At 57.3% G+C, this 65,733-nt stretch overlaps 8 protein-coding genes across 8 annotated transcripts; 5 read left to right on the forward strand and 3 right to left on the reverse strand.

Annotated features, from left to right (window-relative positions):
• The first annotated feature begins 20,717 nt into the window (after window positions 1–20,717).
• On the forward strand, window positions 20,718–21,603 carry BJ171DRAFT_523300 (uncharacterized protein). Its single transcript, XM_053112547.1, has one exon. The coding sequence runs from the start codon at window positions 20,781–20,783 to the stop codon at window positions 21,546–21,548; it is 768 nt and encodes a 255-aa protein (XP_052962748.1). The 5' UTR covers window positions 20,718–20,780; the 3' UTR covers window positions 21,549–21,603.
• Window positions 21,604–23,874, forward strand: BJ171DRAFT_523301 (uncharacterized protein). Its single transcript, XM_053112548.1, has one exon. The coding sequence runs from the start codon at window positions 21,744–21,746 to the stop codon at window positions 23,379–23,381; it is 1,638 nt and encodes a 545-aa protein (XP_052962749.1). The 5' UTR covers window positions 21,604–21,743; the 3' UTR covers window positions 23,382–23,874.
• On the reverse strand, window positions 23,860–25,226 carry BJ171DRAFT_523305 (uncharacterized protein; the record flags this gene model as incomplete). The annotated part of the gene is made up of 1 exon (XM_053112549.1): window positions 23,860–25,226. A coding segment is annotated over one exon (1,266 nt), but the record flags the coding sequence as incomplete, so codon positions are not given.
• Window positions 25,227–25,686: 460 nt separating this feature from the next.
• On the forward strand, window positions 25,687–26,801 carry BJ171DRAFT_523310 (uncharacterized protein). The gene has a single exon (XM_053112550.1). It carries the CDS (start codon window positions 25,763–25,765, stop codon window positions 26,783–26,785), a length of 1,023 nt encoding a protein of 340 aa, XP_052962751.1. The 5' UTR covers window positions 25,687–25,762; the 3' UTR covers window positions 26,786–26,801.
• Window positions 26,802–26,973: 172 nt separating this feature from the next.
• On the forward strand, window positions 26,974–28,269 carry BJ171DRAFT_523313 (uncharacterized protein). The gene has a single exon (XM_053112551.1). It carries the CDS (start codon window positions 27,113–27,115, stop codon window positions 28,094–28,096), a length of 984 nt encoding a protein of 327 aa, XP_052962752.1. The 5' UTR covers window positions 26,974–27,112; the 3' UTR covers window positions 28,097–28,269.
• Window positions 28,136–28,711, forward strand: BJ171DRAFT_397887 (uncharacterized protein; the record flags this gene model as incomplete). Its single annotated transcript, XM_053107192.1, has 1 exon — window positions 28,136–28,711. A coding segment is annotated over one exon (576 nt), but the record flags the coding sequence as incomplete, so codon positions are not given.
• A 12,280-nt stretch (window positions 28,712–40,991) lies between these two features.
• Window positions 40,992–44,002, reverse strand: BJ171DRAFT_242578 (uncharacterized protein). Its single transcript, XM_053106654.1, has 2 exons — window positions 41,959–44,002; window positions 40,992–41,862 (listed from the first exon to the last, which is right to left on the reverse strand). The coding sequence occupies exons 1-2, from the start codon at window positions 43,505–43,507 to the stop codon at window positions 41,108–41,110; spliced, it is 2,304 nt and encodes a 767-aa protein (XP_052962754.1). The 5' UTR covers window positions 43,508–44,002; the 3' UTR covers window positions 40,992–41,107.
• Window positions 44,003–44,141: 139 nt separating this feature from the next.
• BJ171DRAFT_523335 (uncharacterized protein) lies at window positions 44,142–45,508 on the reverse strand (the record flags this gene model as incomplete). The annotated part of the gene is made up of 1 exon (XM_053112552.1): window positions 44,142–45,508. One exon carries the CDS (start codon window positions 45,506–45,508, stop codon window positions 44,204–44,206), a length of 1,305 nt encoding a protein of 434 aa, XP_052962755.1. The 3' UTR covers window positions 44,142–44,203.
• Between the last annotated feature and the right edge of the window lie 20,225 nt (window positions 45,509–65,733).

A 65,733-nucleotide genomic window follows, 5' to 3' on the forward strand; every position in this document is an offset into this window, starting at 1 on the left:
ATTAGGACTCTTGCGCACTTCCCTGCTTGCCCCGTTGTCCAGTCTTGACACTTGGCAAGACCTTCAACAACCCCCCACTTGCCCTGCCTTTGCCCCCGTTCCCTTCGCTATATCTTTTACCAATGGCTTCCCCTTCGGGCCTTTCCGAGCCCGAGCTCCAGGCCATCCGTGCGGTCATTATCCAGTCCGCCGAGAACGCCCGTTCTCTCCAGGACTTTTCCAAGTTCCTCCACGATCAGGATGATGCGCTCAACCGCATCACCGATCGTATGGACCAGGTCCTGGCTCGCCGTGAAGAGGATGTCCGCCAAGTTGTCGCCGCCAGTGTCCAGGAGGCCCTCCGCAGCTACCAGGCCCAGCTACCTCCTCCTGCTCCCGCTCCCGCTCCGATCCGTCGTGCAGGTCGCCCCTACTTCGGCGTTCCTGACGACGTCGATGATCCTGCCCAAGACCCCGAGGACAACCCTGCTGGTCGCAACTCTGCCACCAGGCAGATAGGTCCTCCCGACCGCTTCTCTGGTAAGGACCCGAGCCGCTGCAATGCCTTCCTCTCGCATTGCAGACTGGCCTTCGTGTCCAACCCTCCCCTCTTCCAGACTGAAAGGGATAAGGTGTTTTACGCCTTATCCTATCTCGATGGTACTGCTGCAGACTACATGCAGCCGTACATCGATCAGTTGGAGAGAGACCCCGAGTGCTCCCCCCCTGCCATCCGTGACTTTGCCGGTTTTTCCGAGTGGCTCCGTGCTGCCTTTGGCCAGGTTCAGCCCACCATCGCCGCTGCTCGCGAGATGGTCAGGCTTTACCAAGTCACCTCCGCCGCCGCCTATGCCGCCGAGTACCGCCGCCAAGCCGTCCACCTCGTCACTTGGTCCCAAGACCCTCTCATGTTCCACTTCGAGAGTGGACTCAAGCCCTCGGTCCAAGATGAACTCTCCCGCCGCTCCTTCGACAACCTCGAAGATCTTATGCAAGCGGCGATCGCCATCGACAACCGCCAGGAGGACCAACGTTCCCGCCGTCCCAACCACCGCTCCGCTCCTGCTCCTGCTCCTGCTCGTCCGGCTCCTCTCCCTTTCCGTCCGGCTCCTCGTCCCTTCGCTTCTGCTCCTCCTCCTCGCCCCGCTCAAGCCTTCAACGTTCCGCAGCCCATGGACCTCAGCCAGGCTTCCGCTCGCAGGCTGACCGCCGAGGACAAGGCCGCCCTCCGTGCTGCCAACCGCTGCTTTTATTGCAAGCAGGAAGGGCACATTGCCCTTCGCTGCCCCAATAAGACCTCCTCCCGCTTGGCTGCCATCGATGCTTCTTTGGCTGTCGTTGATGTGAATAAACTTGACGACCAGGAAAACTTCTCTGCCTAGAAAAGGTCGGAGGAGCTTTCCTAGGCGTCAATCATGTCATAAATCTTCCTCCTGTAAATGTCTCCACGGTAAATCACTCTTCTGCCTTTTGCCATCTTGCCCCCGTCACCATTGCCACCGTTTCCACCGCTCTTGCTTCTTCGTCTTCGCCTCCCGAGCCTGACATCCAACGTCAGCCCTCCCTCGCTGTGACTCTGCTGTGCGGTCCAGAGTCCATACGGGCAACCGCCATGATCGATACCGGCGCGGTTACTTCGTTTATGGACACTGGATTCGCCGCAACCCACGCTCTCCCCACCTTTGAAACTTCTTTCGTCATCACTCTTGCCGATGGCTCTTCGATGGAGTCTAGTCTTGGAGTTTGTGTTTCTATGATCACAGGCATCAGCCACTATGAACAAATCTCGTTCGCGCTGATTCCCTTGGCTTCATACCCGATCATCTTGGGTATGGATTGGATCAAGAAACACAAACCCTACTTTGACTGGCACCATGACTCTATTTTCTTGCCTTGCACCTCTATCCACAGTTTGGCCTCCCCGTTCTCTCCCGAGCCACAGTCCTCTAGGTCCAGCCCTGCCGAGTCCCCTGCTGAGGTCCCCGCCGAGCCTGCCGTGTCCCTGCCCGAGTCCAAGATTGTTCCTGCCGAGTCCCCAGCCAAGTCCCCAGCCGTGCCCGAGATCCTCCCTGCCTTGCCTCCTGCCGTGCCCAAGCCCAGTCCTGCCTTGCCTCCTGCCGTCCCCAAGACCAAGACCCAGTCCCTACCCAGCGTCAGCCTGATCGGCAGCATCCCCTTCCAGCACGCCGTCCAGAAGGAAGGCCTGGAAGTGTTCCTCTTGGATGCTGCCCGAGTCCTGTCCCTCTGCTCCGTCGACGCTGGAGCCAAGCCCAAGGCCGAGCCCTCTGTCCCCTCCAAGTACTCGTCCTTTGCCAAGGTGTTTTCCAAGTCCGAGGCCGACAAGCTCCCCCAGCACCGCCCTTACGACCACACGATCCCGTTGGTCGAAGGTGCGTCTCCGTCGTTTGGGCCCGTCTACAACCTCTCCAAGCCGGAGATGGACGCCCTCCACACCTACATCCAAGAGAACTTGTCCAAGGGTTTCATCCGCCGTTCCGAGTCCCCTGCCGGTGCCCCAGTCCTGTTCGTCAAGAAGAAGGATGGCTCCCTCCGTCTCTGCGTCGACTACCGGGCCCTGAACAAGATCACCGTGCCGAACCGCTGTCCCCTTCCTCTGATTGCCGAGACGTTCGACAACCTCGGTAAGGCCAAGATCTTCACCAAGCTCGACATGCGAGGCGCATACAACCTCTTGCGCATCGCTGAAGGTGAAGAGTGGAAGACGGCCTTCCGCTGCCGCTACGGCCATTTCGAGTACAACGTCATGCCGTTCGGCTTGACCAACGCTCCTGCCTCGTTCCAAGCCTTCGTCAACGATGTCCTCCGAGAATACCTTGACCAGTTCGTGGTCGTCTACCTGGACGACATCCTCATCTACTCCTCCGATCCTGCCGAGCACGAGGCTCATGTCAAGAAAGTCCTGACCAAGCTCCAAGACGCCGGACTCTCACTCAAGCTTGAAAAGTGTGAGTTCGACCAGTCCTCCGTCGCCTTCCTCGGGTTCATCATCTCGCCCGATGGAATCTCCATGGATCCCGACAAGGTCAAGGCCATCCAGGAGTGGGAGATCCCCCGATCTGCCCACGACATCCAAGTCTTCCTCGGCCTGGCGAACTTCTACCGCCGGTTCGTCAAGGACTACTCCAAGATCGCCACCCCGCTGACGGACCTCCTGAAGAAGGACATCAAGTTCTCCTGGTCTCCCTCGGCTCAAACGTCATTCCTGAAGCTTAAGGAATGCCTGAGCACCGGTCCTGTCCTCCGCCACTTCGACCCCGAGCGTCAGTGCGTCATCGAAGCCGACGCATCTGACTATGCTCTTGGGGCTGTTCTCAGTCAGCGCGACGACGAAGGCCTCCTCCACCCCGTCGCCTTCTACTCCCGGAAGCTGCTCGATGCAGAAATGAATTATCAAATCTATGATAAGGAACTTCTCGCCATCGTCGCAGCCTTCAAGCAATGGAGACACTACCTCGAGTTCTCCTCCCAAGCCACCGAGGTCGTCACCGACCACAAGAACCTCGAATACTTCCAGACCTCCCGCAACCTCAGCCGTCGCCAAGTCCGTTGGTCCGAGATCCTTGGCGACTACAACTTCGTCATCAGGTATCGACCCGGAACCCTCAACAATGCCGCCGACGCCCTCTCCCGCAAGGACAAGTTCCCTAAGGAGGGGGGTGACTCCCGTAGCTCCCCGAACACCCAGACCCTGCTGCCACCAAAACTCTTCGTTTCCGCCCTCCGAGCCGTTCCCGTTGCCCCCGAGTCCGAGGATATCGCCGCCCTCATCAAGTCAAGCCTCAAGAAGGACTCTACCTTTGGTCCGATCCTGTCCCAAGTCCTCAAGAACCCTGCCTCCTGTCCCGGCTACTCCGTCGACAACGACCTTCTGCTCTTTGAAGGTCTCGTCTGCGTCCCCGATGTCCCCGAGCTCAAGCGCAAGATTCTCGTCGAGTGCCACGACTCGCCGACTGCCGGCCACTTCGGCGTCGCCAAGACCTTTGAGCTCGTCTCCCGGACCTTCCACTGGCCGACCATGCGTCGCTACATCAAGGAGTATGTCTCCGGATGCGACACCTGCCAGCGGAACAAGCACTCCCGTCACAAGCCCTACGGACTCCTTGCCTCGCTCCCTGTTCCCGATCGCCCTTGGTCTTCTGTCTCCGTCGACTTCATCACCCAGCTTCCCGAGTCCTCTGGACACACAGCCATCTGTGTGTTTGTCGACCGATTCACCAAGATGGCCCACTTCGTCCCGTCAAGCAACGAGGCCAACGCCGAAGACACTGCTCGGATGTTTGTCGAGCACGTCTTCACCAAGCACGGTCTTCCAGACGATATCGTCTCAGACCGAGGATCTACCTTTGCCTCCAAGTTCTTCCAAGCCGTCCTGACCCGCCTCAAGATCAAGCACAAGATGTCGACTGCCTTCCATCCGCAGACCGACGGCCAGACCGAGCGGGTCAACGCCATCCTCGAGCAGTACCTCCGCTGCTTCATCAACTTCCAGCAAGACGACTGGGCCCAGCTTCTCCCTCACGCCGAGTTCACCTACAACAACACCTCTCAAGCAACCCTCGGCTGCTCCCCCTTCTTTGCCTACACCGGCTACCACCCTCGTTTTTCCGTCGCCCTTCCCCGCACCACCAAGAATGCCTCCGTCGCCGACGATCAAGCCCGAGCCATTCACTCCCTCCACGATGAACTCAAGTTCAACATCGCCCTTGCCCAGGACTCCCAAGCCAAGTTCTACGACCCCGGCCACTCCCCTTCCCCTCCGTTCAAGGTTGGAGACCGAGTCTGGCTCTCCGCCAAGAACATCAAGACCCAGCGACCCACGGCCAAGCTCGACCACACCAAGCTTGGGCCGTTCAAGATCGTCGCTCAAGTCGGTTCCCGCGCTTTCAAGTTGGACTTGCCCTCGTCCATGCGCATCCATCCGGTGTTCCACGTCTCCCTGCTCGAACCCGCCGCCGATGACAAGATCCCAGGTCGAATCATCCCGCCCCCTCCACCCATCCAAGTCGACGGCCACGACGAATGGGAAGTCGAACAGATCCTGGACTCCAGGCTGTTCCGAGGTAAGCTCCAGTATCTTGTGCACTGGCGTGGCTACACGGTGATGGACTGCACCTGGGAGCCCGCCAGCAATCTTGCACATTGTCCGGAGCCTGTCACTGCCTACCACTCCTCTCATCCCTCGAAGCCTGGCCCTCTCGGAGCTCGGGCCTTGAGAGGGGGGTAGTGTCATGAACACCCTCTGCCTTTGCCCTCTTCCTTCCTTTACCCTTGCCCTTTCCTTTCTGTTTGCCTGCCTTAGCGCTTTCCCTTCCTTCTGTTTGTTTGTTTCCCGCGCTGTGCTGCCTTGTTGTCTTCCCGCCAGCACGCGCGCTGTCTGTGTTCCGTTCCCGTTTCCTTGCTGTTGGTCATGGGTTACGCCCACAACGCCGCCTCGACGCCGCCTGACGCCTTGGCGCCGCCATGCCGCCGCCACTGACGCCCGCTGACTCACGGATCCCGAGTCACGGCCGCCACCTGCTTCGCTCGCTGCTTCGCCCTCCCCGCCGCTGCTTCGCTCCTGCCCCCTCGCTCTGCAGCGTCGATCCTTGGCGCTCGCATAAATAGCCCTCCGACCAGCCTCTGTCCTTTGCCTTCGTCTTGCCACTTTGTATTTTTAGTATCCTAAGCCTTGGATCTAGAATAAAACTTTGGCTTTACACTTGACACTCTGTGTCCCAGTCCAGTCCCCGCTCCTCTCCCTACGTTCGAGTCTTGTATTAGGACTCTTGCGCACTTCCCTGCTTGCCCCGTTGTCCAGTCTTGACAGGTGCTAGGCTACTCTAGCGGACGGGTGAGCTCGGGAAGCACTTACGTTTATTCACGATAAAACCGAACTCCAGACAAACGGGGGGAACGGGGGCAACCCGCAGGTATACCCTGCGGTGGCCTGCCTGCGGTGCGTGAAAACGCAAAGCGCAGCACAGGTCACGACCCACTGCGCCGCGCAGTACGCGCAGTACGCGCAGCACAGCGTCGGAGATACCATCTCCTACACTCCCACACTTAAGAAGGCTTCCTGCGAGGAGCCCTGCGTGTGCTCTTTATTTGGGGCTCCTCGAGGTGTTTACCGTATTTACTCAGCTCCTCGGGTGCATGGGACAAGTCCTCCAGTGTTTGCCATGTGTTGCCCGAGTGTGGGTAACCAACCCACTTGACATAAAACCGAAGTGACCCATCAGCCACTTTCTTGTGCCTCACGATCCTTTCGACTTCATATTCTTGAGTATAGTATGGTCCGAGGTCGTCTTCCAGTGGTGCGTCGTCCGGGACACCTTCGTCGGCGTCGGGGAACTGTGCTGGACTGCGGGTCGTGTGGCGACGCAGCTTGGACACATGGAAGACAGGATGGAGCTTGCTTCCAGGTGGCAAGTCCAACAGGTAGTTGAGGGGACTGGGTCGGGCCGCTATCTTAAACGGTCCTCGGTACTTGGGCAACAACTTCTTTGACTGGGCTTCGGGGACCTTGATGTTGTCGGCGTCCAGGTAGACAAGGTCTCCAACTTCAAAGGAGACATCCTGGTGTCGGCGGTCGTAGTACTTCGCCATCACTTGTTGCGCATCCGTGAGCGCATCGGCGATCATCTTGTGTCGGACTTGATGATCTTTGACAAAGGCACTTGGTTTGGGAGGCAATCCAGCCGTGGACTCGGTCAGTGTCAAGGAGGTGGGAACATCAGGCTGGAATCCGTAGAGCGCCTCAAAGGGGCTCAAACCAGTTGTGCTCGACTTGGCGGTATTGTATGCAAACTCTGCATGACTCAGCTGTATGTCCCAGTCGTCTTGACTGGTCGAGGCGTATGTCCTCAGGTATTGCTCGAGGGTGCGGATCGTCCGCTCGGACTGTCCATCCGTTTGTTGGTGGTGTGAGGTTGACATGTTCAGCTTGGTGCCGAGATGGTCGAACAGACTTGTCCAAAACAAGGAGGTGAATCGGGGGTCTCGGTCACTGACGATCGACCTTGGGAGGCCGTGGTGCTTGAACACATGCTTGAAGAACAGCAGTGCAAGGTCAGGCGCGGAGCATGTCGTCTGGCACGGCACAAAGTGTGCCATCTTGCTGAACCTGTCGACAACGACAGCGATTGCATCGTGGTCCAACTTGGTCGTCGGTAGATGCGTGACGAGATCCATGGACATGCTGGTCCAGGGGCGGTCGGGAACAGGCAGGGGTTGCAGCAATCCTTGCTCTCGGGTCGTGCGTGACTTGACCATCTTGCAGGTATGGCAGGACTCGATGTACTTCTCGACGGTGCGCTTCATTCCAGGCCAGTATGCGACTTTGGCCAGTCGGTCGTATGTCTTCTCGACTCCAAAGTGTCCAGCGAGGGGCGAGTCGTGGACCTCTTGGAGCAACTTGGTCTTCAACGACGGAATGTCCGGCACACAGACACGGCTGTCCTTCTTCAGGAGGAGCAGGCCATCACGCACTGTGTACTCGGACGATTCGTCGTCCTTGGGGAGCTTAGACACCTTTCGGAACAGTTCTCCGAACTGTTTGTCGTTGGCGATGTTGTCTCGGACAACATCCAGCATCGTGTTGTCGACACTGACAGTCGACTCGTACAGTGACGCCAATTGGTAGTCGGGGCGTCGGGACAGTGCGTCAGGCACCACATTGAGTTTGCCTTTCTGGTATACAACCTCGTAGTTGTACTCGGCGAGGAACTCCATCCATCGCGCTTGGCGTCGGCTCAGGTTCTTCTTGGTGTCGAGGTAACGCAGTGACTGGTGGTCCGTCACAATCTTGAAGGGCTTGGCGGTACCGTGGAGGTACACTCGGAACTTCTGCAGCGCGTAGATGATCGCAAGCTGCTCCTTCTCGTGCACGGGATAGTTGATCTCGTGTTGGGACAGTTTGCGCGACTCGAAGGCAACGGGCCTTCCCTCCTGCATCAAAACAGCTCCCACCGCAAAGTCGGAGGCGTCGGTGTGCACGGAGACATCCGTGTTCGGGTCGAACACAGCGAGGACAGGAGCGTTCGTCAAGGCGTGCTTGAGGGTCTCGAACGCTTGACGTTGTGGGTGGTCCCACACGAAGGGGCACTCTTTGCGGAGTAGGTCTGTGAGTGGACCGGCAGTGCGCGCCAGATCGGGGATGAATCGGCGGTAGTAGTTGACGAGACCGAGAAACGACTGCACGTCAGAGACGCATGCGAGCGGCGGCCACTCGACCACAGACTTGACCTTGGCGGGGTCGACTTCGATTCCTCTTCCTGAGACAACGTGTCCCAGGAACGGGACTTGATTCTGGAAGAACTCGCACTTGGACAGTTTGGCATACAACTTGTGCTCGCGTAGCTTGGCCAGCACGCGGGCGACATGACCTTCATGGGTCGCTTCATCCTTGCTGTACACAAGGATATCATCCAGGTACACGATGACAGAGTTGTCGAGCTCTTGGCGGAACACATCGTTCATCAGCTGCATGAACGTGGCAGGTGCGTTCGTCAATCCGAACGGCAGCACTAGGAACTCGTACAGTCCGTAGCGAGTCCTGAAGGCGGTCTTGTGGACATCATCCTCGTGGATGCGGATCTGATGGTAGCCTGAGCGGAGGTCTATCTTGCTAAAGACCTTTGCTCCACTCAGACGATCCATCAACTCGTCGATCCTTGGCAACGGGTAGGTGTTCTTGATGGTCTGTTTGTTTAGTGCGCGATAGTCGACGCACATCCTGAGATCACCTTCTTTCTTCTTGACAAAGAGCACTGGTGCACCATACGGTGACTGGCTCGGGCGGATGAACCCATGGGCGAGGAGGTCATCCAACTGGCGCTTGAGTTCGTCCATCTCCGTCAGCGACAGTTGGTACGTCGGTCTTGACGGAGGCGACGAGCCTGGTTCGATGTCGATGCGATGATCGACGGTGCGTTGGGGTGGCAGGCATTGTGGCAACTGGTCGGGGAATACGTCCTTGTACTCGTCGAGCAGCTTGGTCACCACAGGCGGGGTGTAGGAGATGGTATCTCCGACGCTGTGCTGCGCGTACTGCGCGTACTGCGCGGCGCAGTGGGTCGTGACCTGTGCTGCGCTTTGCGTTTTCACGCACCGCAGGCAGGCCACCGCAGGGTATACCTGCGGGTTGCCCCCGTTCCCCCCGTTTGTCTGGAGTTCGGTTTTATCGTGAATAAACGTAAGTGCTCCCCGAGCTCACCCGTCCGCTAGAGTAGCCTAGCACCGCCCTGTTCTGCCCCGTCCTGTCTTGTCTTGTACCCCCTCCCTCCCCGTCTTGCCCCAACGTCCCAGTAGTGGACGTTACATGGTAGCATCGGAAATCCTCGTCTTGTTTTCGTCCTGTTTGTCCTCTTTCTAGATCCTCAAGCTGGATCCCGCCTCTCTTGCCGACCGACTCTCCTCTCTGTCCCTGGAGCCTGCCCCTGCCATGAGCAACCCCCGCCCACTTCCGGAAGCCTTCCTCAAGACCTTCCGTGCCCCAGTGTTTACTGGGAAGAGCCGCTCCTCCTCGGTGGAGGACTGGCTGCAGCAACTCGAGGACTACCTCGATGCTGCCCAAGTCGCCCCCACCCACCACATCGTCGCCGCCAAGCTCTGCTTAAAGGACCAGGCGTACCGTTGGTACCGCCGCCAAGGGTTCGACGAGCAGAGCGAAGGTGTGTTTGACGACTTCAAGGACCGCCTCCGTCGCCGCTTCGGCAGCCCCAATGCTGAACTCATTGCCCGTGACAAGCTATACTCTCTCGTGCAGCGTGGTTCTGTGACCCGCTACATCGAGGAGTTTGAAGACCTCTCCTCCCAGATTGAGGAGCTGGGCTCTGCTGATGCGATGTACCTCTTCCAGAAGGGCCTCAAGCCCAAGATCAGAGAGTACATCGCCAGCAACCCTGATGCCCGCAAGTCCCTGGACGTGATGATGGACGTTGCCGAGAACCTCGACAACGTCCAGTACCATGGCCGCCAGTTCTACCCGCAGCTGGCAGGCGGCCATCGGTCTCATCACGTCCCAGCCCGTCCGCCTCGCCCGGCCCCGCCCGCAAGACCCATGCCTGAGCCCATGGACGTTGACGTCAACGCCATGGAGGCTCGTGGCCCTCCCCGCTCCCGGTTCCAGCAAGCTGCCACTGTCTCCCCCAAGGACAGACAGAAGCAGGAGGACCTCCGCCATGGTTCCTGCTTCTTCTGTCACCGACCGGGACACCAGGCCAAGGAGTGCCCCATGAAGTCGGGAAACGGCCGACCCTACTAGGTGGCTCTGGAGCCCTAGTAGGAGACCAACGCCGTGGATTGCTCAATGCAGTCCACGCGTCTCCAGAGGAAGTTCACCTCGCCCCCTCCCCCGAAGGAGAAACAAACCAAGTGTTGTGCGTCGTGCGAGAGGTGCATGGTGGCGCAAGCCGCCTGCCTCTCCACGAACGTGAAGAGAAAACCAAAATTGAAAACCAAAACAAAAAAGAAAATCAAGAACCCTTGAGGGACAGGACCGCCTGTGCCCTCACCCCTGTCAAGTCGTGTGTGTCGGATGCTTCCGACATGTGTCCGCAAGCCGTGGACGTCGTGTGCAATGGCGTGCTGACGCCGCAGGCCCCCGCAATGGCCGAACCCTATCCAAAATGTCCGAGTGGCCGTGATGAAGCCAACCAAGACCAAGTGTCGCCCGTTCCCCCAAGTCAAGTCATGGTGCAGGAGGCTGTGCAGGAGGACCATGAAGAGTCCCTGCTGTACCTCCCTGCCACCGTCCAAGGTCACACCGTCCGAATGATGGTGGACTCTGGAGCAAGCTGCAACTTTGTCAGCAGACGCTTGCTCCAGGAGCTCAACATACATGCAACCAAGAAGAAGTCGCCGATGAGTGTGGCGCTTGCAGACGATCGTGTGCAGCAGTGCACACACCAAGTGGTCCTGCGAGTGGCCCTCCATCCCAAGTACCATCCTGTCCTGTTGTTCCAAGTGATCGACACCAAGTTCGATGCCATCCTCGGCATGAGCTGGCTTGCTCGTGCCGAGCCGACTCCAGTCGTCGACTGGAAAGGCCGCACTGTCCGTGTTGGCCCTGACATTGTCCTGCAGGGCATGGCCTCACCCAACATGTCACCTCTCCTCTCAGCCATGCAATTCAAGAGGCTGATCAAGAAGGACACGTCGTTCCTCTGTGTCGTGCGTGAGGTCGACGACACCGACCAAGCCGGTCCCGGTCCCCCGCCTGTGGTGACCAAGCTGCTCGACGAGTACAAGGACGTATTCCCCGACCAGTTGCCACAATGCCTGCCACCCCAACGCACCGTCGATCATCGCATCGACATCGAACCAGGCTCGTCGCCTCCGTCAAGACCGACGTACCAACTGTCGCTGACGGAGATGGACGAACTCAAGCGCCAGTTGGATGACCTCCTCGCCCATGGGTTCATCCGCCCGAGCCAGTCACCGTATGGTGCACCAGTGCTCTTTGTCAAGAAGAAAGAAGGTGATCTCAGGATGTGCGTCGACTATCGCGCACTAAACAAACAGACCATCAAGAACACCTACCCGTTGCCCAGGATCGACGAGTTGATGGATCGTCTGAGTGGAGCAAAGGTCTTTAGCAAGATAGACCTCCGCTCAGGCTACCATCAGATCCGCATCCACGAGGATGATGTCCACAAGACCGCCTTCAGGACTCGCTACGGACTGTACGAGTTCCTAGTGCTGCCGTTCGGATTGACGAACGCACCTGCCACGTTCATGCAGCTGATGAACGATGTGTTCCGCCAAGAGCTCGACAACTCTGTCATCGTGTACCTGGATGATATCCTTGTGTACAGCAAGGATGAAGCGACCCATGAAGGTCATGTCGCCCGCGTGCTGGCCAAGCTACGCGAGCACAAGTTGTATGCCAAACTGTCCAAGTGTGAGTTCTTCAAGAATCAAGTCCCGTTCCTGGGACACGTTGTCTCAGGAAGAGGAATCGAAGTCGACCCCGCCAAGGTCAAGTCTGTGGTCGAGTGGCCGCCGCTCGCATGCGTCTCTGACGTGCAGTCGTTTCTCGGTCTCGTCAACTACTACCGCCGATTCATCCCCGATCTGGCGCGCACTGCCGGTCCACTCACAGACCTACTCCGCAAAGAGTGCCCCTTCGTGTGGGACCACCCACAACGCCAAGCGTTCGAGACCCTCAAGCACGCCTTGACGAACGCTCCTGTCCTCGCTGTGTTCGACCCGAACACGGATGTCTCCGTGCACACCGACGCCTCCGACTTTGCGGTGGGAGCTGTTTTGATGCAGGAGGGAAGGCCCGTTGCCTTCGAGTCGCGCAAACTGTCCCAACACGAGATCAACTATCCCGTGCACGAGAAGGAGCAGCTTGCGATCATCTACGCGCTGCAGAAGTTCCGAGTGTACCTCCACGGTACCGCCAAGCCCTTCAAGATTGTGACGGACCACCAGTCACTGCGTTACCTCGACACCAAGAAGAACCTGAGCCGACGCCAAGCGCGATGGATGGAGTTCCTCGCCGAGTACAACTACGAGGTTGTATACCAGAAAGGCAAACTCAATGTGGTGCCTGACGCACTGTCCCGACGCCCCGACTACCAATTGGCGTCACTGTACGAGTCGACTGTCAGTGTCGACAACACGATGCTGGATGTTGTCCGAGACAACATCGCCAACGACAAACAGTTCGGAGAACTGTTCCGAAAGGTGTCTAAGCTCCCCAAGGACGACGAATCATCCGAGTACACAGTGCGTGATGGCCTGCTCCTCCTGAAGAAGGACAGCCGTGTCTGTGTGCCGGACATTCCGTCGTTGAAGACCAAGTTGCTCCAAGAGGTCCACGACTCGCCCCTCGCTGGACACTTTGGAGTCGAGAAGACATACGACCGACTGGCCAAAGTCGCATACTGGCCTGGAATGAAGCGCACCGTCGAGAAGTACATCGAGTCCTGCCATACCTGCAAGATGGTCAAGTCACGCACGACCCGAGAGCAAGGATTGCTGCAACCCCTGCCTGTTCCCGACCGCCCCTGGACCAGCATGTCCATGGATCTCATCACGCATCTACCGACGACCAAGTTGGACCACGATGCAATCGCTGTCTTTGTCGACAGGTTCAGCAAGATGGCACACTTTGTGCCGTGCCAGACGACATGCTCCGCGCCTGACCTTGCACTGCTGTTCTTCAAGCATGTGTTCAAGCACCACGGCCTCCCAAAGTCCATCGTCAGTGATCGAGACCCCCGATTCACCTCCTTGTTTTGGACAAGTCTGTTCGACCATCTCGGCACCAAGCTGAACATGTCAACCTCGCACCACCAACAAACGGATGGACAGTCCGAGCGGACGATCCGCACCCTCGAGCAATACCTGAGGACATACGCCTCGACCAGCCAAGACGACTGGGACATACAGCTGAGTCATGCAGAGTTTGCATACAACACCGCCAAGTCGAGCACAACTGGCTTGAGCCCCTTTGAGGCGCTCTACGGATTCCAGCCTGATGTTCCCACCTCCTTGACACTGACCGAGTCCACGGCTGGATTGCCTCCCAAACCAAGTGCCTTTGTCAAAGATCATCAAGTCCGACACAAGATGATCGCCGACGCGCTCACGGATGCGCAACAAGTGATGGCGAAGTACTACGACCGCCGACACCAGGATGTCTCCTTTGAAGTTGGAGACCTTGTCTACCTGGACGCCGACAACATCAAGGTCCCCGAAGCCCAGTCAAAGAAGTTGTTGCCCAAGTACCGAGGACCGTTCAAGATAGCGGCCCGACCCAGTCCCCTCAACTACCTGTTGGACTTGCCACCTGGAAGCAAGCTCCATCCTGTCTTCCATGTGTCCAAGCTGCGTCGCCACACGACCCGCAGTCCAGCACAGTTCCCCGACGCCGACGAAGGTGTCCCGGACGACGCACCACTGGAAGACGACCTCGGACAATACTATACTCAAGAATATGAAGTCGAAAGGATCGTGAGGCACAAGAAAGTGGCTGATGGGTCACTTCGGTTTTATGTCAAGTGGGTTGGTTACCCACACTCGGGCAACACATGGCAAACACTGGAGGACTTGTCCCATGCACCCGAGGAGCTGAGTAAATACGGTAAACACCTCGAGGAGCCCCAAATAAAGAGCACACGCAGGGCTCCTCGCAGGAAGCCTTCTTAAGTGTGGGAGTGTAGGAGATGGTATCTCCGACGCTGTGCTGCGCGTACTGCGCGTACTGCGCGGCGCAGTGGGTCGTGACCTGTGCTGCGCTTTGCGTTTTCACGCACCGCAGGCAGGCCACCGCAGGGTATACCTGCGGGTTGCCCCCGTTCCCCCCGTTTGTCTGGAGTTCGGTTTTATCGTGAATAAACGTAAGTGCTCCCCGAGCTCACCCGTCCGCTAGAGTAGCCTAGCACCGCCCTGTTCTGCCCCGTCCTGTCTTGTCTTGTACCCCCTCCCTCCCCGTCTTGCCCCAACGTCCCAGTAGTGGACGTTACATGGTAGCATCGGAAATCCTCGTCTTGTTTTCGTCCTGTTTGTCCTCTTTCTAGATCCTCAAGCTGGATCCCGCCTCTCTTGCCGACCGACTCTCCTCTCTGTCCCTGGAGCCTGCCCCTGCCATGAGCAACCCCCGCCCACTTCCGGAAGCCTTCCTCAAGACCTTCCGTGCCCCAGTGTTTACTGGGAAGAGCCGCTCCTCCTCGGTGGAGGACTGGCTGCAGCAACTCGAGGACTACCTCGATGCTGCCCAAGTCGCCCCCACCCACCACATCGTCGCCGCCAAGCTCTGCTTAAAGGACCAGGCGTACCGTTGGTACCGCCGCCAAGGGTTCGACGAGCAGAGCGAAGGTGTGTTTGACGACTTCAAGGACCGCCTCCGTCGCCGCTTCGGCAGCCCCAATGCTGAACTCATTGCCCGTGACAAGCTATACTCTCTCGTGCAGCGTGGTTCTGTGACCCGCTACATCGAGGAGTTTGAAGACCTCTCCTCCCAGATTGAGGAGCTGGGCTCTGCTGATGCGATGTACCTCTTCCAGAAGGGCCTCAAGCCCAAGATCAGAGAGTACATCGCCAGCAACCCTGATGCCCGCAAGTCCCTGGACGTGATGATGGACGTTGCCGAGAACCTCGACAACGTCCAGTACCATGGCCGCCAGTTCTACCCGCAGCTGGCAGGCGGCCATCGGTCTCATCACGTCCCAGCCCGTCCGCCTCGCCCGGCCCCGCCCGCAAGACCCATGCCTGAGCCCATGGACGTTGACGTCAACGCCATGGAGGCTCGTGGCCCTCCCCGCTCCCGGTTCCAGCAAGCTGCCACTGTCTCCCCCAAGGACAGACAGAAGCAGGAGGACCTCCGCCATGGTTCCTGCTTCTTCTGTCACCGACCGGGACACCAGGCCAAGGAGTGCCCCATGAAGTCGGGAAACGGCCGACCCTACTAGGTGGCTCTGGAGCCCTAGTAGGAGACCAACGCCGTGGATTGCTCAATGCAGTCCACGCGTCTCCAGAGGAAGTTCACCTCGCCCCCTCCCCCGAAGGAGAAACAAACCAAGTGTTGTGCGTCGTGCGAGAGGTGCATGGTGGCGCAAGCCGCCTGCCTCTCCACGAACGTGAAGAGAAAACCAAAATTGAAAACCAAAACAAAAAAGAAAATCAAGAACCCTTGAGGGACAGGACCGCCTGTGCCCTCACCCCTGTCAAGTCGTGTGTGTCGGATGCTTCCGACATGTGTCCGCAAGCCGTGGACGTCGTGTGCAATGGCGTGCTGACGCCGCAGGCCCCCGCAATGGCCGAACCCTATCCAAAATGTCCGAGTGGCCGTGATGAAGCCAACCAAGACCAAGTGTCGCCCGTTCCCCCAAGTCAAGTCATGGTGCAGGAGGCTGTGCAGGAGGACCATGAAGAGTCCCTGCTGTACCTCCCTGCCACCGTCCAAGGTCACACCGTCCGAATGATGGTGGACTCTGGAGCAAGCTGCAACTTTGTCAGCAGACGCTTGCTCCAGGAGCTCAACATACATGCAACCAAGAAGAAGTCGCCGATGAGTGTGGCGCTTGCAGACGATCGTGTGCAGCAGTGCACACACCAAGTGGTCCTGCGAGTGGCCCTCCATCCCAAGTACCATCCTGTCCTGTTGTTCCAAGTGATCGACACCAAGTTCGATGCCATCCTCGGCATGAGCTGGCTTGCTCGTGCCGAGCCGACTCCAGTCGTCGACTGGAAAGGCCGCACTGTCCGTGTTGGCCCTGACATTGTCCTGCAGGGCATGGCCTCACCCAACATGCCACCTCTCCTCTCAGCCATGCAATTCAAGAGGCTGATCAAGAAGGACACGTCGTTCCTCTGTGTCGTGCGTGAGGTCGACGACACCGACCAAGCCGGTCCCGGTCCCCCGCCTGTGGTGACCAAGCTGCTCGACGAGTACAAGGACGTATTCCCCGACCAGTTGCCACAATGCCTGCCACCCCAACGCACCGTCGATCATCGCATCGACATCGAACCAGGCTCGTCGCCTCCGTCAAGACCGACGTACCAACTGTCGCTGACGGAGATGGACGAACTCAAGCGCCAGTTGGATGACCTCCTCGCCCATGGGTTCATCCGCCCGAGCCAGTCACCGTATGGTGCACCAGTGCTCTTTGTCAAGAAGAAAGAAGGTGATCTCAGGATGTGCGTCGACTATCGCGCACTAAACAAACAGACCATCAAGAACACCTACCCGTTGCCCAGGATCGACGAGTTGATGGATCGTCTGAGTGGAGCAAAGGTCTTTAGCAAGATAGACCTCCGCTCAGGCTACCATCAGATCCGCATCCACGAGGATGATGTCCACAAGACCGCCTTCAGGACTCGCTACGGACTGTACGAGTTCCTAGTGCTGCCGTTCGGATTGACGAACGCACCTGCCACGTTCATGCAGCTGATGAACGATGTGTTCCGCCAAGAGCTCGACAACTCTGTCATCGTGTACCTGGATGATATCCTTGTGTACAGCAAGGATGAAGCGACCCATGAAGGTCATGTCGCCCGCGTGCTGGCCAAGCTACGCGAGCACAAGTTGTATGCCAAACTGTCCAAGTGTGAGTTCTTCAAGAATCAAGTCCCGTTCCTGGGACACGTTGTCTCAGGAAGAGGAATCGAAGTCGACCCCGCCAAGGTCAAGTCTGTGGTCGAGTGGCCGCCGCTCGCATGCGTCTCTGACGTGCAGTCGTTTCTCGGTCTCGTCAACTACTACCGCCGATTCATCCCCGATCTGGCGCGCACTGCCGGTCCACTCACAGACCTACTCCGCAAAGAGTGCCCCTTCGTGTGGGACCACCCACAACGCCAAGCGTTCGAGACCCTCAAGCACGCCTTGACGAACGCTCCTGTCCTCGCTGTGTTCGACCCGAACACGGATGTCTCCGTGCACACCGACGCCTCCGACTTTGCGGTGGGAGCTGTTTTGATGCAGGAGGGAAGGCCCGTTGCCTTCGAGTCGCGCAAACTGTCCCAACACGAGATCAACTATCCCGTGCACGAGAAGGAGCAGCTTGCGATCATCTACGCGCTGCAGAAGTTCCGAGTGTACCTCCACGGTACCGCCAAGCCCTTCAAGATTGTGACGGACCACCAGTCACTGCGTTACCTCGACACCAAGAAGAACCTGAGCCGACGCCAAGCGCGATGGATGGAGTTCCTCGCCGAGTACAACTACGAGGTTGTATACCAGAAAGGCAAACTCAATGTGGTGCCTGACGCACTGTCCCGACGCCCCGACTACCAATTGGCGTCACTGTACGAGTCGACTGTCAGTGTCGACAACACGATGCTGGATGTTGTCCGAGACAACATCGCCAACGACAAACAGTTCGGAGAACTGTTCCGAAAGGTGTCTAAGCTCCCCAAGGACGACGAATCATCCGAGTACACAGTGCGTGATGGCCTGCTCCTCCTGAAGAAGGACAGCCGTGTCTGTGTGCCGGACATTCCGTCGTTGAAGACCAAGTTGCTCCAAGAGGTCCACGACTCGCCCCTCGCTGGACACTTTGGAGTCGAGAAGACATACGACCGACTGGCCAAAGTCGCATACTGGCCTGGAATGAAGCGCACCGTCGAGAAGTACATCGAGTCCTGCCATACCTGCAAGATGGTCAAGTCACGCACGACCCGAGAGCAAGGATTGCTGCAACCCCTGCCTGTTCCCGACCGCCCCTGGACCAGCATGTCCATGGATCTCATCACGCATCTACCGACGACCAAGTTGGACCACGATGCAATCGCTGTCTTTGTCGACAGGTTCAGCAAGATGGCACACTTTGTGCCGTGCCAGACGACATGCTCCGCGCCTGACCTTGCACTGCTGTTCTTCAAGCATGTGTTCAAGCACCACGGCCTCCCAAAGTCCATCGTCAGTGATCGAGACCCCCGATTCACCTCCTTGTTTTGGACAAGTCTGTTCGACCATCTCGGCACCAAGCTGAACATGTCAACCTCGCACCACCAACAAACGGATGGACAGTCCGAGCGGACGATCCGCACCCTCGAGCAATACCTGAGGACATACGCCTCGACCAGCCAAGACGACTGGGACATACAGCTGAGTCATGCAGAGTTTGCATACAACACCGCCAAGTCGAGCACAACTGGCTTGAGCCCCTTTGAGGCGCTCTACGGATTCCAGCCTGATGTTCCCACCTCCTTGACACTGACCGAGTCCACGGCTGGATTGCCTCCCAAACCAAGTGCCTTTGTCAAAGATCATCAAGTCCGACACAAGATGATCGCCGACGCGCTCACGGATGCGCAACAAGTGATGGCGAAGTACTACGACCGCCGACACCAGGATGTCTCCTTTGAAGTTGGAGACCTTGTCTACCTGGACGCCGACAACATCAAGGTCCCCGAAGCCCAGTCAAAGAAGTTGTTGCCCAAGTACCGAGGACCGTTCAAGATAGCGGCCCGACCCAGTCCCCTCAACTACCTGTTGGACTTGCCACCTGGAAGCAAGCTCCATCCTGTCTTCCATGTGTCCAAGCTGCGTCGCCACACGACCCGCAGTCCAGCACAGTTCCCCGACGCCGACGAAGGTGTCCCGGACGACGCACCACTGGAAGACGACCTCGGACAATACTATACTCAAGAATATGAAGTCGAAAGGATCGTGAGGCACAAGAAAGTGGCTGATGGGTCACTTCGGTTTTATGTCAAGTGGGTTGGTTACCCACACTCGGGCAACACATGGCAAACACTGGAGGACTTGTCCCATGCACCCGAGGAGCTGAGTAAATACGGTAAACACCTCGAGGAGCCCCAAATAAAGAGCACACGCAGGGCTCCTCGCAGGAAGCCTTCTTAAGTGTGGGAGTGTAGGAGATGGTATCTCCGACGCTGTGCTGCGCGTACTGCGCGTACTGCGCGGCGCAGTGGGTCGTGACCTGTGCTGCGCTTTGCGTTTTCACGCACCGCAGGCAGGCCACCGCAGGGTATACCTGCGGGTTGCCCCCGTTCCCCCCGTTTGTCTGGAGTTCGGTTTTATCGTGAATAAACGTAAGTGCTCCCCGAGCTCACCCGTCCGCTAGAGTAGCCTAGCACCGCCCTGTTCTGCCCCGTCCTGTCTTGTCTTGTACCCCCTCCCTCCCCGTCTTGCCCCAACGTCCCAGTAGTGGACGTTACAGACGGTGTAAAATCTTCGAGGGGGTCATGCTCATCCTCAGATTCAAAGGCATCGTCGGGCAGCTCTCGTTCGATGAGTTGGGTGTCGGTGATTCGATCTCCGACGAGCAATGTATCGGACTGGAGCGACTCGTCTCCGCTGTCGTCCAGTGAACCACCACCCATGAGGGGACTGTAGTTGCTTCTGTTTCCTGGCTTGAACTGGAAGGGGTTCATCGTTGCGGGGAGAGCGACAAAAACGCAAAAAAGGGGGGCGAGGGATTTTTCTTCTCTGCCGTGCCCCAGGACCTCGGACAGGGTGAACGCGACCCTGGGGCACAGTGCTGCGCACGGATCCACGTGTTTGAAGCGCCACCCGTGGTATGGCGACGGGCGGGATCCCGGTCATGGAGTGCGCAAGTGCCACTTCCAATATCATCTGGTCATCGATAGCGCTCCACAATCCGTGAGTTGCACGCACTTATGCATTAGATTTCGGGATTCATGGAGAGGGTGTGTCGGGGTTCTGCATTAGGTTTCATCATGGAGTGAGTGCTATTTGTACTCTCATTTGTTCTCAAGGAGTGATGTTGTCGAGTGAGGGTGTGGTTGTGTCGGTGCTGTGTATTAGAAATGAGTTTCGTGGAGTGAGGGTCTTGTCGTCGTTGCCAGCTACCCCAAAAATACAGAAAATTCAAAAAATTTCAATCACTTTCTTGGCCAGGACTTTCAACCAGTTCATCCAGGACCCATGGAGTGGGGCGGGTTTCAGAGCGAACGCAGCCACTCCATGAACCATGGAGACGTTTCGGGTCATGTGTATTAGCGTAGATCAGCCGTGCATCAGGCATGGAGAGGGTGTGCATCAGGACGACGTTTTTCTGCATTAGCCTTCGAGTGGGTGTGTATTAGCGATCCGTTATCTCCCACACCACCAACATGGAGGGCGAACGTCACCTTCCTATTCACTCACCCAAGCAAACGCCAATCCATCCCGTCATCTTCTGTGGCTAGCCTCAGCATGGCTATCCAGCTAAATGTATTCCGTGTTCGTGGTTACTGCCACAGAAACACGCGTGTCCATGAGACCCAGCCTTGCTTCCCCCAAGCCAACAAAGTCCTCCATCCCCTTGTCATCTCGCACCATTCCCTCCATCCTCGATACCCACCAATACCCCCACCACATCATGACCATGTACAGCTGGATTCAGATGGTCACTCGCAAAGAGCGTGGTATCTCCATTTTCAAAGATGGAGACCGCCGCACGCCCGAGGGCCTCGATTTCGCTCGAGAGAAGACTCGTCTCCTCATCTCGGACATTCGCGCTCGCTTCTCCTCCGGCGACCAACTCCCTTTCGACCTCAGGTTCATAGAAACCCTTCGCTCTCTCCTCGACCATACCTCTGGTGAACTCGCCGATGGAGACTTGTTTCTGACCGAGGAACAGGTCATGGCCCTGCACAGCGCTGTCGTCACCCTCTATCGCGACGAACTTTCGGACGACGAAGACGATGTTTCTCGCTTCCTGCAGTACACCAAGAGCAGCATCGTCAATGGTGTTTCGCCCGGCAAACGACAGGAATCGGCAGCGACTCCCACCGGCTCCAGCTCTCGCTTGTTTGCACGTCGCTCGACCCCCCGTCGTCTGAAGAGAAAGTCACCTCCTCACCAGAGCCCCGAGCTCGCTACCGAGGATACCCGATCTTCGCCCAGTCCCCCTACTCAAGTTCGCCGCCGACTTCCCAGCCCTGAAGTCGCAGCAGAGGTCGTCATTGAAACCACGGAGCAGGCGAACACCCCGACCAATATCGAAGATCCGATGATGATGCTCAAGCGCAGGAACCTCGAGCTCCAAAACGAGCTCCTTCTCGAACGCATCGAAACGGAACGAGCCCTCCGCCAAGAAAGGATCGCTGCCATCAGACGTGGCGACGCCAGAACGTCCTCCCACTGACTTGTTCGCTGTCAGCTACAGCTGTGATCAATATATCGCACCTATTGACCCCTTGATTTGCTTCCTGTCCCTGACGAGTCCCTGAGTGGGGCGGAGGACGACCCTGATGTGACTTGCGCTGGATGGGGGGTTGTGATTTTCATACAAAAACCACAAGCATCTGCCACCGGCCCGCACCCCCCAACCCGATCCACCATGCCTCGCAAGCGCAAAGCCCAGTCGTCCGTTTCCGCCGAACCCACCAGCTCCAAGCGAGCCAAGGCCAATCCCACAGCTCCTGCCGCAGAGCCGCCCAAACCCACCGGCCCAGTGGTGACATGGTCGCCCACGCCCATGCCTGAGTTACCTGTCGAGATCATCCAGCTCATCTCGGACTTCATGCCTGCTGCCGCTGCTGCAAGATTCGCCAAGACCAGTCGCTACCACCATGCCGCCGTCAACGACGTCCACTACTGGGCCGTGCGTCTCCACAAGCATCCATCCAAGCCTGCCTTCACCGAGGAGCTGAAGACCTGCAAGAGCATCATGGCCTGGATCCACTGCCTCGATACCACTCTGTGTGTGGGGTGTCGTCGCATCAGGATTCCCAGAAACAGCTACCCTTGTATTCCCTACCCCATTTGCTACAACTGCACCTTTGACCACGATTCTTGCATTTATGGGTTGGTCTCGGTCAGTACCATGTACAAGCTCTACAAGATCAAGCCCGGAGACATGCCAACGGGATCGATCTGCATCAGCAAGAAGTGCAGATTCACCTTTGGCACCTATTACTTGCGCCCTCAGGTCATGGCCCGCGTCGCCGAGCTGCATGGGAGCTGGACCGCCTTCAAGGAGCGAGCCGTGGTCAAGAGATGCCAGAAGGGCCAGCATATCCTCGAGCGCAAGCAAAAGATCGCAGCCCTCCCCAAGAAGACGTACGAGTTCTCCAAGGACATGGTCGCCGCATTCCTCGCCAACGGCAGGGGCTGGCGTGAGCTCAAGAAGCGACTCGAGCGCGACTATGATTTCCTGGAGACGATGAAGTCGCGCAGCTACCCGTACACACCAGCCGAATATGCCCGCTATCGAGACGAGCACATCAAGACGCCCGAGGAGCTGCTTGTGTGGATCGATCGCCACGCAGCAGGCAAAGATGCCTTCAAGGACAGCATTGTGGCGATATTCCCGGCCATCGCTGAGCGAGTCGAGCAGGCAGTCGCTGCACTCCCCGAGCTCCAGCAAGACCATCGAGTATCGTGGCTCAATGATATCATCGTCCCGCTCATGGGCGTGAGTGTCCAGGACATTCGCAGCAAGTCAGAATACGACGACTTTGCCACGAGCAGCTACCAGGTCACTCCGGCATCCGCTGTTCAGAGCTTCCTGAGCATCGGCGACGAGGGCCAAGAAAGCAAATTCAGGTGGTTCGCTAGGAACCTGGTCAGATACCTTTACGAACGCCATCTCTGGAACGTCGCGGAGCACGACTTGTTGACGAAGCAGCAGGACCCATCCGAATTCGCCAGTCTCCTGACGATCAGCGATCTCAAGACGATGCTGCTGGAGCATGGACTTCGCCATCGCGGCATGAGCCGACGATCAGACAGCAAGCTCTGTGATCTCTACGCCACGAACAAGAAGCAGATCCAGCTCTTTGACGTGGTCCAGCGCATGTGCGAGATGCGGACGTTGTTCGAGGTGTATGATGCAAGCTATCGGGAGTATCGGGAAGCCAACGACCTTGACTGGAGAGAACCAGTCGAGTTTGAGGACCTCGAGCCGTTTGCTGTGAGGAGTTGCTCTGACGAGATCAATCGTGGCTACCCACTTGTCCACAATCGCAGGTGGTGATCTCGACATGGAGTGCGCATGTGCCACTCTCGGTTACCATCGAACACCACTTCATTCCCACCAGCCACCCACACACTCACACCATCCCTCTTCATCACTCTGGTGTTTGTGGATATGCAAATGACTCGGAAGAGACTCGGAAGAGACGTATCGAGTGGTCGGAAGAGACTCGGAAGAGGAATTTTTTCATGGAGTGTGATAATATTATCATTCAACACTGAAAACATGGAGAGAATACCACCGCGGAACTCACTCGGAAGTGATTTGGAAGTGAATATGGAGTGAGAAGCTCTTTTGGGGGCCGGTTGGGGGCATTGGAGAAGAAAAAACAAAAATTTTCAAGAAAAAAAAGATATTCCTGGCCGGGAAGGATTTGGGGCCCACGCTCGCATTCATGGAGTGGACTCGGAAGAGACTCGGAAGTGAAGCTCGCTCGATAAACATGGTGTGGGGCTGAAAACTCGTAAGAGACTCGGAAGTGAAACGTCGTCGCTTGTGAGCGGGTTGGAAGAGGATTGGAAGAAGGTGTGTGCACTCCATTCACTGCATGCATGCCTCGCGAATGCGCTTTTCGTAATACTCCCAAAGAGCAGTGTCATTGCTCCGGGTCACGATGGAGCGCTTGAGCAAGTCGATCAACATGGCTTGAACCCGGGGGTCGTTTCTGGCTGCTGCGATGTCGTCCAGAGCGATCATATCACCCCAGTTCTCAGGGCGATCCCAGAGATGTGATGCTCTGGGGGAAATGCGCAGGATTTGCTGGCGTGCTATCATGCTTCCTGCACGACAACTTGTGAGCAAAATGTACTGGTAGAGATTCATGCAGTTCATCGCTCGAGGGAACCCAATTGCATGCTTCATGCAGTAGAAAAACAGGACATTCCTGTCGCTTTCAGGGAGGCTGTGCCCAGACGACTCCAACAACCAACGTCGGACGGACGATGCATGGGGCGCATTTCGGATCCCCCCATATTGGCAGATGTCGTAGATCTGCTGGGTGCTGTCGCGATAACCACCCCGAGCACATTCGACCAGGAGATTCAAGGCCCGGTTCGGGTTGGCATCGGTACCTCTGCCATATCGGTAGCATTCGTAGAGAGTGAACTTGACCTTCAAGTTGGATGCGTCCAACGACTGTAGCCACTGGAAGTACGCCTGGTTGATCTCGTCAGATGGTGTTACGAAGAAAAAGTTGCGATGTTCGAGGAGGAAGTCGTCGAGCACCTCGGATTTGTTGCGCAGGACGGAAAGGCTTTTGCTGATGATTTCACCATTCCAGAATATGCGCTTGACAATCCACATCGCAGTGGGGATGTGGTTGGCATCGAGGAGTCGTCGTACGATCTGCAAATCGGAGTTGTCTCGGCGGATACGAGATGCGACTCGGACGAACTCGGCTGAAACCACGGATCTCGGAATGGTCTTGAACCACTTGACGTCGAAGGGGAACGGTCCAGCCGGGAAATACTTGACCAGATGGGTACAGTCCTCGGGGAGGAGCCTGGTATCGTACTGCTTATCGAACCACTCAGCCCAGATGCGAATCCCCACGGTCTTGGTCGAGAGCCGGGTCCTCACGTCGCTGGAAGTTGCTTTGAGCTTCACGAGACTGCAGGCAGGGAGCATTTGGATCAGCTCAGGGATCGAGAGGACGGTCAGGAGGACGGGGTAGGTCTCTTCGATTCCCAAGGCGATCAGCTGCTCATGGAGGCGTTGACGCTTGGCAGCACGGGTGCTCATCGAGCGGGTAATGCGCTTGGTAGCCTGGGAGGACATGGCGATGAAGGAGAGCTGGTTGGATGGGGCCTCCAGCAACGCACACTGGGCTCCCTCATATACCCCATGGCCAGCGGCGCCTGGGAGACGATGGTGGCCAGGTGACTGGGTGTCCAAGCCCAGCCCGTATCTCCGCCGTCCCTGCGAGGATGAGGTGTCATCCCGGGCGCGGCGTTCTGCCCCTTCTCTCTCGCCATCTCACCAGCCCCAGCCCCAGCTCCCACCAGACCATAGCCTCACCCGATGTCTATCGCTAACCACCCCGTCATCGCCATGGACTTTCTCACTCGCGACGTCTACTAAACCGCCACCGGTCAAGAAGGTGTCCGCAGGATGATGATCGCCAATATCTGCACCAGAACGCTTCCTGGCATCCATATGGTCTACATCAAGTTCAACGACAGCACCACGCCTCAGCTTCCCTTTGTTGATATGAATGGTCTCGCTGCGATCCGCCAGCGTATCGAGCCTGGCTTTCGATACCCAATGTGAGCCGCAAGGGGCAGACCAATACACCCGCTTTTCTCCCTGTCCCTGTCGTTCCGATTGGTGTGGCGTCAGCGGCGCGTGTGGCAATCTCCTCCTCTGGAGGGGCGTTCTGTCCGATGGGAGGTGCCTTGGCGACACCCGCCATCCCTGCCCCCGATCTCGCATCCCAGCTTCAAGCTCCAGCAATGCCTGCTTCCAGATCCAAGCGTCGATCCTCTGCTCAACGCAGGAACCCAGTGCCTCTCCCGCCCAAGCACACCACGACCGAGAAGGAGGATTGTCCTGTCATCGTTATTGACGACTCGGATGCAGAGTCAGATATCACCTGCGACATCGATCCATCCGAAGTCGTCCCGGGAATGCCAGTGTCGCTCGCCAGTCTTGCAGTCAATCACGATCCTCCTGTGATCTCGACCGGCTCCGGCTCTCTCCAGCACACCACGAGCCCCGAATCCACCGCCGCCTCCGGTGCTCCTGACACCCCTGTCCCAGTCCAGCCCGAGTCAGTTGTCGTATCGAGCCCTCCCGACACCAGCGCTGAAAAGATCGTTCGCCGCTTCAACGGCCACCCTCTCCTCGAGCCGTATCCCTTGGATTTGCTCCCGAACCGCGGTCTCATGGCCGATGGGTCGTTGAATCCAATCATCGAGTTGGATCGCTCGGCCAGGAAGCGAATTGAGACCATTATGGGGCACGTTACGACAATCACTCTCCCAGACGGTCGCATTCTCTCTGATGCTCGTGAGGTGATTGCTGTTTCGGATGGCAAAGACTTTCGTGCATATATGAAAGAGTCAACCGCCGAGCACGTCAAGTTTCGCAACAGCATCAAGGCCAAGTGGTCTAGAACGTTGGCGCACATACCAGCAGTTTACATCAAATTCGACGATGTATCTAGAGAGGTTGCATTCATCGATCGTCGAGGGTATATGGATATCATTCATAGGGGTATCGGGGAACCATCTGCAGTCGAGAGAGAGAAGCAGTTACTGGTCATGATGGGTATCTATGGAAACGATGTACATGTACTCAGCGAGATCCAGTGTGAGATACAGCAAGAGATGGCTAGACCCAACACAGAGAACAAGTACCTGATCTTCATCAAGGCAGCTGAGTTCAAAAATGCTCGCATGGAATAAAGTTCATATCTCCCCAGTTCGAGCAGTATATTCTGTCCATTGAGTGGCGATGGTGCAGCGCCAGTCATGTGTGTGGCGGTGCACAGACAAGCCAATTTGTGGCTGGCATGCGGGGCTGCGCACCAATTCGAACCACTCAGGTTCCAGCCATACTGCCATCGGGCGACGGTGCGTGTCAACCCCGACCCCCATGGGCGACATGTCCCGCAGCCTCCGTCCCCGACCCTGTTCAAAAGGGCGCACCCCCGCCCAAGGTGGTGCCCTGCCATCTTCGCCCCGCCGTTTCCTCCTTCACCAGCGATCACCAGCCTTCTCTTCTGCCTCGCCATGAGCTCCATTACCAAGACCACGCGAGCTGCCCCTGCTGCCGCCCCCCGAGCCAGGAAGAGGCGCGCTACTGCCCCAACCTTAGTCCAGCCCGAACCCGTACCCGAGCCCGTCAACGCCCCGAGCACTTCCGACCGTCCCGTCGCTACCGAGGCTCTTGTCGCCCCCCGATCCAGGAATAGCCGCGATGCTACCCCAGCCCTGCTCGAGTCCCTCAACGACTCGACACCTTACGATCCTCCCGTCGAAGAATCGAGCGCTTCTGATGCTCCCGTTGACACCGATGATCTCGCCACTCTCAGCCACGAGATCGATACCGCCAGCCTTGCGCTACCCGATGCAGATGCCGTCGATCAAGTGCAACAGCCAGCCACCAAGGTGAAGAGGCTCCGTCGCCAGGCGGTTCCGAAGCCTGCTGGTGCCGTGATTTTTCGTGGTCATCCACTTCTCGAGCCCTATCCTCAAACCAATGCGGATGGAACAGTGAACCCGATCATCGTTTTGGATTCCTCTCAGCGACAGATCCAGCGTACCCAACTTGGCCCGCTTCACAAAGTCACCATCGGGAAAGACCAAATCTTCTGCGATGCTCGAGAGGCCATTGCACTGTCCGACGATCGAAAATTTGAAGCATACGACAGAAGTCGTGATTCGGAAGACGATATTTCAACAAGGAACTCGATCAAGAAAAAATGGGGTGATTCTCTCCATTTTGTTCGAGCTGTTTATGTAAAGTTCGACGGCGATAGGGCGATTTACCCTTTCGTTGACGATCGGGGTTTAATGCAGATAATCAGTCGTGGGAAAGGTGTGCGTTGTAGAAAATTGAGGGAAACACATAATGAGGACTTGATCAAGGTTTATGGGAGAGATATGAGGATGCTTGCCCAATTGCAAGCACGCTTTGACCTCCAAGATCAGAGGGATGACGTGAGCCAGAATGAGGATGCTATTTTTTTGACTGGAGTGAAATCCAGAGAATAAACACGAATCGTACCGATCGATAGCCTGTGTGCCGGGTGAACCGTACCGATCGATAGCCTGTGTGCCGGGCAAACCGTACCGATGGATAGCCTGTGTGCCGGGCAAACCGTACCGATCGATAGTCTGTGTGCCGGGCAAACCGTACCGATGGATAGCCTGTGTGCCGGGCAAACCGTACCGATGGATAGCCTGTGTGCCGGGCAAACCGTACCGATCGATAGTCTGTGTGCCGGGCAAACCGTACCGATCGATAGCCTGTGTGCCGGGCAAACCGTACCGATGGATAGCCTGTGTGCCGGGCAAACCGTACCGATCGATAGTCTGTGTGCCGGGCAAACCGTACCGATGGATAGCCTGTGTGCCGGGCAAACCGTACCGATCGATAGTCTGTGTGCCGGGCAAACCGTACCGATCGATAGTCTGTGTGCCGGGCAAACCGTACCGATCGATAGCCTGTGTGCCGGGCAAACCGTACCGATCGATAGTCTGTGTGCCGGGCAAACCGTACCGATGGATAGCCTGTGTGCCGGGCAAACCGTACCGATCGATAGTCTGTGTGCCGGGCAAACCGTACCGATCGATAGTCTGTGTGCCGGGCAAACCGTACCGATCGATAGCCTGTGTGCCGGGCTGTCAAGACTGGACAACGGGGCAAGCAGGGAAGTGCGCAAGAGTCCTAATACAAGACTCGAACGTAGGGAGAGGAGCGGGGACTGGACTGGGACACAGAGTGTCAAGTGTAAAGCCAAAGTTTTATTCTAGATCCAAGGCTTAGGATACTAAAAATACAAAGTGGCAAGACGAAGGCAAAAGACAGAGGCTGGTCGGAGGGCTATTTATGCGAGCGCCAAGGATCGACGCTGGAGAGCGAGGGGGTAGGAGCGAAGCAGCGGCGGGGAGGGCGAAGCAGCGAGCGAAGCAGGTGGCGACCGTGACTCGGGATCCGTGAGTCAGCGGGCGTCAGTGGCGGCGGCATGGCGGCGCCAAGGCGTCAGGCGGCGTCGAGGCGGCGTCGTGGGCGTAACCCATGACCAACAGCAAGGAAGCGGGAACGGAACACAGACAGCGCGCGTGCTGGCGGTAAGACAACAAGGCAGCACAGCGCGGGAAACAAACAAACAGAAGGAAGGGAAAGCACTAAGACAGGCAAACAGAAAGGAAAGGGCAAGGGTAAAGGAAGGAAGAGGGCAAAGGCAGAGGGTGTTCATGACACTACCCCCCTCTCAAGGCCCGAGCTCCGAGAGGGCCAGGCTTCGAGGGATGAGAGGAGTGGTAGGCAGTGACAGGCTCCGGACAATGTGCAAGATTGCTGGCGGGCTCCCAGGTGCAATCCATCACCGTGTAGCCACGCCAGTGCACAAGATACTGGAGCTTACCTCGGAACAGCCTGGAGTCCAGGATCTGTTCGACTTCCCATTCGTCGTGGCCGTCGACTTGGATGGGTGGAGGGGGCGGGACGGTTCGACCTGGGATCTTGTCGTCGGCGGCGGGCTCGAGAAGGGAGACGTGGAAGACAGGATGAATGCGCATGGACGAGGGCAAGTCCAACTTGAAAGCGCGGGAACCGACTTGAGCGACGATCTTGAACGGCCCAAGCTTGGTGTGGTCGAGCTTGGCCGTGGGTCGCTGGGTCTTGATGTTCTTGGCGGAGAGCCAGACTCGGTCTCCAACCTTGAACGGAGGGGAGGGGGAGTGGCCGGGGTCGTAGAACCTGGCTTGGGAGTCCTGGGCAAGGGCGATGTTGAACTTGAGTTCATCGTGGAGGGAGTGAATGGCTCGGGCTTGATCGTCGGCGACGGAGGCATTCTTGGTGGTGCGGGGAAGGGCGACGGAAAAACGAGGGTGGTAGCCGGTGTAGGCGAAGAAGGGGGAGCAGCCGAGGGTTGCTTGAGAGGTGTTGTTGTAGGTGAACTCGGCGTGAGGGAGAAGCTGGGCCCAGTCGTCTTGCTGGAAGTTGATGAAGCAGCGGAGGTACTGCTCGAGGATGGCGTTGACCCGCTCGGTCTGGCCGTCGGTCTGCGGATGGAACGCAGTCGACATCTTGTGCTTGATCTTGAGGCGGGTCAGGGCGGCTTGGAAGAACTTGGAGGCAAAGTTAGATCCTCGGTCTGAGACGATATCGTCTGGAAGACCGTGCTTGGTGAAGACGTGCTCGACAAACATCCGAGCAGTGTCCTCGGCGTTGGCCTCGTTGCTTGACGGGACGAAGTGGGCCATCTTGGTGAAGCGGTCGACAAACACACAGATGGCTGTGTGTCCGGAGGATTCGGGGAGCTGGGTGATGAAGTCGACCGAAACAGAAGACCAAGGGCGATCGGGAACAGGGAGCGAGGCAAGGAGTCCGTATGACTTGTGACGGGAGTGCTTGTTCCGCTGGCAGGTGTCGCATCCGGAGACATACTCCCTGATGTATCGACGCATGGTCGGCCAGTGGAAGGTCCGGGAGACGAGCTCGAAGGTCTTGGCGACGCCGAAGTGGCCGGCGGTCGGCGAGTCGTGGCACTCGACGAGGATCTTGCGCTTGAGCTCGGGGACATCGGGGACGCAGACGAGACCTTCAAAGAGCAGAAGGTCGTTGTCGACGGAGTAGCCGGGACAGGAGGCAGGGTTCTTGAGGACTTGGGACAGGATCGGACCAAAGGTAGAGTCCTTCTTGAGGCTTGACTTGATGAGGACGGCGATATCCTCAGACTCGGGGGCAACGGGAACGGCTCGGAGGGCGGAAACGAAGAGTTTTGGTGGCAGCAGGGTCTGGGTGTTCGGGGAGCTACGGGAGTCACCCCCCTCCTTAGGGAACTTGTCCTTGCGGGAGAGGGCGTCGGCGGCATTGTTGAGGGTTCCGGGTCGATACCTGATGACGAAGTTGTAATCGCCAAGGATCTCGGACCAACGGACTTGGCGACGGCTGAGGTTGCGGGAGGTCTGGAAGTATTCGAGGTTCTTGTGGTCGGTGACGACCTCGGTGGCTTGGGAAGAGAACTCGAGGTAGTGTCTCCATTGCTTGAAGGCTGCGACGATGGCGAGAAGTTCCTTATCATAGATTTGATAATTCATTTCCGCATCGAGCAGCTTCCGGGAGTAGAAAGCCACGGGGTGCAGGAGGCCTTCGTCGTCGCGCTGACTGAGAACAGCGCCAAGAGCATAGTCAGATGCGTCGGCTTCGATGACGCACTGACGCTCGGGGTCGAAATGGCGGAGGACAGGACCGGTGCTCAGGCATTCCTTAAGCTTCAGGAATGACGTTTGAGCCGAGGGAGACCAGGAGAACTTGATGTCCTTTTTCAGGAGGTCCGTCAGCGGGGTGGCGATCTTGGAGTAGTCCTTGACGAACCGACGGTAGAAGTTCGCCAGGCCGAGGAAGACTTGGATGTCGTGGGCAGATCGGGGGATCTCCCACTCCTGGATGGCCTTGACCTTGTCGGGATCCATGGAGATTCCATCGGGCGAGATGATGAACCCGAGGAAGGCGACGGAGGACTGGTCGAACTCACACTTTTCAAGCTTGAGTGAGAGTCCGGCGTCTTGGAGCTTGGTCAGGACTTTCTTGACATGAGCCTCGTGCTCGGCAGGATCGGAGGAGTAGATGAGGATGTCGTCCAGGTAGACGACCACGAACTGGTCAAGGTATTCACGGAGGACATCGTTGACGAAGGCTTGGAACGAGGCAGGAGCGTTGGTCAAGCCGAACGGCATGACGTTGTACTCGAAGTGGCCGTAGCGGCAGCGGAAAGCCGTCTTCCATTCTTCACCTTCAGCGATGCGCAAAAGGTTGTATGCGCCTCGCATGTCGAGCTTGGTGAAGATCTTGGCCTTACCGAGGTTGTCGAACGTCTCGGCAATCAGGGGCAAGGGACAACGGTTCGGCACGGTGATCTTGTTCAGGGCCCGGTAGTCGACGCAGAGACGGAGGGAGCCATCCTTCTTCTTGACGAACAGGACTGGGGCACCGGCAGGGGACTCGGAACGGCGGATGAAACCCTTGGACAAGTTCTCTTGGATGTAGGTGTGGAGGGCGTCCATCTCCGGCTTGGAGAGGTTGTAGACGGGCCCAAACGTCGGCGACGCACCTTCGACCAACGGGATCGTGTGGTCGTAAGGGCGGTGCTGGGGGAGCTTGTCGGCCTCGGACTTGGAAAACACCTTGGCAAAGGACGAGTACTTGGAGGGGACAGAGGGCTCGGCCTTGGGCTTGGCTCCAGCGTCGACGGAGCAGAGGGACAGGACTCGGGCAGCATCCAAGAGGAACACTTCCAGGCCTTCCTTCTGGACGGCGTGCTGGAAGGGGATGCTGCCGATCAGGCTGACGCTGGGCAGGGACTGGGTCTTGGTCTTGGTCTTTGGGACGGCAGGAGGCAAGGCAGGACTGGGCTTGGGCACGGCAGGTGTAGGAGATGGTATCTCCGACGCTGTGCTGCGCGTACTGCGCGTACTGCGCGGCGCAGTGGGTCGTGACCTGTGCTGCGCTTTGCGTTTTCACGCACCGCAGGCAGGCCACCGCAGGGTATACCTGCGGGTTGCCCCCGTTCCCCCCGTTTGTCTGGAGTTCGGTTTTATCGTGAATAAACGTAAGTGCTCCCCGAGCTCACCCGTCCGCTAGAGTAGCCTAGCACCGCCCTGTTCTGCCCCGTCCTGTCTTGTCTTGTACCCCCTCCCTCCCCGTCTTGCCCCAACGTCCCAGTAGTGGACGTTACATGGTAGCATCGGAAATCCTCGTCTTGTTTTCGTCCTGTTTGTCCTCTTTCTAGATCCTCAAGCTGGATCCCGCCTCTCTTGCCGACCGACTCTCCTCTCTGTCCCTGGAGCCTGCCCCTGCCATGAGCAACCCCCGCCCACTTCCGGAAGCCTTCCTCAAGACCTTCCGTGCCCCAGTGTTTACTGGGAAGAGCCGCTCCTCCTCGGTGGAGGACTGGCTGCAGCAACTCGAGGACTACCTCGATGCTGCCCAAGTCGCCCCCACCCACCACATCGTCGCCGCCAAGCTCTGCTTAAAGGACCAGGCGTACCGTTGGTACCGCCGCCAAGGGTTCGACGAGCAGAGCGAAGGTGTGTTTGACGACTTCAAGGACCGCCTCCGTCGCCGCTTCGGCAGCCCCAATGCTGAACTCATTGCCCGTGACAAGCTATACTCTCTCGTGCAGCGTGGTTCTGTGACCCGCTACATCGAGGAGTTTGAAGACCTCTCCTCCCAGATTGAGGAGCTGGGCTCTGCTGATGCGATGTACCTCTTCCAGAAGGGCCTCAAGCCCAAGATCAGAGAGTACATCGCCAGCAACCCTGATGCCCGCAAGTCCCTGGACGTGATGATGGACGTTGCCGAGAACCTCGACAACGTCCAGTACCATGGCCGCCAGTTCTACCCGCAGCTGGCAGGCGGCCATCGGTCTCATCACGTCCCAGCCCGTCCGCCTCGCCCGGCCCCGCCCGCAAGACCCATGCCTGAGCCCATGGACGTTGACGTCAACGCCATGGAGGCTCGTGGCCCTCCCCGCTCCCGGTTCCAGCAAGCTGCCACTGTCTCCCCCAAGGACAGACAGAAGCAGGAGGACCTCCGCCATGGTTCCTGCTTCTTCTGTCACCGACCGGGACACCAGGCCAAGGAGTGCCCCATGAAGTCGGGAAACGGCCGACCCTACTAGGTGGCTCTGGAGCCCTAGTAGGAGACCAACGCCGTGGATTGCTCAATGCAGTCCACGCGTCTCCAGAGGAAGTTCACCTCGCCCCCTCCCCCGAAGGAGAAACAAACCAAGTGTTGTGCGTCGTGCGAGAGGTGCATGGTGGCGCAAGCCGCCTGCCTCTCCACGAACGTGAAGAGAAAACCAAAATTGAAAACCAAAACAAAAAAGAAAATCAAGAACCCTTGAGGGACAGGACCGCCTGTGCCCTCACCCCTGTCAAGTCGTGTGTGTCGGATGCTTCCGACATGTGTCCGCAAGCCGTGGACGTCGTGTGCAATGGCGTGCTGACGCCGCAGGCCCCCGCAATGGCCGAACCCTATCCAAAATGTCCGAGTGGCCGTGATGAAGCCAACCAAGACCAAGTGTCGCCCGTTCCCCCAAGTCAAGTCATGGTGCAGGAGGCTGTGCAGGAGGACCATGAAGAGTCCCTGCTGTACCTCCCTGCCACCGTCCAAGGTCACACCGTCCGAATGATGGTGGACTCTGGAGCAAGCTGCAACTTTGTCAGCAGACGCTTGCTCCAGGAGCTCAACATACATGCAACCAAGAAGAAGTCGCCGATGAGTGTGGCGCTTGCAGACGATCGTGTGCAGCAGTGCACACACCAAGTGGTCCTGCGAGTGGCCCTCCATCCCAAGTACCATCCTGTCCTGTTGTTCCAAGTGATCGACACCAAGTTCGATGCCATCCTCGGCATGAGCTGGCTTGCTCGTGCCGAGCCGACTCCAGTCGTCGACTGGAAAGGCCGCACTGTCCGTGTTGGCCCTGACATTGTCCTGCAGGGCATGGCCTCACCCAACATGCCACCTCTCCTCTCAGCCATGCAATTCAAGAGGCTGATCAAGAAGGACACGTCGTTCCTCTGTGTCGTGCGTGAGGTCGACGACACCGACCAAGCCGGTCCCGGTCCCCCGCCTGTGGTGACCAAGCTGCTCGACGAGTACAAGGACGTATTCCCCGACCAGTTGCCACAATGCCTGCCACCCCAACGCACCGTCGATCATCGCATCGACATCGAACCAGGCTCGTCGCCTCCGTCAAGACCGACGTACCAACTGTCGCTGACGGAGATGGACGAACTCAAGCGCCAGTTGGATGACCTCCTCGCCCATGGGTTCATCCGCCCGAGCCAGTCACCGTATGGTGCACCAGTGCTCTTTGTCAAGAAGAAAGAAGGTGATCTCAGGATGTGCGTCGACTATCGCGCACTAAACAAACAGACCATCAAGAACACCTACCCGTTGCCCAGGATCGACGAGTTGATGGATCGTCTGAGTGGAGCAAAGGTCTTTAGCAAGATAGACCTCCGCTCAGGCTACCATCAGATCCGCATCCACGAGGATGATGTCCACAAGACCGCCTTCAGGACTCGCTACGGACTGTACGAGTTCCTAGTGCTGCCGTTCGGATTGACGAACGCACCTGCCACGTTCATGCAGCTGATGAACGATGTGTTCCGCCAAGAGCTCGACAACTCTGTCATCGTGTACCTGGATGATATCCTTGTGTACAGCAAGGATGAAGCGACCCATGAAGGTCATGTCGCCCGCGTGCTGGCCAAGCTACGCGAGCACAAGTTGTATGCCAAACTGTCCAAGTGTGAGTTCTTCAAGAATCAAGTCCCGTTCCTGGGACACGTTGTCTCAGGAAGAGGAATCGAAGTCGACCCCGCCAAGGTCAAGTCTGTGGTCGAGTGGCCGCCGCTCGCATGCGTCTCTGACGTGCAGTCGTTTCTCGGTCTCGTCAACTACTACCGCCGATTCATCCCCGATCTGGCGCGCACTGCCGGTCCACTCACAGACCTACTCCGCAAAGAGTGCCCCTTCGTGTGGGACCACCCACAACGCCAAGCGTTCGAGACCCTCAAGCACGCCTTGACGAACGCTCCTGTCCTCGCTGTGTTCGACCCGAACACGGATGTCTCCGTGCACACCGACGCCTCCGACTTTGCGGTGGGAGCTGTTTTGATGCAGGAGGGAAGGCCCGTTGCCTTCGAGTCGCGCAAACTGTCCCAACACGAGATCAACTATCCCGTGCACGAGAAGGAGCAGCTTGCGATCATCTACGCGCTGCAGAAGTTCCGAGTGTACCTCCACGGTACCGCCAAGCCCTTCAAGATTGTGACGGACCACCAGTCACTGCGTTACCTCGACACCAAGAAGAACCTGAGCCGACGCCAAGCGCGATGGATGGAGTTCCTCGCCGAGTACAACTACGAGGTTGTATACCAGAAAGGCAAACTCAATGTGGTGCCTGACGCACTGTCCCGACGCCCCGACTACCAATTGGCGTCACTGTACGAGTCGACTGTCAGTGTCGACAACACGATGCTGGATGTTGTCCGAGACAACATCGCCAACGACAAACAGTTCGGAGAACTGTTCCGAAAGGTGTCTAAGCTCCCCAAGGACGACGAATCATCCGAGTACACAGTGCGTGATGGCCTGCTCCTCCTGAAGAAGGACAGCCGTGTCTGTGTGCCGGACATTCCGTCGTTGAAGACCAAGTTGCTCCAAGAGGTCCACGACTCGCCCCTCGCTGGACACTTTGGAGTCGAGAAGACATACGACCGACTGGCCAAAGTCGCATACTGGCCTGGAATGAAGCGCACCGTCGAGAAGTACATCGAGTCCTGCCATACCTGCAAGATGGTCAAGTCACGCACGACCCGAGAGCAAGGATTGCTGCAACCCCTGCCTGTTCCCGACCGCCCCTGGACCAGCATGTCCATGGATCTCATCACGCATCTACCGACGACCAAGTTGGACCACGATGCAATCGCTGTCTTTGTCGACAGGTTCAGCAAGATGGCACACTTTGTGCCGTGCCAGACGACATGCTCCGCGCCTGACCTTGCACTGCTGTTCTTCAAGCATGTGTTCAAGCACCACGGCCTCCCAAAGTCCATCGTCAGTGATCGAGACCCCCGATTCACCTCCTTGTTTTGGACAAGTCTGTTCGACCATCTCGGCACCAAGCTGAACATGTCAACCTCGCACCACCAACAAACGGATGGACAGTCCGAGCGGACGATCCGCACCCTCGAGCAATACCTGAGGACATACGCCTCGACCAGCCAAGACGACTGGGACATACAGCTGAGTCATGCAGAGTTTGCATACAACACCGCCAAGTCGAGCACAACTGGCTTGAGCCCCTTTGAGGCGCTCTACGGATTCCAGCCTGATGTTCCCACCTCCTTGACACTGACCGAGTCCACGGCTGGATTGCCTCCCAAACCAAGTGCCTTTGTCAAAGATCATCAAGTCCGACACAAGATGATCGCCGACGCGCTCACGGATGCGCAACAAGTGATGGCGAAGTACTACGACCGCCGACACCAGGATGTCTCCTTTGAAGTTGGAGACCTTGTCTACCTGGACGCCGACAACATCAAGGTCCCCGAAGCCCAGTCAAAGAAGTTGTTGCCCAAGTACCGAGGACCGTTCAAGATAGCGGCCCGACCCAGTCCCCTCAACTACCTGTTGGACTTGCCACCTGGAAGCAAGCTCCATCCTGTCTTCCATGTGTCCAAGCTGCGTCGCCACACGACCCGCAGTCCAGCACAGTTCCCCGACGCCGACGAAGGTGTCCCGGACGACGCACCACTGGAAGACGACCTCGGACAATACTATACTCAAGAATATGAAGTCGAAAGGATCGTGAGGCACAAGAAAGTGGCTGATGGGTCACTTCGGTTTTATGTCAAGTGGGTTGGTTACCCACACTCGGGCAACACATGGCAAACACTGGAGGACTTGTCCCATGCACCCGAGGAGCTGAGTAAATACGGTAAACACCTCGAGGAGCCCCAAATAAAGAGCACACGCAGGGCTCCTCGCAGGAAGCCTTCTTAAGTGTGGGAGTGTAGGAGATGGTATCTCCGACGCTGTGCTGCGCGTACTGCGCGTACTGCGCGGCGCAGTGGGTCGTGACCTGTGCTGCGCTTTGCGTTTTCACGCACCGCAGGCAGGCCACCGCAGGGTATACCTGCGGGTTGCCCCCGTTCCCCCCGTTTGTCTGGAGTTCGGTTTTATCGTGAATAAACGTAAGTGCTCCCCGAGCTCACCCGTCCGCTAGAGTAGCCTAGCACCGCCCTGTTCTGCCCCGTCCTGTCTTGTCTTGTACCCCCTCCCTCCCCGTCTTGCCCCAACGTCCCAGTAGTGGACGTTACAGCAGGAGGCAAGGCAGGGAGGATCTCGGGCTCGGCTGGGGACTCGGCTGGGGACTTGGCAGGAACAATCTTGGACGCGGGCAGGGACACGGCAGGCTCGGCGGGGACCTCAGCAGGAGACTCGGCAGGCGGCTCGGCAGGGCTGGACCTAGAGGACTGTGGCTCGGGAGAGAACGGGGAGGCCAAACTGTGGATAGAGGTGCAAGGCAAGAAAATAGAGTCATGGTGCCAGTCAAAGTAGGGTTTGTGTTTCTTGATCCAATCCATACCCAAGATGATCGGGTATGAAGCCAAGGGAATCAGCGCGAACGAGATTTGTTCATAGTGGCTGATGCCTGTGATCATAGAAACACAAACTCCAAGACTAGACTCCATCGAAGAACCATCGGCAAGAGTGATGACGAAAGAAGTTTCAAAGGTGGGGAGAGCGTGGGTTGCGGCGAATCCAGTGTCCATAAACGAAGTAACCGCGCCGGTATCGATCATGGCGGTTGCCCGTATGGACTCTGGACCGCACAGCAGAGTCACAGCGAGGGATGGCTGACGTTGGATGTCAGGCTCGGGAGGCGAAGACGAAGAAGCAAGAGCGGTGGAAGCGGTGGCAATGGTGACGGGGGCAAGATGGCAAAAGGCAGAAGAGTGATTTACCGTGGAGACATTTACAGGAGGAAGATTTATGACATGATTGACGCCTAGGAAAGCTCCTCCGACCTTTTCTAGGCAGAGAAGTTTTCCTGGTCGTCAAGTTTATTCACATCAACGACAGCCAAAGAAGCATCGATGGCAGCCAAGCGGGAGGATGCCTTATTGGGGCAGCGAAGGGCAATGTGCCCTTCCTGCTTGCAATAAAAGCAGCGGTTGGCAGCACGGAGGGCGGCCTTGTCCTCGGCGGTCAGCCTGCGAGCGGAAGCCTGACTGAGGTCCATGGGCTGGGGAACGTTGAAGGCTTGAGCGGGGCGAGGAGGAGGAGCAGGAGCGAAGGGACGAGGAGCCGGACGGAAAGGGAGAGGAGCCGGACGAGCAGGAGCAGGAGCAGGAGCGGAGCGGTGGTTGGGACGGCGGGAGCGTTGGTCCTCCTGGCGGTTGTCGATGGCGATCGCCGCTTGCATGAGATCTTCGAGGTTGTCGAAGGAGCGGCGGGAGAGTTCATCTTGAACCGAGGGCTTGAGTCCACTCTCGAAGTGGAACATGAGAGGGTCTTGGGACCAAGTGACGAGGTGGACGGCTTGGCGGCGGTACTCGGCGGCATAGGCGGCGGCGGAGGTGACTTGGTAAAGCCTGACCATCTCGCGAGCAGCGGCGATGGTGGGCTGGACCTGGCCAAAGGCAGCACGGAGCCACTCGGAGAAACCGGCAAAGTCACGGATGGCAGGGGGAGAGCACTCGGGGTCTCTCTCCAACTGATCGATGTACGGCTGCATGTAGTCTGCAGCAGTACCATCGAGATAGGATAAGGCGTAAAACACCTTATCCCTTTCAGTCTGGAAGAGGGGAGGGTTGGACACGAAGGCCAGTCTGCAATGCGAGAGGAAGGCATTGCAGCGGCTCGGGTCCTTACCAGAGAAGCGGTCGGGAGGACCTATCTGCCTGGTGGCAGAGTTGCGACCAGCAGGGTTGTCCTCGGGGTCTTGGGCAGGATCATCGACGTCGTCAGGTACGCCGAAGTAGGGGCGACCTGCACGACGGATCGGGGCGGGAGCGGGAGCAGGAGGAGGTAGCTGGGCCTGGTAGCTGCGGAGGGCCTCCTGGACACTGGCGGCGACAACTTGGCGGACATCCTCTTCACGGCGAGCCAGGACCTGGTCCATACGATCGGTGATGCGGTTGAGCGCATCATCCTGATCGTGGAGGAACTTGGAGAAGTCCTGGAGAGAACGGGCGTTCTCGGCGGACTGGATAATGACCGCACGGATGGCCTGGAGCTCGGGCTCGGAAAGGCCAGAAGGGGAAGCCATTGGTAAAAGAGATAGAGAAGGGAACGGGGGCAAAGGCAGGGCAAGTGGGGGGTTGTTGAAGGTCTTGCCAAGTGTCAAGACTGGACAACGGGGCAAGCAGGGAAGTGCGCAAGAGTCCTAATACAAGACTCGAACGTAGGGAGAGGAGCGGGGACTGGACTGGGACACAGAGTGTCAAGTGTAAAGCCAAAGTTTTATTCTAGATCCAAGGCTTAGGATACTAAAAATACAAAGTGGCAAGACGAAGGCAAAAGACAGAGGCTGGTCGGAGGGCTATTTATGCGAGCGCCAAGGATCGACGCTGGAGAGCGAGGGGGTAGGAGCGAAGCAGCGGCGGGGAGGGCGAAGCAGCGAGCGAAGCAGGTGGCGACCGTGACTCGGGATCCGTGAGTCAGCGGGCGTCAGTGGCGGCGGCATGGCGGCGCCAAGGCGTCAGGCGGCGTCGAGGCGGCGTCGTGGGCGTAACCCATGACCAACAGCAAGGAAGCGGGAACGGAACACAGACAGCGCGCGTGCTGGCGGTAAGACAACAAGGCAGCACAGCGCGGGAAACAAACAAACAGAAGGAAGGGAAAGCACTAAGACAGGCAAACAGAAAGGAAAGGGCAAGGGTAAAGGAAGGAAGAGGGCAAAGGCAGAGGGTGTTCATGACACGGGCAAACCGTACCGATCGATAGTCTGTGTGCCGGGCAAACCATACCGATCGATAGCCTGGAACCTGGGTGGCTCCAATTGATGCGCAGCTGTAGCATACCAGCCACTAGCTGGCTCGATCCTGAGGACCAATGGATTTCTGGTCATTGCCTTGCACTGCCACGCACATGACTGGCACCGCCCCCATCGCCACCAATGAACAAATATTTTGTTACCCAATGCTATCGCGCGCTGGCTATGACCATTCTGTGATGCGGTGCTGTCACTCATAGCCTGCGCAAGGTTGCCTCCATATTCAGCGTGTCCAAGAGTACCATCCATCGCTGGCACTCCGAGACCAGTGTGCAGGTCGATTGTGGAGACCGGAGAGCGACCGGTGGTCTTCACTCGGAGGCTGCCGAGGTGATTTGATGTATTTCTTGTGGCTTTGCTTGACGCATGCCATCACATACTACATGTTCATGGAGACGGCTGTGGTGTCCCGTTTTTTCTGAATATAGTGTATTGGGTCGACTGTATGCGCCTGCAGTGACGCAACTTCGATGCTCGCTAGCTAGATCGTAAGTCTCTCGCGATACTGAGACAATAAAGCACCCCACATCATGACGAGTCCTTTCTTAAAAAGGAACAGATGAAGGATAACCAAAATGAATGAGTGGCAATGAGCAATATAGGCTCGGGGAAGGCTTTCCATCGAGACAAGGTCAGTCGTCATCCAGGAGTCTGGCATCGACTGAGTGGATTTCCACTCACGGAACCAGCCGAACACAATTTCATCTGCAGCATACAGTAGTTCTGCAGAAGATATTCCAGGGACTGACTTGATTGCCTCGGTGAGCACAGCATCGGCGTCGATGAGCTGGTGAACCGTCTTGAAGTTGGCGGGGTTGGGATCGACAGGCTCGGCAAAGGCAGCCTTGAGGGCGGCCACATCGAGCTTCTGGAAGGACCAGCGTTCGTCGGGAAGCTCCTCGATCACAGGAGCAGCAGGCTTAGACTTGGGCTTGGGCTTGGTTTCCGCGATAGGCGCATTCATGATATCTATGAAACCTCGAGTCATAGCCCGGATAGCCTCAGGATCGCGGAGGCCAGCCTGAACACAAGACTCCAGCTTGTCGATCGCACGCAACTTCTGCTGGCCCTGCAAGAATTGCTGGAAGAGTGAATTCTTCTCCTCCAATGGGATGGCCGAGACCAGAAGGGAGTTGATGTCGGGATCGTCTTCGGCCCGATCTTGGACGTCGCGCTTTCTCTTCAAGGAGACGGTGGCATCCTTGCTCGACACAGCGGTCGGGGTAACTGTGGGTTCTGTGTGATATGCGGGGTGGTGTGAGTCAATCGCCGTCAAAACGCAATGGGCAATAGCGGATCCCCGGTGGATGGGCACAAATCCAGCATACTCACCAGCGGCAACAGCAACGTCCTCCATTTCAAGTTCGCCTTGGTCGACAACGATCGTGTCTTCGTCGAGCTCGAACTGGTTCTCATCGGCGGATGCAAAACTTTCCTGTTCGGATCCACTGTAAATGACAGTGCTACCGACCTCGGATGGGAGCCCGATGCCAGGGAGATGCTCCTCGACAGGAGCATCGTGGACCGGCTGGACTGGAGCATCGACAGGAGCATCGTCGACCGGCTGGACTGGAGCATCGGTGAGATCGTCCATGATGCTGTCCTCGCAGGGATCGGATTCGAACTCGGAGTCAGACTTGGAATTGAGATCGGAATCCAACATGAAGTCGGAGTCGTTATCGGCCTCGGACTTCACCTTGAACTCGGAAACGGTGTTGGAATCGGCATCGGCATCGGCATCGGCATCGGAATCGGCATCGGCATCGGCATCGGCATCAGACTCGGTGAGGTCGATCAAAACCACAGAAGCGCGAGACTGGGGCTCCGCGCGAGCCGCTGGGGTCGCTGGAGTAGCGGGAGCCGTTGGGGGAGCATGTGCTGTCATAGTCGCTGGGTCAGTAGGAGCCTTAGGAGCCGCCGGGGTCGCTGGAGTAGCAGGAGCCGTAGGGGGCGCGCGAGCCGTCGCGAAACCCAAAGGAGCTGCAGAGGCAGTTGGGATCGTAAGAGCCACGGGAAACGTCGTGACCGTAGGAGCAGTAGGAGCCGCTGAGGCAGTTGGGATCGTAAGAGCCACGGGAAACGTCGTGGGTGCAGCAGTCCAGAGGCCATGCTGGGGATTAGGGCGAATGAACCAAAAACCATCCACAGTGTCCATCGTTCTCATGATGGTAAAGTTGGAATCAACAACAAGACCCAAGTACATGGAGAATGGCATGAAAACGGGATAATGGTGCGATGGATGAATCAGGATACGGGGGATAGGGACATCCTTAGAAGCTGAGATGCGTTTGCCCTCGAATGCGTTGAATCTCGCACGGGGGGTGATGATGCGATAATCACTCATGGAGTGCTGAAGGAAGAATGGGGCGATGCGGCCGCATTCGGTGGCATCAAAGGGGCAGACGAGAGTGGCATACACATGGCAAACGGCGATCAACTCAGAGTCGTCACCAAAGAGATCAAGATGATGGCAGATATCCTTCTGGAAAATGGCGCGGGTGTAATACTCCTCGTTCTTCTTGATCAAGCCGCGGATAGTTCCACTGAGCCCGACCAATTCGGGGAATATGCGCACCACGGTGGACTCGTACTTGAGGAAGCACTCCAAAAGGAAGAAGATGTAGCGACGAGCGAGGATGATGTGCTCGGTGCACCAGACAAACCCGGTGAGGACAGGATGGCCGGTGCGGTTCTCTTGGTCACGGCGATTGATGTAAGGGTTGATCATTTCGTATGTGATGTTCCAGTGATCCTGTTGATTGATCGTCCTACGAACTGGGACGCCGAATGGGGCCTTATTGGGCCAGACAGCCAGAGGATTGAGCTGGCCGTCCTTGGGGGGGAAGGGTGCGAGGACAGTGCTCTTGGGGATGAAGAACATTGGGAGGGTAGATCAGAGGACAGAAGGGAAGACTGCGAGGGCGAGCGAAGCGCTCCCGGTGGCAGCGGGCTTTATGAGGGGGGTATGGGCTGCTGGCGTCGACGGGGGGAGACATGTCGCGCCGAGGCCAACCTCCGCCCGGTGCGATATGGTGGACCCTGTCCTCTGGCATGCGCAGCAGGCTCTTTCGCCTTTCCGCCGCCCAATGCATGTGATGCCAGGCCAGTCGTATACGTCCCCCCGTCGCTCCGCGCTCTCGGTACCACCCATGGCCCAGAAGATTCGGAAGAGACTCGGAAGAGACGTATCGAGTGGTCGGAAGAGACTCGGAAGAGGAATTTTTCATGGAGTGTGTTATTATTATCATCTCACACTGAAAACATGGAGAGAATACCACCGCGGAACTCACTCGGAAGTGATTTGGAAGTGAATATGGAGTGAGAAGCTCTTTTGGGGGCCGGTTGGGGGCATTGGAGAAGAAAAAACAAAAATTTTCAAGAAAAAAAAGATATTCCTGGCCGGGAAGGATTTGGGGCCCACGCTCGCATTCATGGAGTGGACTCGGAAGAGACTCGGAAGTGAAGCTCGCTCGATAAACATGGTGTGGGGCTGAAAACTCGTAAGAGACTCGGAAGTGAAACGTCGTCGCTTGTGAGCGGGTTGGAAGAGGATTGGAAGAAGGTGTGTGCACTCCATTCACTGCATGCATGCCTCGCGAATGAGCCTCTCATAGTGAGACCAAAGAGCAGCACCATCGTTCTGGGCCATGAGTGATCGCTTGAGCAAGTCGATCAACATGGCTTGAACCCGGGGGTCGTTTCTGGCTGCGATGATGTGGTCCAGAGGAATGATATCATTCCAGTTCTCAGGGCGATCCCAGGGATGAAATGCACTGGAGGAAATGCTGAGGATTTGCTGGCGTGCTATCATGCTACCATCCCTGTACGCACTGAGTAGGCTGTACTGATAGAACGTCTTGCAGTTTATCGATCGAGGGAACCCAATTGCGTGCTTCATGCAGTAGAACCTCAGGAGGTTCCTGTCCCTTTCAGGGAGACTGTGTCCCGACGATTCCGACAACCAATGCCAGACGGACGATGCATGGGGCGCATCTCGAATATACCCGTATTGGCAGATGTTGTAGATTTCCTGGACAGTGCTGCGATACCCGGCGCGGGCGCATTCGACCAGGAGATCCAAGGCCTGGGTCGGGTTCAAATCAGTACCTCTGCCATATCGATAGCATTCGTGGAGAGTGAATTTGACCTTCAGTTTGGATGTGTCCAACGACTTGAGCCACTGAAAGTACGCCTGGTTGATCTCTTCAGATGGTGATCCGAGGAAAAATTTGCGATGTTCGAGGAGGAAGTCGTCGAGCACCTCGGATTTGTTGCGCAGGACGGAAAGGCTTTTGCTGATGCATTCATCATTCCAGACCTTGTCCTCAACCACCCACATCGCAGTGGGGACGTGCTTGACCTCGAGGAGTCGTCGTACGATCTGGATTTCGGAGTTGTCTCGGCGGATACGAGATGCGACTCGGACGAACTCGGCTGAAACCACGGATCTCGGAATGGACTTGAGCCACTTGAGGTTGAAGGGAATCGATCCAGCGGGGAAATACTTGACCAGCTGGGCGCAGTCGGCAGAGAGAAGTCTGGTGTGGTGTTGCTTGTCGAACCACTCGGCCCAGATACGAATGCCCACAGTCTTGGTCGAGAGCAGAGTCCTCACGTCGCTGGAAGTTGCCTTGAGCTTCACGAGACTGCAGGCAGGGAGCATCTCGATCAGCTCGGGGATCGAGAGGACGGCCAGGAGGACAGGGTATGTCTCTTCGATTCCCAAGGAGATCAGCTGCTCATGGAGGCGTTGGCGCTTGGCAGCACGGGTGCTCATCGAGCGGGTGATGCGCTTGGTAGCCTGGGAGGACATGGCGATGAAGGAGAGGTGGTTGGGATCGATGGGGCATGGACGCACCAGCAGCGACCTCATATACCCCATGCCCAGCGGCGCCTGGGAGACGATGGTGGCCAGGCGACAGGGTGTCCAAGCCCAGCCCGTATCTCCGCCGTCGCCAGCGCATGGGGCGGGATCCCGGCATGGAGTGCGTATGCGCCACTACCGGTCTCCACCGAGAATCCCGGCCTCTTCATGACACCACTCCATTGCCCATTGCCACGGCACACATGCTCCACTCCATGGTGATATTTTTCATTGGTTATGGAGAGGAAAAGTATATTCAGTTCTTTTGATTTCATGAATGTATGGAGTGATCTCGTCGAGTGCCAAAATGTCTCGGTGGAGACGGGAAGCCCCCTCTTTTTTTATGGAGAGGGGACCGGTGGAAACGGGTGAGAACAGTAACAAATTCCAGATTTCAGACCGTTTTGAATAAAAAAGTGAATTTGAAAAAAACGAAAAATTTGCATTTGCGTTTTTTTGGGCCAAAGGTCCGGGGAACGACCGGCACTCCATCGTTCACCACCCTCTCACCCGTTTCCACCGAGGAAAAATGACCACACTGAGATCATGGAGAGGAAAAGTGCTTCGCCCAGCAAACACTCCATTCCATCAGGATGTCCTCACCCGTTTCCACCGGCCATTTCTACCTCTCCACGATTCGTGAGTTGTACGCTCTTGTGCATTAGATTTTGGTATTCATGGAGTGGGTGTGTCGGGGTTGTGCATTAGATTTTGTATGGAGTGAGTGGTATTTGTACATTCCTTGGTTCTCAAGGAGTGATGTTGTCGAGTGAGGGTGTGGTTGTGTCGGTGCTGTGTATTAGAAATGGATTTCATGGAGTGAGGATCTTGTCGTCGCTGCCAGCTACCCCAAAATACAGAAAATTCAAAAAATTTCAATTTCTTTCCTGACCAGGGGTTTCAGCCAGCTCATCCAGGACCCATGGAGTGAGGTGGGTTTCAGAGCGAACAAGACCACTCCACGAACCATGGAGACGTTTCGGGTCGTGTGTATTAGAGCGGATCAGCTGTGCATCAGGCATGGAGTGGGACGTGCATCAGGACGACGGATTTCTGCATGAGCCGTGGAGTGGGCGTGTATTACGGGCGCGACAGTTCCCACAACATCGGTGTGGAGTGGGATGCAATTGTAACGTCCACTACTGGGACGTTGGGGCAAGACGGGGAGGGAGGGGGTACAAGACAAGACAGGACGGGGCAGAACAGGGCGGTGCTAGGCTACTCTAGCGGACGGGTGAGCTCGGGGAGCACTTACGTTTATTCACGATAAAACCGAACTCCAGACAAACGGGGGGAACGGGGGCAACCCGCAGGTATACCCTGCGGTGGCCTGCCTGCGGTGCGTGAAAACGCAAAGCGCAGCACAGGTCACGACCCACTGCGCCGCGCAGTACGCGCAGTACGCGCAGCACAGCGTCGGAGATACCATCTCCTACACTCCCACACTTAAGAAGGCTTCCTGCGAGGAGCCCTGCGTGTGCTCTTTATTTGGGGCTCCTCGAGGTGTTTACCGTATTTACTCAGCTCCTCGGGTGCATGGGACAAGTCCTCCAGTGTTTGCCATGTGTTGCCCGAGTGTGGGTAACCAACCCACTTGACATAAAACCGAAGTGACCCATCAGCCACTTTCTTGTGCCTCACGATCCTTTCGACTTCATATTCTTGAGTATAGTATTGTCCGAGGTCGTCTTCCAGTGGTGCGTCGTCCGGGACACCTTCGTCGGCGTCGGGGAACTGTGCTGGACTGCGGGTCGTGTGGCGACGCAGCTTGGACACATGGAAGACAGGATGGAGCTTGCTTCCAGGTGGCAAGTCCAACAGGTAGTTGAGGGGACTGGGTCGGGCCGCTATCTTGAACGGTCCTCGGTACTTGGGCAACAACTTCTTTGACTGGGCTTCGGGGACCTTGATGTTGTCGGCGTCCAGGTAGACAAGGTCTCCAACTTCAAAGGAGACATCCTGGTGTCGGCGGTCGTAGTACTTCGCCATCACTTGTTGCGCATCCGTGAGCGCGTCGGCGATCATCTTGTGTCGGACTTGATGATCTTTGACAAAGGCACTTGGTTTGGGAGGCAATCCAGCCGTGGACTCGGTCAGTGTCAAGGAGGTGGGAACATCAGGCTGGAATCCGTAGAGCGCCTCAAAGGGGCTCAAGCCAGTTGTGCTCGACTTGGCGGTGTTGTATGCAAACTCTGCATGACTCAGCTGTATGTCCCAGTCGTCTTGGCTGGTCGAGGCGTATGTCCTCAGGTATTGCTCGAGGGTGCGGATCGTCCGCTCGGACTGTCCATCCGTTTGTTGGTGGTGCGAGGTTGACATGTTCAGCTTGGTGCCGAGATGGTCGAACAGACTTGTCCAAAACAAGGAGGTGAATCGGGGGTCTCGATCACTGACGATGGACTTTGGGAGGCCGTGGTGCTTGAACACATGCTTGAAGAACAGCAGTGCAAGGTCAGGCGCGGAGCATGTCGTCTGGCACGGCACAAAGTGTGCCATCTTGCTGAACCTGTCGACAAAGACAGCGATTGCATCGTGGTCCAACTTGGTCGTCGGTAGATGCGTGATGAGATCCATGGACATGCTGGTCCAGGGGCGGTCGGGAACAGGCAGGGGTTGCAGCAATCCTTGCTCTCGGGTCGTGCGTGACTTGACCATCTTGCAGGTATGGCAGGACTCGATGTACTTCTCGACGGTGCGCTTCATTCCAGGCCAGTATGCGACTTTGGCCAGTCGGTCGTATGTCTTCTCGACTCCAAAGTGTCCAGCGAGGGGCGAGTCGTGGACCTCTTGGAGCAACTTGGTCTTCAACGACGGAATGTCCGGCACACAGACACGGCTGTCCTTCTTCAGGAGGAGCAGGCCATCACGCACTGTGTACTCGGATGATTCGTCGTCCTTGGGGAGCTTAGACACCTTTCGGAACAGTTCTCCGAACTGTTTGTCGTTGGCGATGTTGTCTCGGACAACATCCAGCATCGTGTTGTCGACACTGACAGTCGACTCGTACAGTGACGCCAATTGGTAGTCGGGGCGTCGGGACAGTGCGTCAGGCACCACATTGAGTTTGCCTTTCTGGTATACAACCTCGTAGTTGTACTCGGCGAGGAACTCCATCCATCGCGCTTGGCGTCGGCTCAGGTTCTTCTTGGTGTCGAGGTAACGCAGTGACTGGTGGTCCGTCACAATCTTGAAGGGCTTGGCGGTACCGTGGAGGTACACTCGGAACTTCTGCAGCGCGTAGATGATCGCAAGCTGCTCCTTCTCGTGCACGGGATAGTTGATCTCGTGTTGGGACAGTTTGCGCGACTCGAAGGCAACGGGCCTTCCCTCCTGCATCAAAACAGCTCCCACCGCAAGGTCGGAGGCGTCGGTGTGCACGGAGACATCCGTGTTCGGGTCGAACACAGCGAGGACAGGAGCGTTCGTCAAGGCGTGCTTGAGGGTCTCGAACGCTTGGCGTTGTGGGTGGTCCCACACGAAGGGGCACTCTTTGCGGAGTAGGTCTGTGAGTGGACCGGCAGTGCGCGCCAGATCGGGGATGAATCGGCGGTAGTAGTTGACGAGACCGAGAAACGACTGCACGTCAGAGACGCATGCGAGCGGCGGCCACTCGACCACAGACTTGACCTTGGCGGGGTCGACTTCGATTCCTCTTCCTGAGACAACGTGTCCCAGGAACGGGACTTGATTCTTGAAGAACTCACACTTGGACAGTTTGGCATACAACTTGTGCTCGCGTAGCTTGGCCAGCACGCGGGCGACATGACCTTCATGGGTCGCTTCATCCTTGCTGTACACAAGGATATCATCCAGGTACACGATGACAGAGTTGTCGAGCTCTTGGCGGAACACATCGTTCATCAGCTGCATGAACGTGGCAGGTGCGTTCGTCAATCCGAACGGCAGCACTAGGAACTCGTACAGTCCGTAGCGAGTCCTGAAGGCGGTCTTGTGGACATCATCCTCGTGGATGCGGATCTGATGGTAGCCTGAGCGGAGGTCTATCTTGCTAAAGACCTTTGCTCCACTCAGACGATCCATCAACTCGTCGATCCTGGGCAACGGGTAGGTGTTCTTGATGGTCTGTTTGTTTAGTGCGCGATAGTCGACGCACATCCTGAGATCACCTTCTTTCTTCTTGACAAAGAGCACTGGTGCACCATACGGTGACTGGCTCGGGCGGATGAACCCATGGGCGAGGAGGTCATCCAACTGGCGCTTGAGTTCGTCCATCTCCGTCAGCGACAGTTGGTACGTCGGTCTTGACGGAGGCGACGAGCCTGGTTCGATGTCGATGCGATGATCGACGGTGCGTTGGGGTGGCAGGCATTGTGGCAACTGGTCGGGGAATACGTCCTTGTACTCGTCGAGCAGCTTGGTCACCACAGGCGGGGGACCGGGACCGGCTTGGTCGGTGTCGTCGACCTCACGCACGACACAGAGGAACGACGTGTCCTTCTTGATCAGCCTCTTGAATTGCATGGCTGAGAGGAGAGGTGGCATGTTGGGTGAGGCCATGCCCTGCAGGACAATGTCAGGGCCAACACGGACAGTGCGGCCTTTCCAGTCGACGACTGGAGTCGGCTCGGCACGAGCAAGCCAGCTCATGCCGAGGATGGCATCGAACTTGGTGTCGATCACTTGGAACAACAGGACAGGATGGTACTTGGGATGGAGGGCCACTCGCAGGACCACTTGGTGTGTGCACTGCTGCACACGATCGTCTGCAAGCGCCACACTCATCGGCGACTTCTTCTTGGTTGCATGTATGTTGAGCTCCTGGAGCAAGCGTCTGCTGACAAAGTTGCAGCTTGCTCCAGAGTCCACCATCATTCGGACGGTGTGACCTTGGACGGTGGCAGGGAGGTACAGCAGGGACTCTTCATGGTCCTCCTGCACAGCCTCCTGCACCATGACTTGACTTGGGGGAACGGGCGACACTTGGTCTTGGTTGGCTTCATCACGGCCACTCGGACATTTTGGATAGGGTTCGGCCATTGCGGGGGCCTGCGGCGTCAGCACGCCATTGCACACGACGTCCACGGCTTGCGGACACATGTCGGAAGCATCCGACACACACGACTTGACAGGGGTGAGGGCACAGGCGGTCCTGTCCCTCAAGGGTTCTTGATTTTCTTTTTTGTTTTGGTTTTCAATTTTGGTTTTCTCTTCACGTTCGTGGAGAGGCAGGCGGCTTGCGCCACCATGCACCTCTCGCACGACGCACAACACTTGGTTTGTTTCTCCTTCGGGGGAGGGGGCGAGGTGAACTTCCTCTGGAGACGCGTGGACTGCATTGAGCAATCCACGGCGTTGGTCTCCTACTAGGGCTCCAGAGCCACCTAGTAGGGTCGGCCGTTTCCCGACTTCATGGGGCACTCCTTGGCCTGGTGTCCCGGTCGGTGACAGAAGAAGCAGGAACCATGGCGGAGGTCCTCCTGCTTCTGTCTGTCCTTGGGGGAGACAGTGGCAGCTTGCTGGAACCGGGAGCGGGGAGGGCCACGAGCCTCCATGGCGTTGACGTCAACGTCCATGGGCTCAGGCATGGGTCTTGCGGGCGGGGCCGGGCGAGGCGGACGGGCTGGGACGTGATGAGACCGATGGCCGCCTGCCAGCTGCGGGTAGAACTGGCGGCCATGGTACTGGACGTTGTCGAGGTTCTCGGCAACGTCCATCATCACGTCCAGGGACTTGCGGGCATCAGGGTTGCTGGCGATGTACTCTCTGATCTTGGGCTTGAGGCCCTTCTGGAAGAGGTACATCGCATCAGCAGAGCCCAGCTCCTCAATCTGGGAGGAGAGGTCTTCAAACTCCTCGATGTAGCGGGTCACAGAACCACGCTGCACGAGAGAGTATAGCTTGTCACGGGCAATGAGTTCAGCATTGGGGCTGCCGAAGCGGCGACGGAGGCGGTCCTTGAAGTCGTCAAACACACCTTCGCTCTGCTCGTCGAACCCTTGGCGGCGGTACCAACGGTACGCCTGGTCCTTTAAGCAGAGCTTGGCGGCGACGATGTGGTGGGTGGGGGCGACTTGGGCAGCATCGAGGTAGTCCTCGAGTTGCTGCAGCCAGTCCTCCACCGAGGAGGAGCGGCTCTTCCCAGTAAACACTGGGGCACGGAAGGTCTTGAGGAAGGCTTCCGGAAGTGGGCGGGGGTTGCTCATGGCAGGGGCAGGCTCCAGGGACAGAGAGGAGAGTCGGTCGGCAAGAGAGGCGGGATCCAGCTTGAGGATCTAGAAAGAGGACAAACAGGACGAAAACAAGACGAGGATTTCCGATGCTACCATGTAACGTCCACTACTGGGACGTTGGGGCAAGACGGGGAGGGAGGGGGTACAAGACAAGACAGGACGGGGCAGAACAGGGCGGTGCTAGGCTACTCTAGCGGACGGGTGAGCTCGGGGAGCACTTACGTTTATTCACGATAAAACCGAACTCCAGACAAACGGGGGGAACGGGGGCAACCCGCAGGTATACCCTGCGGTGGCCTGCCTGCGGTGCGTGAAAACGCAAAGCGCAGCACAGGTCACGACCCACTGCGCCGCGCAGTACGCGCAGTACGCGCAGCACAGCGTCGGAGATACCATCTCCTACAGCAATCATCGACGGGAAGCGGGGAATCCGACTGTGAATGATGTCCCTGTGTGAAGCCCAAGCACAAGGACCCCGTGACTCATTCAGGCTATACATTGGTTCAAATGATCCATTCCATCCGATTGGAGCCATGCGCAGCTGTAAAATGAATGAATCGCTCTGTTTCAAAGTGGCTTGGCCATCCAACAAAACCGACCGCTCGTCTGTCTCCCGCATTGTCTCCTTTTCGTCCCCGTCTCACCAGCCACACCAAGAGCACTTTCGAACTTTCCCTCGCGGCCATGGAAGTACCAGACTCGCCGCCGTCGCACGATCAAGCCATGGTCGCACTAGGTGAGGGTCGCTACATGCGAAACACAAAGGTCTCGAACTGGAGCTTGGGTTGTTACCTGGGGACCGTTGTGTGCTAGGGGGTGTCGCTGGACGAGGGGAAACGGCATTGGGATGTTGGGATGGCTGTGGCTTGGGCAAGTTGGTGTAACGGTTATTCCGCCCGGTTTGTCATGTGATCGTGTACTCACCATGTGATCCATTCACACGTGATGGTATCCACAGAACAAGGTGATTCACACGGAACCAGTGAGAACTTACACACCAATGAGATGAACGAGGACCTCTTGGCCTTTGCAGAGTTTCTTCAAAAACACCACTTGGTCAAATACAAGCAGCTCCTCATAGACAATGACTACGACACCATCGACTCGGTATGTACCCCTGATATTGAGGATGTGGTTGTTGGCCATATTCTAATTCAATTTACAAGACAGATTCTGCGGATGTCCGAGGATGAGATGAAGGGGATTGACCTCAAGCCTGGTGCAATCAACAAGATCAAGAATGCCAAGGCGGATTATGAGAACTCTCGAGGCAAAGACGAGAAGAAGCCAAACGCAACAAAACGCGAGATCCAACAGCCCCAGCGAGTCTTGCAGCCAGAGGAGTACTATCCGGCAGTACCCACACAACATTGGGAGTGTCAAAGCCATTATGAAGAGCACCATGTTTTCATCAGGTTCGTGGTTTCTCGGCCCAAACTGTGCGATTCCATTCCATCCAATTAACGCCTGTTCCCACAGTTACCGAGTCCGTAGTGACGCCAGCAATGCCACGACTCTGCATGGAACCCTCGCTGTCACTCCGCGAGGCCAAATGGCACTTCATCCCTATCTCGACAGTCTCTGTCTCTGTGACGGCATGCCCTGGGAACAAGGTTTCATCAACGGTCTCTATCGATCCAACGTGATTGTCCTGATCCTCTCTGAGGCTGGACTCGAGCAGACCTACAACGCTCAGAACTTCAAGGACAACCAGTTTCTCGAGGTAAGTGCGTCTGAATGCATATAACTGGATTGTATTTGGAAACTCACCTATCCTGTGAATGCAGATCCAACATGCTCTCAAGAGAATGAAGGATGGTGAGAAGAGTGGACAATCTGTCATCATCCAGCCCATCTTCATGTGGTCCACCAGAGAGATTGATGGCGAGACATTCCAGAAGAAGTACTTCCCGCCCATCAAAGAGCTCCCCGACTACACTCCGATCCATGAGAAGAGTCCGTTGTTCAACAACAAACCAATGTCGATCCGTGAAACCTTTACTGAGTTGATGAAGCTACAGGCCCTCGATGCTGCGGATGGAAACGCTCTCAAGAGGTGAGATCATCAAATTCACAAGTGAAACGGTTGATACAATCTCACACTATTGATATTCCACAGACTGGTCCCCAATATTCGTGAGCTCATAACAAAGACTTCCATTGCCGACAAGCAAGGCGATGTGTACACACAAGGCGGTAGTGTCGTCCTCACCGCCGAACAAGACCACGCCTTGCGATCCCTCCTCGACCCTGTCGACTCCTCTTCCGACAGAAGGGCACTCGAGGATCTGTATGTCGAGGGTACTCGCCAGTGGCTGTTTGACCAAACCACCGACTGGGTCAACCAAGACACCACCGACACTGTCCTGTGGGTCAATGCCGTTGCTGGTGTGGGCAAATCTGTCGCTGCCGCCCAGATCGCCAACATCCTCACAGCCACCAACCAGCTGGTGTCGGCGCTGTTCCTCAAGTACAACGACACCCGCAAGAGCGATCCACGAGTGGTGCTCAACACCATCGCATATGGACTGTGCAAGTGGCACTCGCCGATCGGCCGCAAGCTGCTCGATGCTGGCCACTCCAAGGACGACCTCGACAAGATGAGCATCCCTGATCTGTTCAAGGCCGTGATTGCCGATCCACTCGAAGCCATCGGCAATTACAGACCCAAGGGATCGGTGATGATCCTGGTGGATGCACTCGACGAGTGCTCTACGCGCGACCAGCTGCTCAGTCTGCTTGCCTGGCGGTTCGTCGAACTGAACAAGACCCGTCCATGGCTCAAGTTGCTGCTGACATCCCGTCCCGAAGAGGACATCAAGGCAGCATTCGATGGAGTCCCGACCAAGACAATCGAGCCCTCGAGCGAGGAGAACATCCGCGACCTCGAGGTGTTCATCCGCCACCGACTGCGAGTGTATGACACTCTCACTGACTCGGACCGCACCGAGGCAGTCGCCATCTTGCTGGACCAGTCCAAGACATTCGTGTGGATTAACCTGATCCTCAACACCGTCGATGCAGCAGCCATGGACGGCCCAGTGACACTCGCCACGATCAAGGACATCAACGACAGCGCCGCCGATGTCGGGCAGCTGTACCACAAGACATTTGCCAAGATCCACTCGCAGTCGAGCCACCCGGCCGAGCTGGTCACGGTGGTGTCGGCGATCGCCACGGCCCAGTCGATCCTGACCCCGCAGATCATCGCCGATGTGTTTGGACTCGAGATCGGCGTCGTTTGCGAGTGTCTCAAGAGCCTCAGCCTGGTCCTCGATCCTGGTGCCAATGGACTGGGTCCCCGAGGCAGCCAGTCCACCAACACCGAGGTCAAGTTCAACCACAAGTCGGTGGCGGACTATCTCCTCGGCGATGCATCGACTGGCCATCCATGGCATGTGTCGGACTCGTTCCACACGGTGTTTGCCAAGGGATGTCTCGGAGTGATCCTCTCGCACGAGCCAGTGATCAACATCTGCGATATCTACGAGTTCCACGACGATATCCCCGACCTCGAGGACAGGGTCGCAGCCAAGATCACACCGTCGCTGCGATACAGCGTCGCCCACTGGATCACACACTTTGTGTGGTGTGTGGACGAAGTGGCCGAGTCGAGTCTGGTGTGGCAGTCGACCGAGATGGTCGATGTGGCAGCGGTGCTCACTCGGTTCGTCAAGACGCATGTGTTCTTCTGGCTCGAGTGTGGGTCGCTCACACATCGTATTCAGGAGATTGCCGAGCAACTGTCTGTGCTCCGAGGAGTGGTCGCCAAGGCACCCAGCACCATCGTCGACGACACCACGAAGGAACTGGTCAAGGACACGTATCGATTCATCCGCGAGTTTGCAGATCCAATCATTGCGAGTGCACCGCAGGTGTACAACTCGGGGTATGCATTCACACCGAAGGAGACGGCGATCTACAAGACATATGCCGATCAACTCGAGGACAAGATCCCGTTCCTGGTCACGGCTGGTCCAGCACCCACCTGGGATCCGTGTGAGATGACACTTGCTGGTCACACAGATTCTGTGACCTCTCTGGCGATCTCACCCGATGGCAAGTGGATTGTCTCTGGCTCTAGTGACAACACCATCAAGGTGTGGGATGCCACCACAGGCCAGGTGAAGCACACTCTCGAGGGACACACAAGCTGGGTGGAATCCGTGGCGATCGCACCCGATGGCAAGTGGATTGTCTCTGGCTCTCTGGACAAGACCATCAAGGTGTGGGATGCCACGACTGGCCAGTTGAAGCACACCCTCAAGGGACACACACACCGTGTTTGGTCTGTGGCGATCTCACCCGATGGCAAGTGGATTGTCTCTGGCTCTGACGACAACACTGTCAAAGTGTGGGATGCCACCACGGGCCAGGTGAAGCACACCCTCGAGGGACACACATATAGTGTGAACTCCGTGGCGATCTCACCCGATGGCAAGTGGATTGTCTCTGGCTCTGGGGACAAGACCATCAAGGTGTGGGATGCCACCACAGGCCAGGTGAAGCACACCCTCGAGGGACACGCAGGCTGTGTGGAATCCGTGGCGATCTCACCCGATGGCAAGTGGATTGTCTCTGGCTCTAAGGACGAGACCATCAAGGTGTGGGATGCCACCACAGGCCAGCTGAAGCACACCCTCGAGGGACACACATGGTATGTGACCTCCGTGGCGATCTCACCCGATGGCAAGTGGATTGCCTCTGGTTCTCGTGACAATACCATCAAGGTGTGGGATGCCACCACAGGCCAGTTGAAACACACTCTCGAGGGACACACAAACTATGTGAACTCCGTGGCGATCTCACCCGATGGCAAGTGGATTGTCTCTGGCTACGCTGATGGGACTATCAAAGTGTGGGATGCGACCACGAGCCAGCTAAAACACACCCTTGAAGGACACAAGAGTGGTGTACACTCTGTGGCGATCTCACCCGATGGCAAGTGGATTGTCTCTGGCTCTGGATCATATGATTCCACAGACAACACCGTCAAGGTGTGGGATGCCACCACTGGCCAGTTGAAGCACACCCTCGAGGGACACACAAGAAGTGTGAACTCTGTGGCGATCTCACCCGATGGCAAGTGGATTGCCTCTGGATCGGAAGACAAGACCATCAAGGTGTGGCATGCCGCCACTGGCCAGCTGAAGCACACCCTCAAGGGACACACAAACCCTGTGACCTCCGTAGTGATCTCATCTGATGGCAACTCAATTTTTTCTCGAGAGGGAATGCCAAGCTACAACCAAATCCTCTGGGTCCGTCGCGGTGACGAGTGGGTTCGCTCCGACGAGTATCCCTCCAGCTTTACCACCGCATCCAACCCACATGCATCGTCCCAGTGGACCCAAATCGACAACGCTCCCCAATGGATCTGCCATGGCATCCACATCACCAAGGTCCCACACTCCCTCTTTGGCAATCGGAAGTTCACTCTCCCATCCGGCGGGGCTGCTATTTTGACCCGTGAAACACCCCACCGCCCAGTCATCATCCTGGTAAGTCCAGCCACTTGTCATCACTCCTCCAGTCCCTCAACTAACCCTCCTACCACCACAGCCAATCTACCTCAACACCCCAGAGATCCGAGCCGAGGTTGGAAACTATCTCAGCAACTCACCTGATCCCGAGCGTCAAGCCCGTGGTGCAAACATCCTTTCGAGTCCCGAAGTGATCGCCTTCCACGAAGAGCAAGCCAAATTGGCTGAAGAGCGAGCCCGAATTGCAGAAGAAGCACGACTCGCCGTGTAGGAGATGGTATCTCCGACGCTGTGCTGCGCGTACTGCGCGTACTGCGCGGCGCAGTGGGTCGTGACCTGTGCTGCGCTTTGCGTTTTCACGCACCGCAGGCAGGCCACCGCAGGGTATACCTGCGGGTTGCCCCCGTTCCCCCCGTTTGTCTGGAGTTCGGTTTTATCGTGAATAAACGTAAGTGCTCCCCGAGCTCACCCGTCCGCTAGAGTAGCCTAGCACCGCCCTGTTCTGCCCCGTCCTGTCTTGTCTTGTACCCCCTCCCTCCCCGTCTTGCCCCAACGTCCCAGTAGTGGACGTTACATGGTAGCATCGGAAATCCTCGTCTTGTTTTCGTCCTGTTTGTCCTCTTTCTAGATCCTCAAGCTGGATCCCGCCTCTCTTGCCGACCGACTCTCCTCTCTGTCCCTGGAGCCTGCCCCTGCCATGAGCAACCCCCGCCCACTTCCGGAAGCCTTCCTCAAGACCTTCCGTGCCCCAGTGTTTACTGGGAAGAGCCGCTCCTCCTCGGTGGAGGACTGGCTGCAGCAACTCGAGGACTACCTCGATGCTGCCCAAGTCGCCCCCACCCACCACATCGTCGCCGCCAAGCTCTGCTTAAAGGACCAGGCGTACCGTTGGTACCGCCGCCAAGGGTTCGACGAGCAGAGCGAAGGTGTGTTTGACGACTTCAAGGACCGCCTCCGTCGCCGCTTCGGCAGCCCCAATGCTGAACTCATTGCCCGTGACAAGCTATACTCTCTCGTGCAGCGTGGTTCTGTGACCCGCTACATCGAGGAGTTTGAAGACCTCTCCTCCCAGATTGAGGAGCTGGGCTCTGCTGATGCGATGTACCTCTTCCAGAAGGGCCTCAAGCCCAAGATCAGAGAGTACATCGCCAGCAACCCTGATGCCCGCAAGTCCCTGGACGTGATGATGGACGTTGCCGAGAACCTCGACAACGTCCAGTACCATGGCCGCCAGTTCTACCCGCAGCTGGCAGGCGGCCATCGGTCTCATCACGTCCCAGCCCGTCCGCCTCGCCCGGCCCCGCCCGCAAGACCCATGCCTGAGCCCATGGACGTTGACGTCAACGCCATGGAGGCTCGTGGCCCTCCCCGCTCCCGGTTCCAGCAAGCTGCCACTGTCTCCCCCAAGGACAGACAGAAGCAGGAGGACCTCCGCCATGGTTCCTGCTTCTTCTGTCACCGACCGGGACACCAGGCCAAGGAGTGCCCCATGAAGTCGGGAAACGGCCGACCCTACTAGGTGGCTCTGGAGCCCTAGTAGGAGACCAACGCCGTGGATTGCTCAATGCAGTCCACGCGTCTCCAGAGGAAGTTCACCTCGCCCCCTCCCCCGAAGGAGAAACAAACCAAGTGTTGTGCGTCGTGCGAGAGGTGCATGGTGGCGCAAGCCGCCTGCCTCTCCACGAACGTGAAGAGAAAACCAAAATTGAAAACCAAAACAAAAAAGAAAATCAAGAACCCTTGAGGGACAGGACCGCCTGTGCCCTCACCCCTGTCAAGTCGTGTGTGTCGGATGCTTCCGACATGTGTCCGCAAGCCGTGGACGTCGTGTGCAATGGCGTGCTGACGCCGCAGGCCCCCGCAATGGCCGAACCCTATCCAAAATGTCCGAGTGGCCGTGATGAAGCCAACCAAGACCAAGTGTCGCCCGTTCCCCCAAGTCAAGTCATGGTGCAGGAGGCTGTGCAGGAGGACCATGAAGAGTCCCTGCTGTACCTCCCTGCCACCGTCCAAGGTCACACCGTCCGAATGATGGTGGACTCTGGAGCAAGCTGCAACTTTGTCAGCAGACGCTTGCTCCAGGAGCTCAACATACATGCAACCAAGAAGAAGTCGCCGATGAGTGTGGCGCTTGCAGACGATCGTGTGCAGCAGTGCACACACCAAGTGGTCCTGCGAGTGGCCCTCCATCCCAAGTACCATCCTGTCCTGTTGTTCCAAGTGATCGACACCAAGTTCGATGCCATCCTCGGCATGAGCTGGCTTGCTCGTGCCGAGCCGACTCCAGTCGTCGACTGGAAAGGCCGCACTGTCCGTGTTGGCCCTGACATTGTCCTGCAGGGCATGGCCTCACCCAACATGCCACCTCTCCTCTCAGCCATGCAATTCAAGAGGCTGATCAAGAAGGACACGTCGTTCCTCTGTGTCGTGCGTGAGGTCGACGACACCGACCAAGCCGGTCCCGGTCCCCCGCCTGTGGTGACCAAGCTGCTCGACGAGTACAAGGACGTATTCCCCGACCAGTTGCCACAATGCCTGCCACCCCAACGCACCGTCGATCATCGCATCGACATCGAACCAGGCTCGTCGCCTCCGTCAAGACCGACGTACCAACTGTCGCTGACGGAGATGGACGAACTCAAGCGCCAGTTGGATGACCTCCTCGCCCATGGGTTCATCCGCCCGAGCCAGTCACCGTATGGTGCACCAGTGCTCTTTGTCAAGAAGAAAGAAGGTGATCTCAGGATGTGCGTCGACTATCGCGCACTAAACAAACAGACCATCAAGAACACCTACCCGTTGCCCAGGATCGACGAGTTGATGGATCGTCTGAGTGGAGCAAAGGTCTTTAGCAAGATAGACCTCCGCTCAGGCTACCATCAGATCCGCATCCACGAGGATGATGTCCACAAGACCGCCTTCAGGACTCGCTACGGACTGTACGAGTTCCTAGTGCTGCCGTTCGGATTGACGAACGCACCTGCCACGTTCATGCAGCTGATGAACGATGTGTTCCGCCAAGAGCTCGACAACTCTGTCATCGTGTACCTGGATGATATCCTTGTGTACAGCAAGGATGAAGCGACCCATGAAGGTCATGTCGCCCGCGTGCTGGCCAAGCTACGCGAGCACAAGTTGTATGCCAAACTGTCCAAGTGTGAGTTCTTCAAGAATCAAGTCCCGTTCCTGGGACACGTTGTCTCAGGAAGAGGAATCGAAGTCGACCCCGCCAAGGTCAAGTCTGTGGTCGAGTGGCCGCCGCTCGCATGCGTCTCTGACGTGCAGTCGTTTCTCGGTCTCGTCAACTACTACCGCCGATTCATCCCCGATCTGGCGCGCACTGCCGGTCCACTCACAGACCTACTCCGCAAAGAGTGCCCCTTCGTGTGGGACCACCCACAACGCCAAGCGTTCGAGACCCTCAAGCACGCCTTGACGAACGCTCCTGTCCTCGCTGTGTTCGACCCGAACACGGATGTCTCCGTGCACACCGACGCCTCCGACTTTGCGGTGGGAGCTGTTTTGATGCAGGAGGGAAGGCCCGTTGCCTTCGAGTCGCGCAAACTGTCCCAACACGAGATCAACTATCCCGTGCACGAGAAGGAGCAGCTTGCGATCATCTACGCGCTGCAGAAGTTCCGAGTGTACCTCCACGGTACCGCCAAGCCCTTCAAGATTGTGACGGACCACCAGTCACTGCGTTACCTCGACACCAAGAAGAACCTGAGCCGACGCCAAGCGCGATGGATGGAGTTCCTCGCCGAGTACAACTACGAGGTTGTATACCAGAAAGGCAAACTCAATGTGGTGCCTGACGCACTGTCCCGACGCCCCGACTACCAATTGGCGTCACTGTACGAGTCGACTGTCAGTGTCGACAACACGATGCTGGATGTTGTCCGAGACAACATCGCCAACGACAAACAGTTCGGAGAACTGTTCCGAAAGGTGTCTAAGCTCCCCAAGGACGACGAATCATCCGAGTACACAGTGCGTGATGGCCTGCTCCTCCTGAAGAAGGACAGCCGTGTCTGTGTGCCGGACATTCCGTCGTTGAAGACCAAGTTGCTCCAAGAGGTCCACGACTCGCCCCTCGCTGGACACTTTGGAGTCGAGAAGACATACGACCGACTGGCCAAAGTCGCATACTGGCCTGGAATGAAGCGCACCGTCGAGAAGTACATCGAGTCCTGCCATACCTGCAAGATGGTCAAGTCACGCACGACCCGAGAGCAAGGATTGCTGCAACCCCTGCCTGTTCCCGACCGCCCCTGGACCAGCATGTCCATGGATCTCATCACGCATCTACCGACGACCAAGTTGGACCACGATGCAATCGCTGTCTTTGTCGACAGGTTCAGCAAGATGGCACACTTTGTGCCGTGCCAGACGACATGCTCCGCGCCTGACCTTGCACTGCTGTTCTTCAAGCATGTGTTCAAGCACCACGGCCTCCCAAAGTCCATCGTCAGTGATCGAGACCCCCGATTCACCTCCTTGTTTTGGACAAGTCTGTTCGACCATCTCGGCACCAAGCTGAACATGTCAACCTCGCACCACCAACAAACGGATGGACAGTCCGAGCGGACGATCCGCACCCTCGAGCAATACCTGAGGACATACGCCTCGACCAGCCAAGACGACTGGGACATACAGCTGAGTCATGCAGAGTTTGCATACAACACCGCCAAGTCGAGCACAACTGGCTTGAGCCCCTTTGAGGCGCTCTACGGATTCCAGCCTGATGTTCCCACCTCCTTGACACTGACCGAGTCCACGGCTGGATTGCCTCCCAAACCAAGTGCCTTTGTCAAAGATCATCAAGTCCGACACAAGATGATCGCCGACGCGCTCACGGATGCGCAACAAGTGATGGCGAAGTACTACGACCGCCGACACCAGGATGTCTCCTTTGAAGTTGGAGACCTTGTCTACCTGGACGCCGACAACATCAAGGTCCCCGAAGCCCAGTCAAAGAAGTTGTTGCCCAAGTACCGAGGACCGTTCAAGATAGCGGCCCGACCCAGTCCCCTCAACTACCTGTTGGACTTGCCACCTGGAAGCAAGCTCCATCCTGTCTTCCATGTGTCCAAGCTGCGTCGCCACACGACCCGCAGTCCAGCACAGTTCCCCGACGCCGACGAAGGTGTCCCGGACGACGCACCACTGGAAGACGACCTCGGACAATACTATACTCAAGAATATGAAGTCGAAAGGATCGTGAGGCACAAGAAAGTGGCTGATGGGTCACTTCGGTTTTATGTCAAGTGGGTTGGTTACCCACACTCGGGCAACACATGGCAAACACTGGAGGACTTGTCCCATGCACCCGAGGAGCTGAGTAAATACGGTAAACACCTCGAGGAGCCCCAAATAAAGAGCACACGCAGGGCTCCTCGCAGGAAGCCTTCTTAAGTGTGGGAGTGTAGGAGATGGTATCTCCGACGCTGTGCTGCGCGTACTGCGCGTACTGCGCGGCGCAGTGGGTCGTGACCTGTGCTGCGCTTTGCGTTTTCACGCACCGCAGGCAGGCCACCGCAGGGTATACCTGCGGGTTGCCCCCGTTCCCCCCGTTTGTCTGGAGTTCGGTTTTATCGTGAATAAACGTAAGTGCTCCCCGAGCTCACCCGTCCGCTAGAGTAGCCTAGCACCGCCCTGTTCTGCCCCGTCCTGTCTTGTCTTGTACCCCCTCCCTCCCCGTCTTGCCCCAACGTCCCAGTAGTGGACGTTACATGGTAGCATCGGAAATCCTCGTCTTGTTTTCGTCCTGTTTGTCCTCTTTCTAGATCCTCAAGCTGGATCCCGCCTCTCTTGCCGACCGACTCTCCTCTCTGTCCCTGGAGCCTGCCCCTGCCATGAGCAACCCCCGCCCACTTCCGGAAGCCTTCCTCAAGACCTTCCGTGCCCCAGTGTTTACTGGGAAGAGCCGCTCCTCCTCGGTGGAGGACTGGCTGCAGCAACTCGAGGACTACCTCGATGCTGCCCAAGTCGCCCCCACCCACCACATCGTCGCCGCCAAGCTCTGCTTAAAGGACCAGGCGTACCGTTGGTACCGCCGCCAAGGGTTCGACGAGCAGAGCGAAGGTGTGTTTGACGACTTCAAGGACCGCCTCCGTCGCCGCTTCGGCAGCCCCAATGCTGAACTCATTGCCCGTGACAAGCTATACTCTCTCGTGCAGCGTGGTTCTGTGACCCGCTACATCGAGGAGTTTGAAGACCTCTCCTCCCAGATTGAGGAGCTGGGCTCTGCTGATGCGATGTACCTCTTCCAGAAGGGCCTCAAGCCCAAGATCAGAGAGTACATCGCCAGCAACCCTGATGCCCGCAAGTCCCTGGACGTGATGATGGACGTTGCCGAGAACCTCGACAACGTCCAGTACCATGGCCGCCAGTTCTACCCGCAGCTGGCAGGCGGCCATCGGTCTCATCACGTCCCAGCCCGTCCGCCTCGCCCGGCCCCGCCCGCAAGACCCATGCCTGAGCCCATGGACGTTGACGTCAACGCCATGGAGGCTCGTGGCCCTCCCCGCTCCCGGTTCCAGCAAGCTGCCACTGTCTCCCCCAAGGACAGACAGAAGCAGGAGGACCTCCGCCATGGTTCCTGCTTCTTCTGTCACCGACCGGGACACCAGGCCAAGGAGTGCCCCATGAAGTCGGGAAACGGCCGACCCTACTAGGTGGCTCTGGAGCCCTAGTAGGAGACCAACGCCGTGGATTGCTCAATGCAGTCCACGCGTCTCCAGAGGAAGTTCACCTCGCCCCCTCCCCCGAAGGAGAAACAAACCAAGTGTTGTGCGTCGTGCGAGAGGTGCATGGTGGCGCAAGCCGCCTGCCTCTCCACGAACGTGAAGAGAAAACCAAAATTGAAAACCAAAACAAAAAAGAAAATCAAGAACCCTTGAGGGACAGGACCGCCTGTGCCCTCACCCCTGTCAAGTCGTGTGTGTCGGATGCTTCCGACATGTGTCCGCAAGCCGTGGACGTCGTGTGCAATGGCGTGCTGACGCCGCAGGCCCCCGCAATGGCCGAACCCTATCCAAAATGTCCGAGTGGCCGTGATGAAGCCAACCAAGACCAAGTGTCGCCCGTTCCCCCAAGTCAAGTCATGGTGCAGGAGGCTGTGCAGGAGGACCATGAAGAGTCCCTGCTGTACCTCCCTGCCACCGTCCAAGGTCACACCGTCCGAATGATGGTGGACTCTGGAGCAAGCTGCAACTTTGTCAGCAGACGCTTGCTCCAGGAGCTCAACATACATGCAACCAAGAAGAAGTCGCCGATGAGTGTGGCGCTTGCAGACGATCGTGTGCAGCAGTGCACACACCAAGTGGTCCTGCGAGTGGCCCTCCATCCCAAGTACCATCCTGTCCTGTTGTTCCAAGTGATCGACACCAAGTTCGATGCCATCCTCGGCATGAGCTGGCTTGCTCGTGCCGAGCCGACTCCAGTCGTCGACTGGAAAGGCCGCACTGTCCGTGTTGGCCCTGACATTGTCCTGCAGGGCATGGCCTCACCCAACATGCCACCTCTCCTCTCAGCCATGCAATTCAAGAGGCTGATCAAGAAGGACACGTCGTTCCTCTGTGTCGTGCGTGAGGTCGACGACACCGACCAAGCCGGTCCCGGTCCCCCGCCTGTGGTGACCAAGCTGCTCGACGAGTACAAGGACGTATTCCCCGACCAGTTGCCACAATGCCTGCCACCCCAACGCACCGTCGATCATCGCATCGACATCGAACCAGGCTCGTCGCCTCCGTCAAGACCGACGTACCAACTGTCGCTGACGGAGATGGACGAACTCAAGCGCCAGTTGGATGACCTCCTCGCCCATGGGTTCATCCGCCCGAGCCAGTCACCGTATGGTGCACCAGTGCTCTTTGTCAAGAAGAAAGAAGGTGATCTCAGGATGTGCGTCGACTATCGCGCACTAAACAAACAGACCATCAAGAACACCTACCCGTTGCCCAGGATCGACGAGTTGATGGATCGTCTGAGTGGAGCAAAGGTCTTTAGCAAGATAGACCTCCGCTCAGGCTACCATCAGATCCGCATCCACGAGGATGATGTCCACAAGACCGCCTTCAGGACTCGCTACGGACTGTACGAGTTCCTAGTGCTGCCGTTCGGATTGACGAACGCACCTGCCACGTTCATGCAGCTGATGAACGATGTGTTCCGCCAAGAGCTCGACAACTCTGTCATCGTGTACCTGGATGATATCCTTGTGTACAGCAAGGATGAAGCGACCCATGAAGGTCATGTCGCCCGCGTGCTGGCCAAGCTACGCGAGCACAAGTTGTATGCCAAACTGTCCAAGTGTGAGTTCTTCAAGAATCAAGTCCCGTTCCTGGGACACGTTGTCTCAGGAAGAGGAATCGAAGTCGACCCCGCCAAGGTCAAGTCTGTGGTCGAGTGGCCGCCGCTCGCATGCGTCTCTGACGTGCAGTCGTTTCTCGGTCTCGTCAACTACTACCGCCGATTCATCCCCGATCTGGCGCGCACTGCCGGTCCACTCACAGACCTACTCCGCAAAGAGTGCCCCTTCGTGTGGGACCACCACAACGCAAGCGTT

This window comes from Polychytrium aggregatum (genome assembly GCF_025602895.1).
Source record: "Polychytrium aggregatum strain JEL109 chromosome Unknown BJ171scaffold_51, whole genome shotgun sequence".
Taxonomy (NCBI): domain Eukaryota; kingdom Fungi; phylum Chytridiomycota; class Chytridiomycetes; order Polychytriales; genus Polychytrium; species Polychytrium aggregatum.

Bases quoted from the DNA above. Each gene is read 5' to 3' on its own strand.
- BJ171DRAFT_523310 (XM_053112550.1), top strand. From the start codon at position 25,763: ATGGGAGGTGCCTTGGCGACACCCGCCATCCCTGCCCCCGATCTCGCA.
- BJ171DRAFT_523301 (XM_053112548.1), top strand. From the start codon at position 21,744: ATGCCTCGCAAGCGCAAAGCCCAGTCGTCCGTTTCCGCCGAACCCACC.
- BJ171DRAFT_242578 (XM_053106654.1), bottom strand. From the start codon at position 43,507: ATGTTCTTCATCCCCAAGAGCACTGTCCTCGCACCCTTCCCCCCCAAG. The intron at 41,863-41,958 runs GTGAGTATGCTG...CATATCACACAG, and splicing joins GGACGTTGCTGTTGCCGCTG to AACCCACAGTTACCCCGACC.
- BJ171DRAFT_523300 (XM_053112547.1), top strand. From the start codon at position 20,781: ATGACCATGTACAGCTGGATTCAGATGGTCACTCGCAAAGAGCGTGGT.
- BJ171DRAFT_523313 (XM_053112551.1), top strand. From the start codon at position 27,113: ATGAGCTCCATTACCAAGACCACGCGAGCTGCCCCTGCTGCCGCCCCC.